Source organism: Lolium rigidum, chromosome 3, assembly GCF_022539505.1.
Source record: "Lolium rigidum isolate FL_2022 chromosome 3, APGP_CSIRO_Lrig_0.1, whole genome shotgun sequence".
Taxonomy (NCBI): domain Eukaryota; kingdom Viridiplantae; phylum Streptophyta; class Magnoliopsida; order Poales; family Poaceae; genus Lolium; species Lolium rigidum.
This window is the reverse complement of record NC_061510.1, coordinates 27,215,137-27,276,484: the sequence shown is the minus strand read 5'-3', so window position 1 is coordinate 27,276,484 and position 61,348 is coordinate 27,215,137. Positions and strand designations below refer to the sequence as shown.

Genomic DNA, 61,348 nt, shown 5'->3' with positions numbered 1-61,348 from the left:
TAATTCCGTACAAGCAGCAGTAGGCCCCCGTCATCGTGCGGGTGTTCCGAAGCTGGGTAACTCGCGTACCACCGTCCCGTGTGCACTCCGCCCTATGGCCCCTACTTCTTCTCCCCCTCGTGAGGATCCCTCCTCCGAGGTACCGTCGATTAGGCAACGACACTCATGGTGAGCTCGGCCATGTCGGTGTTAGTTAGGGAAGGAGGCGCACATGAACTCGCTCAGGTGGATCTAGGCGATGATGCGTCCGCCATGGGTGTACTTAGTAGGGTTTCGCACGTTCACCCAGTGGTGTCGTCCCTCTTATAGCCATAGCCGGGGCGGGAAACGAGCGGCCTGGTGCGGACCGAAGGGGCCGCGTGGAAAGTGGTGTGGCGTTTAGCTGGCATTAAATCACCGCGGCATCGAAGACATGGAAAAAATCGTCAAGCCGCTAGGTTTGCCCCCCGACCCAAACGAACAAGTGGAGGACGTAGTCACAAATCTGTTGGCGGGCGGACCAAAACAGACATATTTTGTGTCAGAAATAGGTCGGTGTGATGGAGTGATGGTGGTCTACACCGTTGGGGAACCCCAAGAGAAAAGGTGTGATGAGCATAGCATCAAGTTTTTTCTCAGTAAGAAACCAAGGTTTCATCGACCAGTAGGAGAAATGCGTGTCTTCTGAAGGTGTTGCTAGTTGACTAGTGGCAGGACGTACTACCGGTGTCAGCAATAACGTGGAACCCGCACACAACATAACCAAAATATCTTTCCCCAACTTACAGTGAGGTTGTCAATCTCACCGGTTTTGCTGAACACAAAGGATTAAACGTATCGAGTGAAAGGAGATGTTTGAAGTAATTAAAGAAAACATTGCTTGCAGAAAGTAAACAGAACATGATTGCATTGATTGAATTTATCAGTGTAAAGAAAATGACCGGGGTCCATGGTTCACTAGAGGTGTCTCTCCATAAAGATAAATAACATGCTGGTAAATAAATTACAGCTGGGCAATTGACAAAATACCAACCATACATGACAAGATGATTACTATGAGATTCGTTTGGGTATTACAACATAATACATAGACGGTAATCCAACTGCGTCTATGGCTAATAATCCACCTTCCGATTATCGTCCGAACCCCTTCCAGTATTAAGTTGCAAGCAACAAATTGTCGCATTAAGCAATATGTGTAAAGTAAACAATAGAATTACCCTAGGATAAAACATTGTTGTTTTATCCTTAGTAGTAACAACATATCTACAATCTTAGAAGTTATTGTCACTCTTCCAGAAAACTAGAGGCATGAACCTTCTATCAAGCATAAATACCCCCTCTTGGAGTCACAAGCATCTACTTGGCCAGAGCGCATCTACTAGCAACGGAGAGCATGCAAGATCACAAATAACATATGACAAGAATATATAATCGATCTCAACATAGTACACAATATTCATCGGATCCCAGCAAACACAACATGTAGCATTACATAAGGATGATCTTGATCATGTAGTGTCTGCTGAGATGCATCCGAGACACATATTTGGACCATATTTGCGTCTCCGCAAACGGCCCAATCACTATGTGTCGGGACGCTAGGCCTAGGTGCATGCGTTTTTTTTTGATCGCGCGGTTGTAAACGGACGCGGGCCGTTGGAGATGCCCTAGCGCCAGCATGTTTGTATCAGAAATCTACTATACCTCTACCCATAAATGGATGTTAAAGTTTTATCTAAATTTTAATATCTAGATATTTTACTCATATATCTAAATTTAGATAAATCTGCAACGTAATTTTATAAATTGGAGGAGTATATTTAATAGGAGTTCATGCACGAATCGTAAACCAGGCCATGATCCATCCTGGTACATGAATCTAGCACAATGATATAACAAGGACCACTAGAGGAGCTACAACAAAGTCAGGGAGGGGGGCACCGCCCCCAGGTCATGAAAATTTAGCGAAGGATCTATACGGATTTGGCCAATTTATCCTCCTAATTTGACCTAAAATAGTGTAATTTAGCCTCTTTCAGCCCATTTACCCTCAAAATTTTGGTCCAAGCTCCGCCACTGACAAGGACTAAAAGTAGAATCACAACACAGACGCTCGCTCTAATGGTAGATGATGAAGTTTATCGACCTCATCAGCGAACAGTAGTCCGTTTTGGTGTCCGATTTGCGTGGCTCCGTTAGAGATGCCGGTACCAAACCCTGCTCCAGCCTGGTACATGATGAATCTAGCACAATGATGATACAAGTACGGAGTACCAAAAGTAGAAGCACACTACATGTGCTCGCCCTGGTGGGTGCATGCGGAGAGGCTTTGGGCAAGCGTCCACGCATATGCATATCGGCCGTTGGTGACGTCCGCACGGCGCACGTGAAACGGACCAGGCTAGGCAACTCCGCGCGCGCCACGCAGTGTTGTTCCCGGCGAGAACATCGCATGCTATACTGACGATGGGGACCCACCCCTTCGTCTCCCTCCAGCCCCATATTGGTCACTCTGAGGAGACGATCGGGACACTGCCATCCATCTCACTCCGCCATCCATCTTCACCATTCCTAAACTAATCCGAATAAAAACCCACGAAAAGCTCCGCTCGTCCCTCTCCTGTCCTGTCTCGTCTGCCTCCCTAGCCAAGATCGCCAGACGCCAGTCGCTCTCTCTCCCTCCCTCTCGCGCGAGCTGCACCGCGGGAGCCGGAGGAGATGCGCCCGCCCGCCCATTTAACGCCCTCATCCCGCTCCCGTCTCCACCTCCGCCACTGAGCCACTCCCCGAGCGCCGCCTCGGCTCCTCGGCGCGAGAGGAATGGCCACGTGCTCCAGGGGGCTCGTGCCGCCGCCGCCGCCGCCGTTCGATCTGACGCCGACCCGCGCGCGGCCTGCGCCCTGGCCGCGCCCCACGCGCGGCGCGATCCGCTGCTGCTGCTACGCCCGCCCCGAGCCGCGGAGGCTGCTCTCCCCGGAGCGCCGGGAGGACAGGCGCGCCGACGGGAACAAGACCGCAGCCGCACGGGGACGGCGCCGCCTCGGAGGCCTCATCAACGTGCCCCCGCTCCCGTTCCCGTCCTCCCGGTACGTGCGCGGCGCCTCGCCACTGCCCATCAGAGATTTATGTTCCTATACATTATTCTTCTTCTGAGTAGATCATACACCTATCTCAGATTCTCATGCCGTATTTGCAACAATCATAAGTTTCCTTGTTTATTCCAACATAGTCTACTGATACGATACAAGAATTCACTTTTATGTATAATTTACTGACATGTTTATTCCAGCATGTGCACTTTTATGCCAATGCTGCAGACACAAGCTTCATCTATTCATAAAGTACTAACGTAAAGCATATGTTTCTGCTCAATATGGGAATGGTATCCTCTTGTTTACGGGATGAAACATTCTGACACTGAATTCTCTTTTCTGCGCTAGTATAGTTCTAGGAGGCAGCAGCCCAAGCAGCACGAGTTCTACCCACGGTGCACGCCGAGAGGACCAGCTCCACAATCCCGTGACACCCCACCAAAGAGAGGTGGGTTTCCTTGCTGACACTTTCAGTTTCTGAAGAATCATGGATTCCCTGTGTACTCCGAAATTATATTCTCCCACTTGTGTAGTAGCTATTCCACCGTGCTAAGAGAAATGTGTGTGTTTCTTTGGTGCCTGCCTTACAGACACTGGTATTGCTAGCGAGAAGGAGTGGGGAATCAACCTGCTGGATGAGGCCGTCAAGGAGTCCGGCACGAATGAAGACGGAAGCACCTGGTACAGGGAGAGCGGCGACGATCTCGGCGAGAATGGCTACCGCTGCCGATGGGCTAGGATGGGGGGACAGACTCAGGATGGCTCCACTGAATGGAAAGAGACCGTAAGTTCTCTCCGCTCTACTAATTCTAAAATATCATATTATGATATTTATTACTGTGGTGTTCATGTCTTGTCTTTCCCTTGTTTAATCTGATAGTTCTATTATGGTGCTTGAAATAGGTATTTCATTCAAGTGAAAAAATGTTTTTGCTTCAAAAGGCTGCTGCTCAAGTATGCATGTAATAGCAGTACCACATATAGCTTGTCATACTCCTTAGGAGCTTATGAGTTTCACAATCATGTCCATTATGTTTTATGTAACAGATCTCTTATGTATTTATTCTATGTGGCAGTGGTGGGAGAAGAGTGACTGGACTGGATACAAAGAGCTAGGTATGCAATTACTCTTTGTAACGGGGACTCTGGTAACACAACTTGCTTAATTTTCTTGGAGCGGTACATTGTCTTTCTGACCCCATTCTTAAAATAACATGATGTAATTGATGTTATAGTGTAGCAACTAGTAAGTAGTAACACAGAAATTGCTCTATGTAACTATGTTGATTGGCCTTATATTGAACCTTTATATAGCTCTTGTCATTATGGATTGACCTCTCAATACAATTGTAACACGTTAGGCGCGGAGAAATCTGGGAAGAATGCTGAGGGTGACTCCTGGTGGGAAAAGTGGAAAGAAGTTCTGCACCAAGACGAATGGAGGTGAGTTAGCTGACCCGCGAATTCAGTGGTTATAAGTATATCAACCCCTTGATTGAGTAATAAACAAGTCCATTCCATGGTTAACTACTTGACTACAATTGTAACCACAACAATCCTTGTTGCCCATTAGACATTGGTATGGAAAGCTAATGTTGGAAAATTAATACCATAGTTGTACTTGCACATATGCGGACATGAAACCTAAGGTGGTGATAAGAGGAAGCAGTATGCTCATTTGTGGCGTTATATATCATCAATAAATTATAACAACAGGTACACAGGTCAGCCGTAGTTTTGTATTCAAGTGCCCCATGGGTATCAGATCCACCAAGAACGTATGGGATCATGATTTGTGACCAACATGTGGCACCTCTCATAGTACACCACTAATGTTCTTCCAGTTATCGCAAATAGTATTTTTTTCCTCTCCACTATGCTTCCAGTCTTTCGTTCTGATAGTGCCTGATAGTGCCTGCTGCTGGACAAATGGATAGTCGGTGCAACATATACTCACTTTTGGCGTAGTATTTGTACCACTGGTAACTCTAGCACTACTCTAGACCACGATTTGCACTCCCTCCGATCCATAATAAGTGTCGGGAATTTAGTACAACTTGACACTTATTATGGATCGGAGGGAGTAGTATCTACGGGAATATAAGTAATGACCATCTTTTACTGTCAATTTTCATCCAGTAAGGGCGTAAGGGTATATCATGGTATGTTTCTTTGTTTGTTGGTTGTGATTGCTCATCAAGCATGCCGCTCGATAGTAGGCTATATCATGGTTTAAATCTTTAAGTTATGTATACAGCAATCTTGCAAGACTTGAGAGGAGCGCAGAAAAGCAAGCCAAATCAGGGGCAGAAAATGCTGGTTGGTATGAAAAATGGTGAGAGTTGCATCGTCCTTTTGTTTAGGTTTGGTTAAAAGTCTGCTGCAAATTATTTGCTTGAACTGTTTATTCTTTCTCCAAGGTGGGAGAAATATGATGCAAAGGGATGGACAGAAAAAGGTGCACATAAATATGGAAGGTTAAATGAGCAGTCCTGGTGGGAGAGGTGGGGTGAACATTATGATGGTCGTGGTTCTGTATTGAAATGGTGAGCCTCTTAAGCTTAACTTTGAACTAGCTCTAGAAGAATCACCTTTCTACCTGTTTTATTGCGTTATCTGAATATATGCATGCAGTGATTTACCAACCCACTTGTAGATTTAACCATTAGGCCTTAGGTTACCAAAACATGCAGTATTTATCAATTTGCCCGCTCCAGTCGAGATTGATAACCTTTTGCAATGCGTGGATGCTTTTACAGGACAGATAAGTGGGCAGAGACAGACTTAGGCACCAGATGGGGAGACAAATGGGAAGAGAAATTCTTTTCTGGAATTGGTTCGCGTCAAGGGGAGACATGGCATGCATCTCCTGGCGGTGACCGTAAGTTTGCACAGTGCACATTTTGCTGATAGCGTTTTACCCTTCTGGATGCTAGCATTAATTTAATAAAACATTGACATACATATGTCCAGGGTATCGTGTCATCTCACCATGCCTTGTATTTTTGGGCCTATATATGTAGTTCTTTACTACATTATACAAAATTATTTGAAAAGTACTACTCTAGGAAGACCACCCTATTTATTGGACAAGGATTTGGTGCACATGGGCACCAGTGCTCCCTTCTCTTTCAGTTTTTTGAAAATTTCAAAACCTCACACTTTTATGTTTTCAAAAATATGGTGTTAAATATGCAGATATATATGTACATGAGAAGTGTATGCAAAAAAGTCCCGGTAAAAAATACTTTATATTTTGGGAAATACAAAAAAACAAATTTCTGACAAAAGGATACACTATTGTAATACTATTTTACTACCATGTACTGTCAGAAATTTATCTTTTTCATTTTGTTCAAAATACAAAGTATTTTTTAACGGGACCAGACTTATATCTATCTATATATTTAACTCCATAATTTTTTGAGACTTAGAAACGTGAGGTTCTAAAAAATTTAAAAATCTGAAAGTCAAGAGAACATTGGTGCCCATGTGTCAAAGACACTTTCTGCTATTTATTTGGCTAATCATGCATGAGAGTCTTTTTTCATTCCCTTTGACATACAGGCTGGCCCTTTGCACACTACTTCCATGGTGACACAAAATACTTGCTGAACATTCCTGCACCAACCGATTTTCTAATAGAACTTCCACAAAATGCAAAGCATTGTGCTTCTTGCATCGATAGATAAAAACCTTTATGTACATTCCTAAAAGCTGGCCAAGCCAACCAAAACTTTCAAGATGTTCACCGATAGTTTCCTGAAAATTATACGTAGCATATATTGTGTCATTGTATCTAACTAGCTAAGATGTTAGTTGTCTACTCAAACACATATTCAACAACATTAGCGCCCTTGCTTCTGTAGTGCCTTGTTGTCTTAAAATTTCTGTCCATATCAGACTTGTTAAAAAAGAAACCTGAGTTTGCAGCGGTTGGCGCATACGTTACCAAGATTCCTCAATACTGTATATGAATTGTGATGGTGATGTTGTATATAGCGCTAGCAGTATAACCTACATTACAAAATCTTCATAGCCACCTACTGATCTGGTTTGAAACTTCCAGGCTGGTCAAGGACTTGGGGAGAAGAGCACTTCGGCAATGGGTATGGGCCAGCGTGCAATCATAATGGCTTTATATCATTTGCTATTATGATATGAACTAAGATAGTCCTATCAGATATAAATATAATACTACTCGTGCTGTGATTTTATTATGCTGTCACTATCAGTGGATCACGACTGAACTACATATCTGTCTTGCAATGCAGGAAAGTTCATAAATATGGGAAGAGCACAACCGGTGAGAGCTGGGATTTAGTTGTTGACGAGGAGACATACTACGAGTAAGAATCATATTCTCTTGAAAGCTTTTTGCCAACTCCCAGATCAATTTTCAGATAAGATCAGTAGTTAAATAATCATGGGCGGGTTGAATCTCATAGTTTTGTGCATTTTGTCTACCAGGGCCGAGCCTCACTATGGGTGGGCTGACGTGGTTGGAGATTCCAACCAGCTGTTATCGATACAACCTGTTGAAAGGCCACCTGGAGTGTTCCCAACTTTTGACTTCAGCTCTTCGCCCTCGCACATGGACGAGCCGCCCGGCATGATGCCGCCTTCGTCCATGGAGTGAGTTGCGTCGCCAGTATAGCCCGTCTCAAGCAGGAAATTTCCTGTCCAGGCACCAGTTTTGCCTTGCAAGGGAACATTATTTGTAGAAAAAGGGGATCAAAAGCGCAATCTGCTTTCATTGGTTCATTGATTCTTTCCTGTGTTTTTCCCTTTCCATGCTCTAGGATTTTACCGAGGTTCTAACTCTTTTCTGACTAACTAGGTGAAATAATCAACCGCTTTCGATTAAATTACAGTGTGGTGGTGTGCACGGATTTTGTTTGTAGTGGTGCAGTGTGGCTTGGTTTGCAGTAACCATGGGGATTAGGCCGATATGACATCGTGTCTCCAGAAAGAAAGGAGAAAGGTTTGCCATGGTACTCATGCATTCGAGATTTTTTTAGCTGATGTGGACTGCACTGGTGTCCGGCGTTGAGACGTCGAGCTCAGGGCGTTCCCGTTTTCATCCCGTCCGGGCAGATGATCTTGGCGGCCATCCTGGTGTTCAGACTTGCAACTTGCAAACCCCCACCACTTTGACCAGTTATTTTTTTTTATTGAGACGATTAGTCTGGCACTATGGCTGGAAGGGTCTTAAATCATTTTCACAATAGTGCTTGTGGGCGTGGAAGTCCAGCTCCTCTTGACCCCTTCATACCGTCACACACGTTTTCTGTCGCAACCCTTGTGGCACGCCAGAAATATGTGAACAGAATAATTATCTGCGCTAGTTGAATGCACTTGTTTTGTTATGGCTCCAATTTTTCTCTCGCAATATTTGATAAAACAATAGATGTAAAAATTTACGTGTATAAAAAATAGCCAAAAAATATTCCGAAAATTCATAAGATTGTCTAAAGTATATTTTAACAACCGTTATAAGTGACATCATTTAAATAATTGAAATAAGCACTTGATTAATTATTTTATATGGAGAAGTTTACTCGTCCATGCTCCTCAGATATTATGGTATAGTGTGAGGAATCCCGCTTCATTTTTATGATGCTTGTGCAAGCCAGCCAAAAAATTACTCCTGAGCTCGAAAATATTCTGCACAATGATACTTGTCATTAACGTGTCTAATTCACTTGGAAAAATAAAAATGCAACGTAGAATATCCACCATGTATATTGGATGAACCACTTCTTTACCATTTTATAAGAGCGTAAGGTGAATAAAATAAAATAACCATGCACATTATTTGGGTTTATTTCTAGAGATATTCACATGTATGGACTTTCTGGAATACCAACTAGGGAGCTTAAACGATGTAACTGTACTGTGATCTTAGCAGCAAGTTTCAGACGCACTATTTTCCTTCCAGGGTACCGAAGGGGACTAGAAGATTTTTAATAAGACGGCTTGCTAGCTTAATATATATTATGTTCAAAAAACTAGGGAGCTACATGGCCATAAAAATATACGGGTATCCCAACCGGGATGCAAGTGCCTCTTAATGGTACGTGTTGCATCATCTCAATTTTAGGATGTGATTCCCATATAAACGTGTGTCAAACACTACATAAAGTTCAACTGCTATTAACTTATTATGTGAAGCTATATTTATGTGGCCATGTTTATGAGATTGTTTCACCATGTTATGAGACAGATCAAGTGAAACCATAAATCTAGATCCGACTTTTAGCATAATAAACACATTTTACTTTACTTCTTGTGTACTTTTATTTTTTATTCTAATTAAATCCAAAAAAAATACAAAAACACTTTGCATTGTTAGTTTTGTTTGTTTACATATCTAGTTTGCATCGTTATTACCACTATCATGGCACCTTTACTTTTACCATTGCATTTTCATTAGGTTTATCTTAGTATTTTTTTTCACATCGTATATGCCTAACATTCCTGACAAACACCACGGTAAAGTTGGGAACACAAAACTGATGCTTTGCTATTGGAGATCGCTAGAAAAGGATAAGGAGAGGGAACTTCTTTTTCCCGGAAAAATCGATAAAAACCTCGAGTCACTCTTTGTGCAAAATTTCTTTTGTGGCATCACTCTACGCTTGGAGTCCTGGCATGTTGCTATACACGTGTAGTTTTATTTCCATCAACCGCGTCGAAGGATGCCTTATATGGCGCCACCATCTCATCACGGCCAGTCACAGAGTCTTTGTTGCTGCCTCGGTGCTCCGCTTACTTTCTCTCCATAGAGCGCACGAATCTTCGCGATTTGACCAATGGTTGAGCCCTAATGCCCTATATTAGTTCCCCGCTAGATATGAGCTACAACGAAGAGGGGCATATTTTTTTTAGTCTATTTCTCAATACTAAAAAAACTCATAATTATTTTTTCGATAAAGGGAATATATTAATACCAAATAGATATCAATTACACCCAGCCTCTGCAAAGTTGCACACAGCTAAAAACAAGAAGAAAAGAGAAAAAAAACCAAAAAAAAAAACTCATAATCATAAGTAGGGAGGAGAGAGAGATTGATGGATGAAGCGAGAGTAATTACAGAAGAGCTCTAAGATCTCTTGAACCGGATCAACTTTACATGTATCTAAGCTAAAGCAAAAAAAGAACTAAAAAAAATGAGGGAAGCAAATTAGAGTATTCTTTTAACTTTTTGGAGGCATAATTTTGTCTATTTTTGCACGGCGCAAACTATAGTGTATGGAGTATTATCTAATAAGATATTTCTCTATGTAAAACACATATGTGTGCATCCACGGGAAAAAAATCAGAGTGTTTCGAACGAAAATCACGCACTCGACCACTTGTCAGACGTATCTGATTTCTTTTGCCATAATTTGCGCACTTTCGGGTGCCTTAAAGGCTCAAACCAGGGTTTTCGTGAAAAAAAAAACTAAGAGTTAGTCTGCTCAAACCAGGGATTTCGATGAATGGGAAATTTCAGCACAGTAATCAGTAAACCCATGTGAAAGACGATATATTCCAAATCCAGGTCTATTGCGGACAGGCAGAGGTACACGCCAGTCACAACGCATTCAAAACGATATGGACTAATCTGAAATCGGAGGGCCAACTAGGCAACGTTTTCTATGCATCGCTCTTGGCCTTGCTCCTTAGTGTGAAGTCGGATTCGCCGCTCACCGGGGAAACACTTTTGCCCTAGGGGGTGGTGGGGGGGGGGGGGGGGAATGCTCTTGCCCTTCGACGAGACTGGAGCTATCTTCACCTTCATGCTCCACATGAAGACATCATCGTCATCGTCACCCGACTCTGCCCAATGCATAGGGTATATTACAAAAAAATCTCTCTCATTCTCATTCCCGGGTTTCTGCTTGTGAATCTTGCTTGCAACCTAAGAAACTCTTGTCGTATTTCCACCGGAGTTCTACCAGGCTTACCTACGTGCCTACAAAAAATCCTACGTACCTCGACGAGGAGGGTCACATTCGTGACGAGATCTTCGACATAATCTATGTTATTATCACTCATAATTGAACAAACAGAGTACATAAGAAGTCCAACCATATACTTGTCAAATCACGATCACCAGGAGGAGGCATCTTAGAGAGAATACTCTTGCCTTGAACAAATGAACGACGGGGGAGGGGTTCTATAGCACGCGAAGAAGAGAAAAGGCATGAAATCTTGGCGGCAGATCTTGGTCGGAAAAATTTGGCGGGAATTTTTGGAAATCAACATTACTCAATTAAGACATCTCACAAAATTAAGATACAATGCAGCTACAATTAATATACCGCTAAACTCTACAACAGAAATTCAGAAATTAAGATATAGTGACAAACTAAAATTAAAATTAAAATACATAGCTACTACGACACATCAGTCTACTTGCCATGCGTTCAGCATGGCCATTTTCCGATCATGTCGCCGCGTTCTTTTACTGCATGCGCCGCATCAGCCCTTTCTCTTAATCTATTCCTTTCCGCTTCACGGATCTCCTTGCGCACCTCTTTCTCCGCATACATGTGTGCATCTTCTTCCTCCATATTCTTCTGGTTCACCTCACGGTTTCGGGCTTCGCTCTACCCTATTTTTTGTATCTCTCTTTGCTTTACAATTAGTAGCAACCTTCTCTCTATGCTCCCCCATCGAAGAAATTGCTCCATGCATGGCGATGTCGTCCCTCAATGTCACGCCTCACCCTATCCGGCTGCTCCATGTCAATCCAATGAAACCACTTGCACGGTGGCGGGGGAGACTGCAACACAAATAAGACAATTAATGACATACAAATATGCTTATTCATCATGATGTTAGAACATACCGCGGGCCTCCAGGACGACGAACTTGTTTGTATGGGTGGATCATGATCGTAGTTCGCGCATATAAAATATTTCATGCCGAACTTATCAGAAAAATCCACCACCTCCTTCACCTTTGCAGCCTAAAATCCTAATCCGAGAAAGGCACACTCATGGTGGCTATGGTATGAGGACTTGTGTACCAAACAATATCGGCGTCTCTTTCTATAGAGAACATGGAGAGAATGTGGCGGGGGAAATTAAGCGGGAAACGGCTGGCGGGAGAAAATGGCGGGAAAACTAAACCCTAACCCTGAACTGCAATACTAAGCACGTTAGTGCAATGATAATATAGGCGTCGGGGGATAGAGAGCCGATCGGAAGCCTGCATGCCATTTAGGCTCCGTTTGTTTGGGCTTCTGCCTGTGAGATCCAAAAGTGGAAGCCCAAACAAACAGCCAACAATTGATAAGCGTGGTGGAGAAGCGCTTGACGAAAATACACCGCGAGAGGCGCCCGAGCCGGAAAGCACCCCGAGAGGTGCTTCCCGCGATTCTGGCTGCTTCCCGAGTTGCCGGTGACCAAACTGTCGTCAACACTTCGATTTATTTACGTGTAACCTGCGACCGCATATAAGGAAACCGGCCCACGTGCAAACCTGAAGCGAGCGAGTCCCAGGTCCAGAATTCTCCTCCCCTTCCTCTCGACAGGGTTAGGGTTGGAGGAAGCCCCCGCCGCCAGCGCCATTCCCCGCCGCCAGCGCCCGCCCCCACCGCCAGCTGCAGCCCAAACAAACAGACCCTTAGTTGCCATCGGTGGCTGGTAGGCCGATCGGCCTACCTCTGGCCTGACGCATGGGCAGGCGCCAATCCGGCCAACGGCCATATCGGTCGGCTCAGCCGACCGGTCGACAGGTGTCTGACAAAGTCACATATTCGTTTTTTTTTTTTGAAATCGCGCGACATTCCCGAAAATGATTAAATAATTCATATTATTTCTTTTTTTCTTCTACATCATCTGGTGGAGCTGTTTTTTTTCCAACGTGATGTAAATGGAAGATTTTACCTTCGCGCGCGAGTGGGCTCTTTTTAAGACGGGCTCCCTATGGTGACGGCGAGCTGCCGAGCATCCTCCTCCACCCGCGTCAACCCTCCAGTCTTGGCATTTCCACTCCCTCCTCCCCTCTTCCACCATGCCGGCGCCGTCGCCGTCGCCACCCGCCAGCCTGGCCGTCCCGGCCACCGTCCTCCTCCTCTCTCTCCTCGTCGCGACCACCTCCGCGGCCAACTTCACCTGCGCCGCGCCGCCGGGCACTACCTGCCAGTCCGCCATCGGCTACCGCGTCCGCAACGCCACCACCTACGGCGCGCTCGCCTCCCGCTTCAACACCACCACCCTCGCCGGCCTCCTCGGCGCCAACAACCTCTCGCCCACCACCCCGCCCTCCTCCCCCGTCCCCGCCAACGCCACCGTCAGCATCCCCTTCCGCTGCCTCTGCGCCGGCAACGGCGTCGGCCAGTCGGACCACCTGCCCGTCTACACCGTCCAGCCGCAGGACGGGCTCGACGCCATCGCCCGCAACGTCTTCGACGCCTTCGTCACCTACCAGGAGATCGCCACCGCCAACAAGATCCCCGACGTCGACAAGATTAACGTCGGCCAGGAGCTCTGGATCCCGCTGCCCTGCAGCTGCGACCAGGAGGGCGGCGCCGACGTGATGCACTTCGCCCATATCGTCGGCGGCGGGGAGACCACCTCCGGGATCGCCGCCACGTTCGGGGTGACGGAGTCCACCCTGCTCAGGATCAATAACATCGCCGACCCCAAGTCCCTTCTCAAGGACCAGATTCTTGATGTCCCGCTCCCTGGTAAGCGCGGCTGCTCTCTTCTTCTTAATGTCACCCTTCGATTAATGAGTGCAGCTTGTTAATTAGTAACATGTACTAACTGTAATTGTTCTTGCAATCTTGTGAGTTCTGAGCTCAGATTTAAGTTCCTGCTGAAGCTTGCCAGTAGACTAGTACCAAACAAGGACACAAGTTACGTTTACAATAGGATAAACTAATTCTAGTCAACCACATGCAGGAGCCTAGGGAAACTGGGGAAATATTAGTTCCGTTTGTTTGTTTAATTTACCATGTTGAGCTTAGGTGGAGTACTGTTATAGTTCTGACTACTCGACAGGGTCAATTCAGATGAATTCGAGACTGCAATTCTGACATAGTATCATAGACTAGTGGGTAGTATCATATAGTAGTATCATGTATATGATATTTTTGTATGATACTAGATCCATAATGCATAGTATCATAGACTAGTATCATAGTTTTGCTATATTAATTGATTTGTAGAATCCCAATACAAATTTGTGTACAAGATTTATTTAATACTAACTTTTCTCGTGATGTGCGCTATGATACAGTATCTACCTATGATATACTCTAATCTTCTCTCTCATCCATAATTACCCGCCACATCAGCATTTTTGGTGGGGCTAGGATGCATGATACTCCTACTAGTTATGATACTAGCACTATGGCTAGCCTTAGTATTGCAGGATACTGTATTAAGTACTAAGTTTGTGTTGAAGCTTTTCAGTTGACTAGTCCCAGTCTGCCAGAATGCAAGTACGCTTACAATCCGATAAACTAATGAGTTAATTATGGACAGTCACATGCATGACCTGGGACTGGGGAAAGTGAAAATTATGTTTCTTTGTTTAATTTGCCCTATGTAACTTACGAGTTACTAGTACTGGTTGAAACTGAAAATCGGGAATGCGGTTTTGATAAATTATTGCAACATGCTAGTTCTTATATTTCTTGGATTTAGTGTGATCTAGACCTCTTCAATGAACTCAAGCCATGGCGCTTGCCCCCCTTGGATAGAGCTTTAGTCGAAATATTCGGTGATGACTCGAGTTGCATAAGATATGGTTCCTTCACATGATTCAGTTGTTCAGAGAGATTGAGACCTCATGCCTCCACTATGAACGTCGTGGCTTTTAGAAACGTCCCTATATGTCCATCCTGTGTGCCAGGGCAGAAGGCTAATAAATCGCAACCGTTCAATTGTTGCAGAAAAGACATACAGTTCTCCTGCATTGTTTGGAAAAAAATTCTTCAGAAAAATGCGTCCGAGATAATTTTGTTGAAGAAAATAAGATTGGAAACTTGAGCCTTGTTTGGACTTGTTTAATTGGTTGTTAGCTGTTGCTGTCTCTGGACAGACTGTCAGACTTTTTGGACTCAAACTATGGACATACTACTAATCCACAAAGTTGACTCTGACTGGACTGCCTAGTGCTCACATATCTTTGAAGATTGCAGATGGATTCTTTTGACTACTATTTATTCTAGTTTATAAAAAATCGCCACATATACGAAATAGTATTCTGAACCTGGTATTAAGTGCTTGCCTAATTTTGGTATGCTCAGTTTGCAGTTCATCGATCAGCAGCACCGCAGCTGATCACGATCTGCGCGTCCCGAATGGCACTTACGCGCTCACGGCACAGGACTGCATCCAGTGCAGCTGCAGCTCAAACACATTCCAGTAAGCAACTAATAAAGCTCCCATGCTTCCACATCTGCCGAGCTATATCTCAAGCAGTGACCAGGAGAATAATCATTTATTTTCAATGTGACGATCAGGCTAAATTGCACCGCAGTGCAAGGCAAGAAGGGGTGCCCAGCAGTGCCGTCGTGCAGCGGAGGGCTGAAGCTTGGGGAGATGAGCGGCTCTGGTTGCGGATCCACGATGTGCAGTTACAGTGGTTATTCGAAAGGCTCATCACTCAGCATACAGACCACAACTGCCAGCAACCAGACAAAATCATGCCAGAGTAGTAAGTGTAACCTGTAAACCTAGAGACTTTCCGAGGCTCTGAGTCGCAGAGTTTATGTGAATCTGGAATGTTATGGCTATCTAACTGTTGGTACTGCAGGTGCAGGATCTGATGGGTCGCGGTTCGCGGGATCCATGTGGAGGGTGTCTGCTATCTCATTCCACATGGTGTTGATCATGATCTGCTTCCTTTGATGCTGAAGACGACAACTCTAGATGGTATATATACATATATATCTTTGAAAAACTCACAGTATACCAATTTGTCGATCGCTGTGATTGCTGTTGTAACTTAAAATGCCGGCTTACTTTCATTTTAATTATTCTTCTAGAAAATGAGTGGTACTACTTAGTGTAGCTGTCTGAATAAAGCAATCATGCACGTATGTGTTTTCTGTTCTGCATCTGGAAATGAGTACTGAATAGTTCTTAAACAGCTTTGGAGTTGTTCTGTTTACAATCGTGTAGTTAACACATCGCTCCCTGTTGATGTTTGTACTAATCAAGCTTTACATACTTTCTGTACGGCTGTACGCTACTGCTGCTGTCACTGCCAGGAGTTTCAGCTTTCTAATAGGCATTTATCTGTTTGGTGTCTGCAATTGCTAGTAGTATCAAGTAACCAGTGCTGATGTTACCAAAGGAGGCATGAGCGTGTCGCGTGTGTGTGCTTGCCTTTTGTTTGCTTGGTCTAACATTTCCAGGATGGACGACGCTGAGCGTCCCCCGGGGGATTAGATTTCTAATCCCCCGGTTGGACAGCCGTTGGATCAGCTTGCTTTGACCGTCCAGATCGTGACACGTGTCATAATAGTTCCCAGTCTTACTTTTGCTACCATAATGTACCAAAGTAGCAAAAAACGGTTCGTTTGTAGCAAAACTAATCCAATTGTAGCAAACAACAATTCACCCACTATACACACAGATCTCGCCGGAGACTCACCGGAGACCTCGCCGGAGGCGATGTAGCAAAATGTTGTACTATTGTAGCAAAAAAAATTGGGTATTGTAGCAAAGTCCGAGACATCACCGGAGATGTCGTCGGAGACATCGCCGGAAACCTCGTCGGAGATATCGCCGGAAACCTCGCCGGAGAATTGGTAGCAAAAAATATATGCTATGGTAGCAACAAACCACAAATATTGTAGCAAATTTATTTTTCTATTGTAGCAAACCATATAAAAAAGGTCTATTATTGTAGCAAAACCGACATCTCCGGTGACCACGCCGGAAAATCTCGCCGCAAACTTCATAGCAAAAAATGTATACTATAGTAGCAAGAAAAGAACGAATATTGTAGCAAAATTTTCTAGCTATTGTAGCAAAACACCATCACGGCAGGGGGGCAAAACACCATCACTATCACATCAGGTGCGGCCGGGATGCAAGTCGAGGCGCGGGACGCTGCCGGTCGCCGGGGATGCAGATGGAGGTGCAGGACAACGCCATCTTTCGGGATGCAGTGGAGGAGGAGTAGTGGCGCGCTACGGAGGAGGTTCGGCAGCGCTGCGTGGGGCCGCGGCCAACACCGGCGGCGCGCAGCTTTGAGCACCTCCATGGCGGCGGCCCGGAGGACGTCGATGAGGCCGCGATGCCGGCGGCTTGGAGGACGGCCATGAGGTCGCTGTCGAGCGGCGCTCTGCTGGTTGGCGGAGAGCCGTGGGCGGCGGAGGGACTCGGGGCGGCGGCGGCGCTGCTAGTTAGGGCGGCGGGGATGCTGGTCGGCGCTCGGGACTGTGGCGTCGCTCGACCTGATTGTTTCCATGGCTGCTGTGGGGAACGAAAGACAGAGAGGATGAGGGAGTGGACGAGGTCGTGGTGGACCCCACAATGGGCACGTGTCGAAGCCAGGAGGAGGAGGATTATAACGATAATCCCCCGGGGGTTTCCAAGCGTTTTCCATTGTCTAAACCTAGCGAGCAGGTTATCCTAGCAATAATAACTTTGTTTTGTGTTGAGCTCAGGATAGGGATTTCGTACACCTGAGCGTCAGTGCTCCCGCCACATGTCAATCAGCCCGTGGGTGGTTTGTTGGGCCACACATGCATTTCCATGGAATAGGAGCACACAAATTATAGAAATACAAGGAGATACAGTACATACTGTACTGTAGATGTTAGGTGTAGGTGCGAGACCATCTATTCAGTTGTGCCAGAATTTTGCGCATTAAATTAGGGTGGGCCACACTTTTCCTGCAGGACCATTGGTTCGAACAGATTTTAACGGCCTCAGATACATCAACTTATCAAGTTGAAGCAAATTCATACAACAACTTGTAAAGTAAACTCTGGAGTACACAAATTTGTTCTTAGGGGGCAAATAGGTACAAAAGCAATCAGAAAGTGACATGTGGCATTGTATTTTTTGCAAAAAGATCCCTATGTGTTTTTCTTTTGAACTTGTAATCATAGAGCTGCCTTACAGACTGGTCCCACTTGTCAGTGGCTTACATAAAAAAATAATAATAGCAATGCGTAGTAGGGATTCGAACTCACGATCTAACAATGCGATCTACTCACAATTACCATTATACCTAGCCGCACTTCATAGACGTTTGTTGGACATCATCTTATTATACGAGTGACGCGAAGGAGTAATGAAAGATCGAGATGTCGCCTAGAGTAGGGGGATGAATAGGCAATTACAAACGCTTGCGGATTTGTCTTGTAAGAATACGGAATTAAACTATTGTTTAGTTTACAAGCACAAACCCTAAATATGCTAAGCTCAACTAAGTGTAACAATGCCAACTAGAGCTAAGCAAGATAGGCACAAGATATATGTAGCACAAGTGATAGCAAGATATATGTACTTCAAGCACGATGGCTATCACAAGGAAAGAGAGCTCGGGTATAGAAATAACCGAGACACGCGGAAACGAGGATGTATTTCCGTGTTCCCTTCCTTTGCAAGAAGGTACGTCACGTTTGGAGGAGTGGAGGTCCCACGAAGGATTCCCCGCGCCACGAAGGCTCACCCTATTCTCCGAACCACACCCACGAAGGATAATTGCCCTTTCCTTATGGTTAGCTTTTCCTCCGCTCCGGAGATGGCAAGCTCCACAACCACTTCACAAGCTCCACGAAGGAGAAGCCCGGGCCTCTTCACAATCTTCTTGAAGAGATCACCGGAGCACCAACCGCCAAGCCAACTAGGAGATTTCCCTCCAAGAGTAACAAGCTCACGGTCTCTCACTCGAACTAATCGTGGTGGAGAGCTCAACACTATGCAAAGATGCAAAGCAAGAACACTAGAGGTGTTCAAATCATTCACTCTTAAATCCCACCCAAACAACAAATGCTAGGATGAGATTGGAGAGGAAGAACAATGGGGAAAGTCAACAAAAGACTCCAAGATCTAGATCCCAAGAGTTCCCCTCACTTAGAGAAGAAATGGATTGGTGGAAGTGTAGATCTAGATCTCCTCTCTTAGATCCCTCAAGAATTAGCAAGAATTATGGGAGGAATCAAAGGGGAGAGCAAGTTCTTCCAAGAGCAACAATGGAGGTGAAGAAAGGGGAAGAACTAACTCAGCCCAAGGTGGAAGAAGGGCTATTTATAGCCCAAGAGCAAATATAACCGTTGGGGAAAAGTTGGGCTGAGTCAACCGTTGAGGAGGCCGGTCAACCGGGCCTGGGGCCGGGCCGTCTGGTCCAGGGCCCGGTCAGACCGGGCCACAGACCGGACCAGCCGGTCCAAACCGGTCGGTAGGCCGGACCCCGACCGGGGTCACTTTGTGTCGTCCAGGAGGCCATCCGGTTGTCCCCCGGTTGGCGCCCGGTTGGCGATCGGTCGACCGGACGGCACGCCGAGCCCGCCGGTTGGGAGGCCGGCTGACCGGGCGGCAGACCGGAACCGGCCGGCGCATGGGCTGGTCCGACCGGGTCCCTGACCGGGTGAGCAGGAAAACATGTTATACAAAAACTGTGATAACTTTTGTGTCCGGACCCCGATTGACATGAAACCAATTTTGTTGGAAAGATAACGACGAATAGAACCCCAATATGGAGACTCCTCACAGAACATTTTTAGATGATTTTTAGAGAGGGAGTCTCCCACCATCAAGAAACGGTGAAGACGTCCAAACTCGAAAACGCAATAGAAGATGCATGCGGATTCCGTTTTTGATGAACTTGGGCTTGTTGAAAAGCTAGCAACAAGCTCAAGAACCTCACACAGAGAAACACCAAGAAGCAATAAGGATATGCAAAGTATGCAAAGGATTGAGCTCCCTAAGACGATGTGATCAAGTTACCCAACCGAAAACCCCTCTTGATAGTGCGGCTTTCTATCCTATAATCCGGTCTCCCATCAACCACCTTGAGACCGGTAAAAGGAAAACCTATCAAGGTCATACCTTTGCCTTGTGCATCCCGCTTGATCTTGATGATAACACTTCAAGCTCTACACAAGCCGGAATACTTCACTTGATCAATGTTGCTTAGTGAAGACTTCACAAATGCTCCCCCATACACTATGATGGGAAAGCTCCGTTGATGCACATCTTCACATGTCCATTATCACCAAATGGACGGCAAGCTTCAAGCATGTGATCCACTCAAGATGCTCATCTTGAACTTGCCCAACTCAACCTTGTATCTTCTCATATCCACTTATGATAGAGCATGGCTAATATTGAGTTCCACATAAGAACTCCATCTTCATTTCTTCTTCTTGATCATATCACATATGTATCTTTAAATCGATGATCTTGATGCCAATACACAAGGTGTATCTTTATCTTCATGGCATCCATACTTGAATCCAACACATGGAATACAATAAGTACCTATGAAATATTCCTTCATATAAACTCAATGAAAACATTAGTCCATAGGGGTTATCATTAATTACCAAAACCACACATAGGGGAAATATACCCTTACAAGTAACCTATACCTGTACCATTGTACATTACCTTTTTTGCGAAAAACTATACATTATTCATCAATAGCTACCAGCAGCAAGATAATGCGGAAGCATAAACACAAAGCTGCCACAGATTCAAAACGTCGAAACAATGCATATTGGGAAAAAAAAGGAAAATGTAGCTATTTATATAGCGGCACAAGGAATATGAGAATGTGTAGCACTTGATATAAATCCTACCCATTGTTCGAGAGCAGAGTACGCCGTGATGGAGTGCAATGCATGTGTGTACCTCGATAGAGAGGACAATGCCGTAGGGCCTGAAGTGCTCGAGCAGTTCATTGACGTTGCACTTGCGTGTCAGGTTGCACACGAACATCTCGCATGGTCGTGGCCGCCGCTGCGACCACCCGCTAATATAATCATCCTCTCTTGCGAGCTCGTCACTGCCGTACTCATCCTTCTCATGCGCCACCGAGTGAGGGGCGCCCGCCCACTCCCGCTCGTCATATGATTGAGCCTCACCCTTCTCTGTTTCAAATGCGAGTGTGATCATTGTCGGAGGCCGGGACGTTGCACAGGCCCAACTACGTCATCCACGCCGTGTTGTGGTTGCACAAGTATTCACAGACTAAAGATAAAAGATAATGTACAGCTTGTTTAGCAAATTGATGTGTGTTGTACTGGCAATCACGCGTGGGCCGTATTGGTTGATCACGAGTTTGAATCCCCACTCCTTCTATATAGTTTTAATTATTTGTATACGCGACTGGCAGGTGGGATTAGCATGTAAGGCAGCTCCATGGTTACAAAGTTTAAAATAAAACATACAAGGGTATTTTTGCAAAAAATAAAATGCCACATGTCACCTTCTAATTGCTCGTGTACCTATTTGCTTCCTCAGTGCAACTTTGTGTACTGCAGAGTTCACTTTACAAGTTGTTGTATGAATTTACTCCAGCTTGACAAGTTGATGTATTTGGAGTGCTAGTACTAAAGATCTACGAAGTGTACGTCTGTCACAAAACTTAGACAGAGGTAAGAGAATTTTCACTGGTGATCCCCAAATAAATGCCGGCAGAGACGCCAACACTACCGTATGAGAGCACCAGCACTGCATCCTTTATTTGGGTAAGGTTTTCCCACACCGGCGCCTTCATAGACAGCCTCCAATAGAAATTTAAGTGTAAAAAACATTTAAAAATGAAATTCATATAAATTTAGACTAGTTTTATACAAAAGTGACTCGAATTTGAACTAAAAACTAAAAAAACTAGCGACGCCCCCGGAAGGCGTTGTAGTTGAGGTTGTCCGCGTCGCCGGACAAGTCGAAGGACCAATCGTGCTCCTCCTCCTTTGGCGCCGGTGGCTCAGAAGGATCAGCGAGATCGACGAAGTTCTTGTCGTGGTCCATGGCGGACCATACCGCCGCCTGCAGCGAATCGAGCGTGATCTACCGGTAGTCCTCGTCGACGGAGCGGTCGACAATAACGTGCAACCCCGGGAAGTCTTCTGGGTCTTCGCCACCACAGAGGGTCGCCTCCGCCTCCATCTCCCACCACCTCTTCCTCGCCAGCAGAGGTGGTGGCGAGCACGCAGCGTCCTCCCCCTTGGGGCGGCGGCGTTGAACCATCCCCGGCTGAGCCGGAGTCGAACTTATATAGCTTCTGGAGAAGGATCTCGCTAAATAAAATAGCTCATTATATTAAACATTGGTGATAATGAATATAAATTCAACTAAGAGAAACTTAATTTGTTTTGTAAATTCATGAAACATAATGAGAGACTCAAGATAACACCACTGCATGCCAGATTTCACAAGTAATTAAGGTTATCAACATGCAATTTAGGGGGCATTCATAATATAATCTTTTCATCCGTAAAAAAAATGTATCAACTTTATTGAATTTTAGATGCATTCATATACTAAAACGGGTCTAGATATGTTCATATTTTTTAAAAAAATTAAAGCATTCTTTTATGGAGGGAGTGAGTACTACTTCAACGGTATTATTCTGACTTTTTTGGTCGGGACAAATAGACGTGGTGAATGATTCCAACCTAAAAGAACCATGTATATTTGTGTTGACTTTTCCAGCATTAGAAAAATATCTTACTTTTATCATTAATTTACTAGATATAACTAAATTTTGACAAATTTAAATCATGCCTTAGGGAGTACGTTGCATTCAGTCATCTGACGAAATCACTGCTAAATCTACCACGGTGCACTGTGCAGCTCATAAGGCATACCAATGACAGGTCTAGGAAAAGTCAGCAACTCTGTCGATTGCCTCCCACAGGCCACAGTCCAATTTGTCCTGACATTAAATGCTCTGCTAGAGAAATACACAGCGACTCATGATATACGAGACCAAATACCACAACTAAACTTACTCCCTACTAGAAGCATACGGCCAGATGGATGAACAGATTGACAGAACCAACGGGTGCAGATGAAGTCCACTTGGCAAGAGCATTAATTTCCAGGTGCACTGGTGCTCATGTGCCGAAACGACTTTTCTCTGTCCACACTGACCGAAACGAATAACCATGGTATGTTTACGGACAACTGGAAATGCCCTAACTATCTAAACCTAATAACTTTGTTTTGTCTTGAGCTCACCTTTTTGGACAAGAAAAATGAAGAGAAGCATGAATCCATACATACTTGAGGCACATTCAAAATCTGCGTGTACTGTGGAGAGACTCCAACCCGCGCAAAATAATGAAGTCCAAAACTGATTTTTTTTTTTTTTGAGAAAGAAGTCCAAAACTGATGATGTACAGTCAGAAAAAAAGAAACTGCGCGCTCTACAAACGACGCAGCCGGCGGGCGGCGGGCTTCCGCACCCGGACGAGGAAGACATCATCCAGGACGGGCCCACACAGCGTGGCGTCTGACTTCATGAGATGGTTCGAGCTCTGGAACACGACGCGCGTCGTGTTCGCGATCGCGGTGAACTCGAGCACGGCGGGCTTGGACCCGCCGGTGCCGTGGGACTCGTACGGCACCTTGAGCGTCCCCCGCGCCGCGTACGCCTCCACGGCCAGGGACCCGCTGCAGCCGTTGGCGGCGTCGCCGACGGAGAAGGAGAGCCTGTAGGACCACCCGATCACGGTGGGCACCTCCTGCAGCAGCGCGCACTCCCTGCCGGCGACCAGCTCCACGGCCCGCGCGCCCTGCGGCACCTTGTGGTGCGGCGCGTCCACGTACTTGACCACCTTGGTGTCCGACATGACCATCCACCCCGACAGCGGCGAGTTCACGTCTTCGAGGATGGGCGGCACCAGCACGCCCCACGGTGTGCTGGGGAAGATGTACGGGCCCAGCTCGAAGTCCCCGTTCCTCAGCATGTTTCCTGATCAAATTAAGATTTGAAGCTTTGGTTGGAAAAGTTGTTGAATTATCGATAATCTGGGTGAACATGCATAGGAGGTACCCTTGGGGCGATGGGGAGGACTGAGGGTCTTAATCGCGACGGCGATGATGAGGGGGCCGCACGCGGGGTCCTCCTCGACGCCGGTGTTGTGGATGCCCAACGACACGGTGGCGTGCCTGGACTTGAAGGCCCATGAGTAGGTGTCCCAACCTGTGCTGGTGTAGACGGTCTGAATGGGGAGCACGCCGAACTCGTCGCCGACGGAAATGTTGAGCTTCTCGGCCTGGGCGCATGACCGCGCGGCTACGAAGGAGACAGAGTAGTGCATCTGACGAACGACGTTTATCGTCTGCCGGATGGTGGCGTCGTTGCCCAGCCGCACGGCGGAGGCGCCCTCCGGCACCGCCAGGATCATGTCTCCCTCCTTGTGGCCGGGCTGGATGTACTCGACGAACCCGGACATCTCCCAGCACGGGATCGCGTAGCGTCCCGTCACCACCGCGCCGCTCATCTGGGACTTGCCCGGCGCCTGCGCGAAGTTTCCGTTGGGTAATAGGCCTATGCGCAGAGGATGATCGAATTGTCAGAGTTCAGAAATGTAGGGGGTAAAAACCAGCCACGAAATGGAATCAGTATTACTGTATCTAAGCTTAGCATGGCAGAAACTGATGCAGCTTGACTTTTGGTTCTTATTATTTTAAGAGGCCGCACACGCATGATCACCTCACTATCACTTCCATTGATCGGACCAAGGTATCAATTCAAGAAATCAGAGTACTCTTTTGTTGCTGAGGCCACAAGTTCCCCAAAGATCATACTAGAACGGTTATATAGCTCGAACAGTCGACCATGAACACTGTGAAGTTGTTTGAGAGGACTATACAGGGCAACTTCTTTATCCTATTGAGATTACTGCAGAAGAGCTAGTTTGGCAATAGTACTATGTGATTAGCTTTCGTGAAGCAAAGAAACATCAATTAGATATGATGGACGGTTTCTCTAACTGAAGAGAGATCATAGACGAAATGGGACTCCATTACAACGCCGAACATGCATGACAGATCCATAGATACACACACATCTCAGTTGAGAAGAGCATGGCCCATGAACTATGCAGGTGCGGGTCAACGCCACCTCTAATTTCGTAGGACATAGTACTACATGAAAGGAAGAGAAAGAATTTCGAAACTTAAGTTCTTACCATCGGCGACGGCCAAAACCGCCGGAGCAGCCGCGCCGAGGAGCAAGAAGAAGAGCGCCAAGCAACGGGTGCCCTTGGCCATGATCGCTCTCCTGCTCCCGTTTCTCTCGAGCTGTACTTAATTTGGAGGAGGCCGGAATGAACGAAGCTACAAGGGTGTGAGGCGTGAGGCTTTATATAAGCGGCAATGGATGGCAGTCGACGGAGAGGAGGAAGGAGGCCAGCGGCCGGAGGTGGCGCCGTGAGATACGCCGGAAAGCACGAGCGAGAGGCATCTCTCGGTTTTGAGACGATGCAGTTGGCCGGCCGCGCCTGTGTTCACGTGGCATTCTGATTCATCCGATGCGTAAGAAGATTCCGATCGATCCCAGTAGTGTCTGCACGGTGTCGAGCTTGTGCCTGTGCCGTGCCAAGTGACAACCGAACCCACGGCCCAAACGCACATGTCTGGAGCATGCCTTGCCAGCGCGGCCGCCGACCACTGCGTCGGCGCAACGACACGAATCCCAACGGTTACCGCCGTGTGTCAAGTCTAGCAAATTGACTTTGTCAAGGTATTTTGCTCCTACTTGGTACAATTCGTCGACTCCTAGGCAGCCGTTCCCACTGTCCAAGAAGTGCGTGTTCCTCTGCTGAAAAAACTCAAGTATGGGTGGACCATCCATTTTCTCGTTGCGTTTAGGGCATCTCCAGCAGAGCGATCCAACACAACGATATATTTTGTCCGGTTGTATCTGTATAAGTCGGTTAGAATTTGAATCGCGATCTAGCCTGTCAGTCCAGTGTCCCAGCGGCGTGAACCAAACGATACGGGTTGGCCAATTTGGTCAATGATGCCTGTTTTGGCAATTCGTTTCACATAGTATACACAAATATGCTAATTGGCAACTAAAATTAAGTGAAAAAGGAAGTACCACTTGGTAAGAGAGGGTTTCCGAAAAAATGGTTCAGGCTCCTGGTCGTCCCCCGTGGGTGATTCCAGATGCGACTAACCCTAACCCTAACCCTCTCTGAGCCCCCTTCTCCCTCCCCCCTCTGTTGCCACTGTTGGCGGGGGGGTTTGTTTTACTTCAGTACCCCACATATTTACTTTTAGTACCTTGCATATAAAAACAAAACAACAAAAATTAGATAATGGAAGATGATGTAGATCCTTTTTGAAAGGCTCGCAAGAATCTCAATAAAAAAAATTACTTTTGTATGTTAAAAGCTTGAATATTCCTGTTGATACTGATGCTTTGAATGCAAGAAAACATGTTGAAAGTGCCAAAGAAAAACAAAAAAGGAGGACAATGGAAAACAAGAGGAAGAGTGTAGTAGCTACCCATCTCCTATTCGCAACAATGGTAATTCCGAAATTCCCATGAAAACCCCTTCTTATACTATTGCAAGTGATGATGATATTTATTGTGATGAACCTTTCGATATGCATGCTTTCTTTGGAAAATCATATGATAGTTGGGTAGAAAATATATTTGGAAATGATAAAAATGATTCTACTAGTACTAGTCCTCCCACTAAAGAAGATAAGGAGTATTGCGTTGATGTATAAAAGATAGTATTATAGATGATGATCCTTTATTGCTTGATAGTCCTCTCTGTCGAACAATAGTGTCGAACTTATGGGAGGATGCGAGTGATATAAAAAAGATAGATGACCCCCGATGCTCATTGGATGGTTGGTATTTATGTGGTGATTCTCTTGAAAACTATGTTGTGTAGTTTGTCTCTAATGCTTGCAAATATTATGATGGGTGATGTTGTGCAGATAATGTTGTTGGAAAACCCCAAGAGAAAGGTATGATGAGCACATCAGCAAGTTTTCCCTTAGTAAGAAACCAAGGTTTAATCGACCAGTAGGAGAAATAAATCACTTCTGAAGGTGTTGCTGGCAGACTTTGGCAGGGCGCACTACCGGTGTCAGCAACAACGTGAAACCTGCACACAACACAACCAAACTACTTTGCCCCAACTTACAGTGAGGTTGTTAATCTCACTGGTTTTGCTCAAAACAAAGTATTAGACGTATAGTGTGTGGAAAGAGATGTTTGTTTGCTGTGAAATAAAGAGAGCAGTGCTTTGCAGTAGATGGTTTTATCAATGTAAAAGAAAGGATCGAGGTCCACAGTTCACTAGAGGTGTGATACGTCTAAAACGTATCCACTTTTGCTGTTGTTTGCCCCCTATCTTGTGTGTTTTGAATGCAACTAACACGGACTGGCGCTGTTTTCAGCAGAATTGCTCTGGTGTCTCGTTTTTGTGCAGAAATCGAACTTTTAGGAAAATTCCCGAAAAATATCGCAAAATTCATATTTCACCCGAAGACTCACGGAGCCAGAAGACGAGACGGTGGGGTCTCCGAGGGGCCCACACCTGCCCTAGGCGCGGGCCAGGCTTGGCCGCGTGTAGGGGTGGTCTGGCTGCCTCGGCCTCTCCCCCCGACTATATTAAGCCTCCTCACCTGAAAATCGAGGGGGGTTCAACGTTTTTCTAGAAAGAGTTCCGCTGCTCCGCCGCCACCAGAAACCCCAATCCGGGACCAGAAACTCCGTTCTGGCACCCTGCCGGGACGAGAAATTGGAGGAGATCATCGCCATCGCCATCACCGATGCCACTCCATCAACCATCCATGATTCCCCCATCCATGTGTGAGTAATTCCCCGTTGTAGGATGTAGGGGATGGTAGGAATTGAATGAGATTGTTCATGTAATAGTTATAAGATTGTTATAGGCATAGTGCCTAGTATGCGTTGTTAGTATTTTTGATATTGTTGCAACTTGTTATGCTTAATGCTTGTCACTTTGGGCCTGAGTGCCATGATCTCAGATCTAGATATATTATTGATTCATGATGATAATCATTGTTTTTGATCATACCTGCAACTTGTATACACATATTGTTGTCAGGAACCCGAGGCCCCAAAGTGACAGAAATTGGGATAACCGGAGGGGATGGCTATGATGTGAGGATCACGTGTGTTCACGGAGTGTTAATGCTTTGCTCCGGTATTCTATTTAAAGGAGTACCTTAATTACCAGTAGTTTCACTTGAGGCCTCGCTGCAACGGGCTAGTAGGACAAAAGATGTCATGCAAGTTTCTCATTGCAAGCACGCACGACTAAATAGGAACACACGCCTATGGTTATATTATAGTAGGATGCTTGTATCATTATTACTTGCAATGTCCATATCTTGCTATTATATGAACTATCTCATTCATGCAGCGCCCGTTCATCCATCCATGTGCCTACAATATTTTAATCCTGTTGTCTACTGCAATCATCGCTAATGCTATTTTCATTCAATTATTGTTGTTACTTCACTACTACCACTACTATAAAATTATTACTACTGATAAATTGTTGCGAGCAAGTCTATTTCCAGGTGCACCTAAATTGACAACTCAACTGTTAAAGCTTATAAATATTCTTTGGCTCCCCTTGTGTCGAATCAATAAATTTGGGTTTTATTTTCCTCGAAGATTGTTGTGATCCCCTATACTTGTGGGTCATCAAGATGTCTCTCCATAAAGATAAATAACATGCTGGGTAAACAAATTACAGCTAGGCAATTGACATAATAAAGACCATACATGACAAGATGATCACTATGAGATTCATTTGGGCATTACAACAAGATTCATAGACTGTAATCCAACTGCATCTATGACTAATAATTCACCCTCAGGATATCATCTGAACAACTTTGGGTATTAAGTTGCAAGCAACAGATTATTGCATTACGTAAAGTTTGTAAAGTAAACAATAGAATTATCCTTGGATAAAACATTGTTGTTTTCTCCCTAGTAGCAACAACACATCAACAACCTTAGGAGTTACTGTCACTCTCCTAGATTACTAGAGGCATGAACCCACCATCGAGCATAAATACTCCCTCTTGGAGTCACAAGCACATACTTGGCCAGAGCATCTACTAGAAATGGAGAGCATGCAAGATCACAAATAACATATAAACAGGTCTATAATCAACTCAACCATAGTATTCAATATCTATCGAATCCCAACAAATACAACATGTAGCATTACATAAAGATGATATTGATCATGTTATGCAGCTCACAAGATCTAAACATGAAGCATAATGAGGAGAATACAACCATCTAGCTACTGCTATGGACCCGTAGTCCAAAGATGAACTACTCACGCATCACTTCGGAGATGTGCATGGTGATGAAGAGGCCACCGGTGATGATCTGCCTCTCCGGCAGGGTTCCGGGAAGAGCTTCAGAACCCTCCCGAACTAGGGTTGACGATGGCGGTGGCTACGAAACTTTTCGTGGATCGAGGCTCGAGTATTTAGGTTTTTCCCGAGGATGTAGATTTATAGGTGAAAGGGCGATGTCGGTGGGCGCCTGAGGGGCCCACACCATACCTAGGCGCGGAAAGGGGGCCCGTGCCTAGGCATGGTGTGGCCGCCTGATGCGTGCAGTCGACACGTCCGTTGGGAACCCCAAGAGCAAGGTGTGATGCGTACAGTAGGAAGTTTTCCCTCAGAAAGAAACCAAGGTTTATCGAACCAGGGGGAGCCAAGAAGCACGTTGAAGGTTGATGGCGGAGGAGTGTAGTGCGGCGCAACACCAGGGATTCCGGCGCCAACGTGGAACCTGCACAACACAATCGCAGAACTCTGCCCCAACGTAACAGTGAGGTTGTCAATCTCACCGGCTTGCTGTAAACAAAGGATTAGATGTATAGTGTGGATGATGATGGTTGTTTGCGAAGAACAGTAAAGAACAATTGCAGTAGATTGTATTTCAGATGTAAAGAATAGGACCGGGGTCCACGGTTCACTAGTGGTGTCTCTCCCATAAGATAAACAAATGTTGGGTGAACAAATTACGGTTGGGCAATTGACAAATAAAGAAGGCATAACAATGCACATACATATATCATGATGAGTACTATGAGATTTAATCGGGGCATTACGACAAAGTACATAGACCGCTATCCGAGCATGCATCTATGCCTAAAAAGTCCACCTTCGAGGTTATCATCCGAACCCCTCCCGGTATTAAGTTGTAAACAACGGACAATTGCATTAAGTATGGTGCGTAATGTAATCAACACAAATATCCTTAGACAAAGCATCGATGTTTTATCCCTAGTGGCAACAGCACATCCACAACCTTAGAACTTTCTCATCACTTGTCCTAGATTTAATGGAGGCATGAACCCACTATCGAGCATAAATACCCCCTCTTGGAGTCACAATTATCAACTTGGCCAGAGCCTCTACTAGCAACGGAGAGCATGCAAGAACATAAATAACATATATGATAGATTGATAATCAACTTGACATAGTATTCAATATTCATCAGATCCCAACAAACACAACATGTAGGATTACAAATAGATGATCTTGATCATGATAGGAAGCTCACAAGATATAACATGATAGCACAATGAGGAGAAGACAACCATCTAGCTACTTCTATGGACCCATAGTCCAGGGGTGAACTACTCACACATCGATCCGGAGGCGATCATGGCGATGAAGAGACCTCCGGGAGATGATTCCCCTCTCCGGCGGGGTGCCGGAGGCGATCTCCTGAATCCCCCGAGATGGGATTGGCGGCGGCGGCGTCTCTGGAAGGTTTTCCGTATCGTGGCTCTCGGTACTGGGGGTTTCGCGACAAAGGCTTTAAGTAAGCGGAAGGGCAGGTCAGGAGGCGCCACGGGGGCCCTACACACAACACAACCAAACTACTTTGCCCCAACTTACAGTGAGGTTGTTAATCTCACTGGTTTTGCTCAAAACAAAGGATTAGACGTATAGTGTGGAAAGAGATGTTTGTTTGCAGTGAAATAAAGAGAGTTGTGCTTTGCAGTAGATGGTTTTATCAGTGTAAAAGAAAGGATCGGGGTCCACAGTTCACTAGAGGTGTGATACGTCCAAAACGTATCTACTTTCTCGAACACTTTTGTTGTTGTTTGCCCTCTATCTTGTGTGTTTTGAATGCAACTAACACGGACTGACGCTGTTTTTAGTAGAATTGCTCTAGTGTCTCCTTTTTGTGCAGAAATCTAACTTTCAGGAAAATTCCCGAAAAATATCGCAAAATTCATATTTCACCCGAAGACTCACGGAGCCAGAAGACGAGACAGAGGGGGCCTCGAGGGGCCCACACTTGCCCTAGGCGCGGGCCAGGCTTGGCCGCGCCTAGGGGTGGTCTGGCCGCCTCGGCCTCTCCCCCCGACTATATTAAGCCTCCTCACCTGAAAATCGAGGGGGGTTCGACGTTTTTCTAGAAAGAGTTCCGCTGCTCCGTCGCCACGAGAAACCCCAATCTGGGACCAGAAACTCCGTTCTAGCACCCTGCCGGGACGAGGAATTGGAGGAGATCATCGCCATCACCGACGCCTCTCCAGCAACCATCCATGATTCCCCCATCCATGTGTGAATAATTCCCCGCTGTAGGCTGTAGGGGATGGTAGGAATTGGATGAGATTGTTCATGTAATAGCTATAAGATTGTTATGGGCATAGTGCCTAGTATCCGTTGTTAGTATTTTTAACATTGTTGCAACTTGTTATGCTTAATGCTTGTCACTTTGGGACTGATTGGCACGATCTCATATCTAGTTTTTGCTCATACCTGCAAGTTGTATATTCATATTGTTGTCCGGAACCCGAGGCCCCAAAATGACAGAAAATGGGATACCGGAGGGGATGGCTATGATGTGAGGATCACGTGTGTTCACGGAGTGTTAATCCTTTGCTCCAGTACTCTATTAAAAGGAGTACCTTAATTAACAGTAGTTTCCCTTGAGGCCAACTCTATTCCTGCACGCAACTGTTCACGAGAAACATTCTTAGATATTTTGATAGCTCCAATTGGGCTAAATTTTGTACCGGAGTTAGAAACTTACCATCCTCTGCATGCACACCATTTGGCTTAATATTTTGATGTTACTAGGTGGGTCACATCTGCATGTTTTTTCGGCTCCTATTTTCTGGACAAATTCATTTTTTTGTTGCAAAAGTGGCTATTTGTGTTTCTACTTGTTTTTTTTGGGTCTTTTGACATTTGAGGCTTAGCGACTTGAGAAGCTCTCTGAAACCAAGTTTTATTTGGTTCTTAATCACAATAAATGAATTATATTTATACCACTAACGTCACCCCCGTAAAAAAAGAAATGCGAGAAAGTTTTGTGTTGAAAATTTTCCACAGGCATTTATTGGTGGGTGTGAAATGTGGAAATGAGAAGATGAATATGAGGAGTACATGGAATTGCAAAATATAACGCTCCATCTGGTGCAAGATTAAAGTGTAGGTAACAGTTCAATACACATGCCATATGCAGTGACTCATGCTAGAGGAGGAGGAAGGTAAACAAGGAATGAAATCAATGATTTTTAGAGGTATTTGATCAAGATTAGTTGGTGCTGAAAGTTGTAATAACTGTGTTAGGGCTGGTAGTGTGTCCTCTCTTAGTGTGTGTGTTCAAGTAGTGATGAATTTGTAAGGGAATTTGGTTGTTTGATGATGTTTGAATTATGATGGAATAAAATGTGCAATGCTTGAACATATAACTCTTGTATGTGCAATGCTTTGACATATTAGAACATTGATAGCACAACCTTGAGAAGATATAGCACAATATGTATAATAAAGCTGAGATTTCCATCATACTATCACATATGTTGGACAAAGCCCAATATGATAGATTTTGCATAATATGTAACATAGGATATATGAGATATGATAAGATAGCAGTACTAAGCACCGGTTATCGACTATTCAACAAGTGAAAACCTAAATAAAAGGCTACAATGTGTCCTTGACTACTCGACAAGTGACAACCTAAATTACAGGCTACCATGTGCATACAAGTAAGAGCATGCGGGACACACAAAACTATATGCATCAAAAGGGCCACGTAGCTTACTTTCTATTAGTCAGACATTATGGTCGAAGGAGCTACGTTGACAATGTCAAGATCTCCATATTGTTGGTACAAGTCATCATATCCAGCTTCTATAATTATTATCACAGTCAACTATATCTGGACATAGTCTTCATAATTGGCTGTCCCCATCTTCTTCCACTGCAACTTGTTTGCTTGATCTCCTCCTTGCACCGTCTCTGCAACACTTCTTTCTATCCATTGCACATCACTAACCTGAACAATGGCTTTGGTGACAGTAGCACATTTCTTAGTAAGACTAAGTACAACAAGTAAATGTACTACTGGATTTTCAACAACATCATCCTAGACATTGGCTAGCTCATGATCAAGGTACAACATCATATACCAATGCCCCTCTTGTACCTTTGAAATCATGCTCAATGCATCGTTGTCATGTTAACCGAAGGTATCTTCATTTATCTGCATTCCTGGCAACAACCAATAAACATATATCATCGCAACTGCTTCATATCCCAAATTCTCAATTCCATCTCCTAGCCATAATGCAAATCAAGAATCACAGTCACAATCATCATAACAAACCCTTGTGCCACTGTCATCTACGTATGCTCTATTGCATGTAGACCCAACGAAAAAACCACCATGAATCACCTCGTGAGTAAGACAATCACTTCCTTCGAATTGAACCCAGAAAAAGAAAAAGAAATGCAAAAGTTCAATCCTTTCGTCATTCATAAAACCATAAACCATCAAGGATAAAAGCAACACAACCAACTATATTATATGCACTACACTTACCGTTCGAACAAACCAATCAAAATTGCGACTAAATAGGTGCATAATCGAACTCACCGTGCTACGAACTAGGTCTCCTTTCGGTCGTCGAAAAACGCCATCTCCAACGACTTAAATGATCGCCTTTCTACACCGCCACGATCAACTCCTTGGGCCACATCGACAACGTCGTTCGCCAATGTGGATCAGCTTCTCCCAACATCCGTCATGTTCCTTTGCCGCCGTTGTCACCGTTCACCCAGGAACATGTGAGAAAAGCGGCGGTGTGGCTGCTAGACTGGTTCACAGGAGGCTGATAGCAATTTTGCCGCGGGATGCGAGGAGGTGTGGTGGCAGTGGGGCTACGCGATGCACTATCCTAGGCTCGCGTCATCGCCACGTCAGCACGATAGGGTAGCCGACCGTAATCAGGACTGTAAGTGGACATCCGGAATTACTTCTATAAATGTTGAAAGACTACCCTCTCAACCAGGGGGTCTGAGAGGGGCAAATGAATCTGGGTCGTTGGTTTTGCCCAGCCACATCCCACTTTTCACTACAGCCGTTCGATCGGTAGTTTCTTTAGTCACTCGCGCTGCTTTCGAACGATTCAATGACATGTGGGGCTAGAAACGGGTGGGGTCCAGCGGTCAGCAGCACAGGTGCGCGATGCTGGTCGTCGCCTTCCTTGGCCCCCCTTTTACCAGGATGAAAACCGAAAACCTAGATCGAACCACTCCTCATCCCCGCCGCGGCGCCGCCTCTCCTCCTCCTCTCGTTTACCCTCGGAGCGACAGAGGCAAATGGACGTGCCAACTGCGGCGGCTCGACACGGGCGGCGAGGGTTCAGGGCGGAGGCGACCCGTCGTGCCTCCCGGCGGCTCGACACGGGCGGCGAGGGTCCAGGGCGGAGGCGACCCCTCGTGCCTCCCGGCGGCTCGACACGAGCGGCGAGGGTCCAGGGCGGAGGCGACCCGTCGTGCCTCCTCCTATTCTCTCTGGTGGCCTTCTCCGTCTTCGCCATCGTCCTTCCTCCATGGCGCCCCAAGCTCTCCAAATCGGAGGGGATGAGCCGCACGTACGGCGGGAGGAGCTGCGCACACGGGAGGAGGATGCGCCAGGGGTTGGTGCAGCGGGCGGCGGCGGCAGGGGGCGGTGGAGCTGCATCAGGTGGTGGACGGTGCTGCCTGCCGAGGCCTCGACGCGATTCAGTTCTCCCACCCAGGCATCGCCTCGGTGAGTGCCTCCATCTCTACCACTTCCCCCTTTCCGATTTGTATATGCACCCCCTCTCTGGATTCTCCGCTGGTTGTTTTAGTTGTGTTTCAGTGGCTATTGGTAGGCTAGGGTTTCAGTCGCTGGCTGTGCTATTCGGTAGGCTAGGGTTTGTGCTATTGAGAGAGCAGCAAAATTGAGCAGCAGGTTAAACCACTTTTTATTTCATTTTGCTTGCAATTTCTGTTTTATCAGAGGTTAATACAGTTGTAGTGTGTATACAGGTTTTGGAAGAATCAGGCTAAGGGGTTGTAACATCGCCAACTCAATCGTGACCAAGCGGATTTTGCTAGGTAGCAAATGCAGGTTCTTTTGAAATCGTAAAGTTCCGTGTACAGTTATGGTTTGTGTTATGGTAGACAGTGCTAATAATATTTAAGAAAATTCTCTCTGCTTGCATAATGCCTTGGTTTGCTATGCAAAGTAGTAGTGATGTGTGATATGTCGCATCTAACAAAGGTATTGGAGAGCTGAGGCAGGGTCTAAACATATTGTGACCTCTATTTTCTTAGCATTTGGTGGATTATGCATGACTATTATATTAATCTTGGATCCAGTTACTAGACGAGGGTATTGCTTTGGATCAATATTTTGATTGAACAACATTTTTATGCAAGTGGCCAATTGATATTACGCTTATTTGACAGCCATAAGGAAGTTGGTGATGAAGGATCTAACCACCATCGAATGTGTCGGCTGCTATCCGAGCCATGTATACGACAAACCCGGTATGTCCAAGCACATTTCTTTTATATTGATCACTTGTTCAGAAGTGTTTTATGCAGTGTAATTATTTCGATTGAAATATATTTCTGTGCAAATGGAAAATGCCCAACTGATATTATGGGTATTTGAAAGCCATAAGGAAGTGCTGAACCGTGCCCTCGCTCTTCATCATCTGCCGTCGCGCCTCTCTCCCTCGTCCTAGCATGGAACGCGGTTATACTCTATTCAGGAGCCATTGTACATGCTTTGTGTTGGCTTTGGTGTTTCCAAATGAATGTTGTTGGAAGTCATGTAAGATTAATGGTACTGAATTGTCATATTAATAAGTATTGATGAACTGGGCTAGGTAATGAGAAGAAAACAAGTTGCTGATCTGTTTTTGCAAAACTCGTAGTTATATAGCTTTTGTTCATAGATTTCAGTGCTGTAAATAAATACAACCTTTCAGCTCATATGCCGATTTGTAGGATTGTACAGGTCATCGTGTTCATGTTGATGAAATTGTGAACGGTTTTATTCTTATTTGCAGGCAACAATCACATGATTGAAAACTTGATTGGTTAATTAGGACATGGTTAATTATTTCTGCATCTTTCTTTCTTGAAAGATGTAATTTTTGCAGTGTTCAAAGGTACAATTTTCTATTCAATATTTACTTATTTCATAGACTATGTTATTTGAAATTTTCATGGTTTTGTGATTTGATTGTGAACGAGATTAATCTAACATATGTATCCTTTTAAGTTATGCTCATTCAAGTGATTCCTTGGTATTTTATTTGTCGTATCCCTATAACTGAATGTTTTCTTATGTAAGATCAGAGAAGTCGCCATTATTTTACACTACAGTGTTTCTCCATATTAATTTCAACTTACTTTCCCATTCTGTTTTGCTCGCCATTGTTGTATGCTTAGGACTTGTGAGCTCTCTGATTGGCGATTTATGAAATCCTCTAAAGATCAATATTACGAAGGCTTAATTAAAGAGATATCTTATATTTGTCTCTCCCTTAATTATCTTAATTCACGCTATTTGAAGGCTGAACTATATGTGCATTTTTTCTTGTTGGATGTTTCAGGGGTAGGATTTTGTACTAAGGAGGAAATAATACGAAGCATGTGTTTTAGTTTTGAAGAAAATATCAGAACTGAACCGCAACACGTTTAACAGAGCGAGCCAAGTTTCTTTGATTAATTCTTTTTTATCTATTTGCAGGTGTTAGAAAAGAAAGTTCAAGTTTTAAGTGTCTGATTTTTGTAGCGTAGACTTTATGAGGCTAGAAGGTACGGTATGCATTTATCTTGCCCATTTATTTTTGCTTTCTCTGTGTTCCTGCGATGGGTCATGAGCTGAGAAAAAGATATTGAGTGAGCCCACTGTTATGTTTGATTCGGATGGTTTACATCCTTAGCTGAGGAATTACTACAGATGTATGAGGGCAAATGGGGTCATTTTCCAAGTGTCTTATGCTTATAGATTTTGGAATGGACCATCCTGATAAACAGAACTTTTCTCTGTTACTTTTGTGTAAACATGATTTAAGAGCATACATTTATCTTACAGGATTCAATAAATCCATTTAATCTTGCTATGTACATCAATAGATTCCTGTTAACTGCTACGTTGTGCAAAATAAATCATGTGTGTTTGCATAGTATCTCCAAGACGTTTTACAAGCAGAGAACTATGCCGCCATTTATAATGTTCAGTATTGACACCGTTGTATATTTCTCAGGGTAACATGGTTCCCGATATGCAAACATTCTCTTCTGGCATCAAGATACTTGCAGATTATGTGCATGCCGATGGTTGAGTCCATCTCACTCCCGTTTCCTCTGGTTTCTTTCTCTTGATGTGCACTGGCCACACGGAAGTGCAGACTTGATGGCGTGTATGAGACATCTCGTCTTGCGGTGAGCGCCGGCATGCCTGGGCGTGTGGACAGCGACATCTAGGTCAGCAACGCTGACGGCATCTGGGTGTGGTGGGTGTGCGGCGTCTCTGAAGTTGCAGGACATGATGGTTGGATCTGGCAAGGCTAGAGGATCCTGTTGGATGTCGGTGAGGTGCACAACGTTCGTGGAATGGTGAGGACATGCTAGAATCTCTCTCTTATCTCTCTAGATTTGTTAACACATATGGTGGTGAATCTGCTCTCCTGAAAGTGATGAAATATCTTTATTTTTTCTTGCAGCCTTCCGTGATTACCAGGATTTTGAACTCATAAAGCTTTTTTGCATATTCATTTTGATTTTCGTGGTCTGGCGAGAATGGGTATTGTACGAGTACAAGCCAAAGTTGTGCAGGATACTTTAGAACGGAAGTAATGCATCCTCCTTTTCTTTTCTTGGCTCATAAATACAGGAGCTTTAACTATTTATTTTTGTCCTATTATTATTGGTGGCAGTAACTTTAGGTTTTCATGGATGAGGTGAGCACTTTACATTGCAGGTTGTACTTACAAGATCATGTATACTGTTAGTACGTAGTGTAAAAACCTGACCTCCTATGCATTGTCTTTAGTTTCCCCTTCTTTACAATTTCAATAGAAGTAAATATTAAATCACTTTTCGCTAATGCCAAAACCTGACTTATCTTTGCCAATGTTGTCCTCCACAAGTTTAGGTTGTGCCCAGATCCTCTTGTCCTATTATTATTGGTGGCAGTAACTTTAGGCTTTCATGGATGAGGTGAGCACTTTACATTGCAGGTTGTACTTACAAGATCATGTATACTGTTAGTACGTAGTGTAAAAAACCTGACCTCCTATGCATTGTCTTTAGTTTCCCCTTCTTTACAATTTCAATAGAAGTAAATATTAAATCACTTTTCGCTAATGCCAAAACCTGACTTATCTTTGCCAATGTTGTCCTCCACAAGTTTAGGTTGTGCCCAGATCCTCTTGTCGTAGTAACTGTGGTTTCATTTTTTTTTCGTTAGCTGGAATATAAGACATAGCTCCTGCAGCAATTGTTTCCCCCTTTAGTTCTTGATGAAATGGAGGAATATGTGGTTTCATGGTAGTACTATTACAACAAATACAACAACAACATCAAAGCCTTTTTTACATGTTTCGTATCAAGATATGTTAATTTAACTCAGCTAATCCAATAATTGTGGGAATAATTATAATACAAGATCACACCTTTTTGCTTTCTCCTAAAAACTCTTATCAACCCTTCTTGCTTTTAGTTAGACCTCCATAATACCTCCTTCATCTGTTCTTGGATTGGTCACCACTAACATTACACGTGTTAGTACTAGGGTGTAAGGAAAAACTGCAGAACCATAATCATCTAATTAGGCACCTTCCTGCTTTTGTTCGATGATGTTGCCCATCGGTAGTAAAGCATGAGTGACCGACTATTGCATAGACTGCTCCAAACGGAACCACACTGCTTTCTCATGCCTGTAACAATTTCCTACAGCTCCGTAACAAAACTCTATGCTTTTGGTACCGCTCTAAATAATAAATTGGTTTTAGAATGTAAAGACCACAAAATCATGTGTTTATGCATGCCTGTAACAATTTGGTGCTCTTTTTAGTGCTCCTGTTGCTGGTTTACAGTTTTTCCAGGCGGGATATATTGTTGTTTATGCATGCCTGTGACATCTTTTAAGCTTCATAGTATATTGCTGTTCTCTTCATTACCCATTAGCAAAAACTCTTAGTTCGTTTGTGCTAAAAGTTTTTTCAGAGTTACAGATTTTCTAAACCGTTTTAAAATCTTCTCATGTATAGTTTACTCCGCAACATTTTTAATAGCTTAATAAAGGATCTGATAGTTACGTGAGTAGGGCAACCTCATTCCAAATCAAATAATGGCAGCTATCTCACTTTATTGGTCCTTGGTTCCTTTCTATTTACTGCATACCTCATACTTTGTTGGATTGGTTCTACTCAACCCTGTGAACTGTAAAACCGTCTAAGTACAATGGCCGAGAACAGTTTGGATGGAGCAAACCTTACAGTTGTCATTTGACAGGAACTGGCAGGGCATGTGGATGGAGCAAACCTTCCAAGATGCTCGGTTTAGGTGCGACTCTCCACTGTTTCCTGCGGCCGCAGCACCAACGGCAAGCGGCTCTCCTCCTTGGAGCCTCAGGTGAGGCGACCTCGTGGCGAGCGGAGCAGCGACGGCGGGAGGGAGCTGCGGACAGCGCCACAGCGGCGGGGCGACGAGGGGCGGCAACAAAGCTACTTGATGCGGGGGACGGCCGGCGGGGGAACTCGCCTTTTCTGCTCCTGGAGGCTCCGCCTCTGCCCCGCATCCCCTGTTCCTGGAGGCCCCGACTCCTATGCTCCTGAGCGGTCGCGGACGGCTGGCGGGGATGCGGGCTCACCGTCGACGTCGAGGGCGCGAGCCCAGCTCCGGAGCGGGACGGGGACGGAGCTCCGGCGCGGGACGGGGACATCGGGATCTTGAATTTTTAATTGAGGACCACGTTTCAGAAGAACTGAATCTGCAAGGGGGTTTCCAGTTTTTAATTAAGGTGGTGCTCACCGTCCCCAGCTTCCAAAGCCATTAACAATACTATACCCACCAAGGGTGACGGGAGAAGTGACGGCGACATTCTCTCCGATAGCATGTCATAAACATCATTTTGATGCAGAAGTCAGACTATACAACCAACAACCTTTGAAATGCATATTAATTACATATTGTTTCACCTATCAAATAGGTTTTTATTCATTTGATGTTTTATTACTGTCGATATCTACAGATGCTTAATATAGCACTTCACAAACTGTTTACCGGGCCGTGAACCATGGCAAGCCCCAAAATATTGCTCTATTTCCTCTTTTCTTGATTGTATATGAGCGTTTGCTATTTCATTCATGATTTTGTGTGCATTGTCCTAATTTCATCCTATCGAATTTGTTTTGTAAAATCTAAAATTCGTATTTTCGTTTTCACCTGATTTTCATCAATTTTATACAAACCGTAAATCGGTGCAAATTCTACGGGGTCATGCGCCAATGCACAAGAAAAATACATATCATATACTCATCGTTTCCTAGAACACTGGCCTGGCAAAGGACCTGCATAAAAAGTAGTATTGTTGCTTGATTTTCTATACTAGAGAGTTTAGTGTTCATTGTTTCCTAGAGCCACTGGCGTTCCCTCTAATATGGTTACGTGTTAGATGCTCGTTTGTTACTAAATGTATGATCAACAGTTCAGCACTACCAATCTTCCCCAGATAAATTATTTACTTCATGATGTCCCTAAATCAGATTATCCGAGCCTATCCAAATATATAGTTTAGAAAATGAGTACGAGACTTGGAATACTTCTCTTCTTCCACTGCAGCTACAATTTATATGTACAAGTGATATTTACTAGCTGAATTTCTCATCACATGATCGATCCTCACATGTCAAATACAATTTCTATACTTTTTCCATACAAGTAGTAGACTGAAATTTGACGAGTCTTGCTCGAAGCATTTGCTGCTGTATGGTTTTTTATATGGTTTAAGTTAAACGATGTGACAGTTTACAAACAGTTGGTGAGCACTGCTGGTTGTTAAGATTATTTGAGAGTTGGAGGATATGCTTCTTCAGGTAACCTAATTGTTTTAGTTTGGTTGTCGATCCAGCTTCAGTAATGCTTGTTCATTATTCAGATCCAGCTTGGCTCTCGACAGAAAAAAACAGATTAAGGATGTTGTTTCTCTTTCCATGTGTAGCAATAGTGCATTAGAGCAAAACGATTTGCGCACTTTGCTAAATAAAGCAAATTTAATGAGAAGTTTGGGCACTCGCTTAAACACTGATCAAATTTGAAAAAATCATTTAGAATCTGGAAAACTGCTCTAATATTGCTTTAGTTTTGAGAAGAAATAAATGTTGATATGTGCTGCTACTTTGCTAAAATATAATGATATGAACTTACTTATTGTGTTTAGACATCCACGTGATATGTTGATGATTTAGTTTTATACCATATGGTGCTTACCAATGTGGTTTCGGTAAAGCCTGCCAAGTTGTAGTAATTGTGAAATATTTAATATCAATGGACAATAGCATAAAATGGGAAAACAAAATCTCATGGCAAAGATGGAAGGCGAATCTAATAGAACCGTGGATACTCTCCGCATTAACTTTGAATGACCAATACATGAAAGATCGTCTTACAACTATTTTGGTATGAAACATCCTGTATAATTCTGTAAAATTTAGAGGAACAAGAAACAAACGTCATATTTGATGCGTATATAGCAACTCAAGACATGAACCATCACCAAAAATATATATTTAAGCACCAAAATAAATTATTTATTAAATAAATTATTTATTAAATTACCGTTCTATATGTCAGTATTCATTGACATATTAATACGCTTTCATTTGCACTTGCGCGATAGCGCAACAGGTCATCTAGTAAGTTCAAAGACTGCAATATGGGAGTTCAGAAATGTATGCATTTTGTAGGATCCGCTAGAGGATGCCAGCATGGCATGGGAGCCTTGGATTCGTCACCCGTGGACCGGCTGTGGCCGGCTGTCGCCCGTCCCACCCATGGTGGCATCGCATAGTGTGCCCTGTAATCGATGGATCAAACCAATCAATCTATGGCATTACTTCCTCTTATTAGCAAGTTGACTCCTTTCATCACTCCTCATCCAGCATGCCACCAGCCAGCCAGCGTGTAGTACTCCCCATTAATTAGCTTCCACTAATTAGCCCCCCTCCTCTCCCAACTCCCGATTACTCGATCCACAACCGCGAGCGCACGCCAAACCTCTCCTCGCCCCCTTCCCACCTGCCAGATCTCCCCGGCTGCCGCCTTTTGCTGCTCCATGAAGCAGGAAGGGAATCGGAGCTAGGGTACGCGCGAATCCAAGGTAGCCGGACCCGCTGCGATGGGGCTGATCTCGGGGATGCTCATGGGGGTGGTCGTCGGCGTCGCCATCATGGCCGGCTGGAGCCGCGTCATGCAGCAGCGAAGCAGGAAGCGCGTTGCCAAGGTCCGCTATCTTCTACTAGTATTCTCTTGCTACTACTACTCCATTTCGAGAGGACTGCTCGCCCGCCGTTACCGCTAATAAGCCTACTGCCAACTTATTACAGGCTGCGGATATCAAGGCCCTTGGTTCTCTCGGCAGGGACGACCTCAAGAAGCTTTGCGGCGACAATTTCCCCGAGTGGATTTCCTTCCCACAGTATGAGCAGGTCAGCAGCACTGCTATGATTTTACTCTAATTTATACAGTATATGAACTTGAAGGGAAACTAGAACCACCTACTTGACCACTGGATTCGTCAACTGTAGTACTTGCATGTCTGTCTTGAAAAGTTGGTTGTTGCCACTTTTTTTTTTTACATGCTAGCATCTTCAAGTGTTGATGGACTTACGTAGGCTGGTACACTTTTCTTGTTCAAATGCTAGACAAATATAGAGAGAGCCTTGGGTGAATTGTAGGTGACACACCAACACTCGGTTACTTAAAGAAGCTCCTAGCTAGGCATCAAATGTCTGAAACAGGGAAGCTTTTGAACACCCGATAGCTGTTGAATTCGACTACTTCCGCACCATTGGATCTCCTACCCTAAATTCTTCTTCAATCCCTTGCCCAGTTCCCCCAGCCGAGGCGTCATCTTCCTCCCACTCCACTACTGGCATCTTCTCCTTTCCCTTGCATGTACACCTCTCCCACCACCTGGGACTGACTCCACACACACACAGCATACTGCATCCTCTCACCGCCATACCGTGTCACACGCGCCAGTGCTGCCCTGCCCAACATCCACTCATTGGCTTAGACCATCAGTCTTCTCCTTTCTAGAAATTATTTTGTGCATGCAGTGGGTTTATGAGAAGCTGTTCATGCTTATTTCATTTTCTCAACAGGACCTAGAATTGATGTTGTGCCTACAATGTTTTTTTTGTCTTAACAGGTGAAATGGCTCAACAAGCATCTCAGCAAACTTTGGCCTTTTGTTTCCCAAGTAAGATTTTCTTTTGCTGTTTTAGCAAATCTAGAGTAACATAAACGGTCAAGTGTTTCACCAATTGGAAAATCATGCTTGCTAGTGAAGACGAATATGATATTCTTTTTTAGCAATTTCCATCCCTTGGTGTATGGTATTTTCATCAACCTGTTGAATTGCAGACTGCTTCTTTAATGTTCTCGGTATTCCTATCCTGGCATTTCATAGGGTACATTCCATGTTCTTTTAGGTTTTGTGGATTTTATTGCGAACTTTCCCTCACTAAAAGCTTGAGATTTGTTTTCTAAATAGAACATCTTGAACTTTTTAGTTACTTTTGTTGCTCTAATGTGAACATCTACTGAGCATAACAAAATGGTTTTGGCATTTGGAATACCCCTGATTTTTGTTCAGTTGTTGCATCCTAGAGTTGCTGATTAATGGTTATGAACGTAGCCTGTTAAATGTTGATATTCTACTTAAATGCTGGTCAGACCAATGGTCAAATTTGTATAGATACCGTGTCAAAAGAAATTATATATCTATTGAATTTTTACTTACAGTTTCCACCAGGTGATGAAATGTGCACTAAGTCGTTTGCTTGTGGTCACTGTTAAATATCATTAGATTGTTAATAAAGAAAACTGACAGCTTTCTTTGTTTTAGTACAATCTCATACTACCATGCGCTAAAGCTTTTTTGCATTGTATATTCTACACTAATATCTGTATTCCATCTTTGTACTACTAACTATACTTCTCATTTGGTTTTAGGCTGCAACTGCAGTTGTTAAGGAATCTGTTGAACCACTGCTAGATGATTACCGACCTCCAGGAATAAAATCTCTGAAGTTCAACAAATTCTCTCTTGGAAATGTGTCGCCAAAGATTGAAGGTTTCATTTTATATTTTTTGGGCTCTCTATTATGTATTGCATGCTTGCTCTGTGTCTATGCCTTTTTTTTGCGACGATGTGTGCCTATTTTCTTAGCCAAGTGAGAGACCTATTGGCGTTAGGCCAGAACTGATAATGCTGTTTCATCCCTCTTTACTTATGGTGAGCAAATAACAATGCTGTTTTTGTAGAATAGTGCATATCTGGGATGTGATTTGTGCCGATATTATTACTCTTATTTCGGCTCTTTGTGATGCTAATGAACTTTTTTCCCTTCATGATATGAGTTCATGTTCCACGTTTACTAATGCCAGGCTAAACTAAATTTTAATCATGTTGCTGCTGTCTAGATACGTGTGACTGAAAGACATCATGTCATCTTTTTTGAAGGCATCCGTATCCAAAATCTTCAGCCAGGCCAGATCATAATGGATATAGATTTCCGCTGGGGTGGTGATCCAAGCATAATCCTTGCTGTTGATGCTCGGGTTGCATCACTGCCTATTCAGGTTTTGACTGTTTGTCTGTTTTTACTATGGTTAACTTTGCAAAATTAAGCCCTCAATAAATTATATTTTCTGTGAACCATCTTTCAGCTCAAGGATCTCCAGGTCTTTACAGTTGTCCGTGTTGTATTTCAACTATCAGAAGAGATTCCCTGCATCTCTGCTGTGCTTGTTGCTCTCCTCGCAGAGGCATGTATCTACTAACCATTTTTTTACAAGAGCTGCAATTTTCTATTTTTACAATATTCTTAGTTTGCACAAGAGAATCATGTGTTTTTGGCTAAAAGATAGGAAGAAAAAGAGTACAAGGTAGCTGTGGACTGGTTTGTAATTAAGATGACATACAATTAACTTTGAGTTTTTTTGTTTCATTCCTTACATTTATTGACTTTTAGTTTCTTCCGCATACAACACTAGACCAGAGCTGACCTCATAATGGATTGGTAACATAGAATATCAGGCCAGTCAAACCTGGGAAGGCCTTAAAATTAAACCAACATAGAATAGCTACTCCTACTTATAAAATGACGTTATTTTGTGGCCTCACATAATGATGGTGGCAGCTTTGACACTGGCAGTCTTTTTTTTTATGGTTCTTTGATACCACCTATCTTATGTGTTGATACTTGATACTGGTGGCATTTCCACAAGACAGTGCAAGTTCATGCAGCGAAGCAACTAGATATTATAGTTGAACAGTTTTTAGATGTAATCTTTCTGTTGACAACATATCACAAGAAGAATTAGGAAATATTCTATAAATGTTATTTCTGATGCTTGGAACCTCTTGCATTTTCAAATATGTGAATTTCCTGTATAATCTTTGACTGGGGTTTCTTTGTGCTTCAGCCAGAGCCAAAAATACAGTACACGTTGAAGGCTGTTGGAGGAAGCCTGACTGCTATTCCAGGACTTTCTGATATGATTGATGTAATGACTTGAGAATTTTTGAACATTGAATTCTTCTAACAAACTGTTTAGAACTGACATGATCCTTGTCCCTTCAATTAGGATACTGTCAATTCAATTGTTAATGACATGCTCCAGTGGCCACACAGGATTGTTGTTCCACTTGGTGTCAATGTTGATACAAGGTGAGTTTTCTTCATTTTACTGCTGCAATGGTCGACGGATCCCCGCTTTCCTGCTTGTGTGTGTTATGCCACTGGAAAACTTATGCACATTAAATTGCAACTAGAAAGTTGTCTAGAACTGCAGTGGGCGTTGGCATGCTTATGTCGGGGAATTTTGCAGTGGCATGTGCTGTTATGAACCATAGTTCTGTTATGAACCAAGGTTGGATAAAGACAGAATAGAGATGAGATAGACAGACAAAGATGAGACCATAGCCTGGGATGTGAACTTCAGAAACATTTGATATGCTCTTCCAGTTATTAGCAGAAGTAAAAGGACTACATTAACAAGGAGATGTAACAGTCCAAACAAGCTGTATGAATTTACTAATAGGAAGAAAGTGGTCTAATTTTTTTAATCGGACAATCAAGTGTGCGTGGCGCAATCAATATTTTAGCATGCTACCATCCAGAAAGTTAGATTGAGCGACATTGTCATGGAGCTTTTCAAAATTCTATTTTGCAGCATCATTTCATCTTTTGTTCCAGTCCAACCCTCTCTAGTAGACACCAAGTCCTGCACTTCATCTCTAGAGAATCTTTGGGCAATCAATCTTATATTTCACATCATGGTAAAACGTTCTATTCATACACAAAGCGTCACAAAAACATAATTTCTTGGTTTAATTCTGTTAACTAGCTTATAAGGAATTTATTGGTTTAATTCCTTTCTTCATATTCCTTTTGGAGCTTCCTTGTATAATGTGCAAGATCCCAGTGGCATCTACTGACTTTAACTCTTTGGCTGTGTTTACTTTCTATGCAGTGAGCTGGAGCTTAAACCTGAGGGAAGACTTTCTTTGACTGTAGTAAAAGCAACGTCTCTGAAGAACAAGGAGATGATTGGTAAATCTGATCCCTATGTGACCCTGTATGTGCGTCCGATGTTCAAGGTGAAAACGAAAGTCATTGGTAACAATCTAAATCCTGAATGGAATGAAACATTTGAGCTGATTGTTGAAGACAAGGAAACCCAATCTGTCATTCTCGAGGTAATTCTATGTTGTTTTACTCCTTCCGTTTTTGAAGATGGACTAAACTGAGGTAAAATGCCAGCTATCAACTAAAAGTTATTTATTTACATGAAGTGAATATATCTAGAACAACTAAACCAATGCCAGCTTGTGTAGGCTCCAAAAAAGGAAAGCTTTGCTATGCTCACTGAAAAACTATCTGCAGTAGACTGTAAACCAAAATTATCGATGTGAGCAGTGGCAACAATTCTGTTAAATTGGGGCTCCAGCAAGCTATAGTGGATTGGTGGTTGTTCAGTTCAAGTCAGGCTCACCGATGCGTAGGTTGAAATGTTCATGCATGGCCGGATGGCCCAACCTATCTTGCTCAGCCTAAATATACTTACATCAATGAGAAGTTGAGGGGACAATATTTGTTTTGATGACTTTGATGTATGACTAAATTGTCCATCTTTCCTGCAGTAAGTTAAGGTTTTGGTTTAGCTGGCTAGTTTATGAAACATTGTATCGGTACTAGAAGTCCTGAACTTAAGATGCTATTACTACTACTCTGGTGTAAAAATACTTAAAAGTTATATAGTTAAGGGGCTTGTAATGAGACTGAGAGTTCCAGTCTAATGGACCAGCTTCTCACCCATGACGAGTTTACATTGTTGGCCTAATAGAGCGTTATGTAAGTAGATTACCTGTCTTTGTTGATTATCAAACAGGTTAATGGTTTACTAACTGATACATTTAATTTAATAAATTGACTAATTATAAGTGTCTTAAGACTTTATGTAAGTGAGGAGTGCAGATTTGCTATTGCTTTTTGTAGACACTTTAAGAAACATTAAGGCTTTTATCACAATTTTCTAGGAAGGTGTAATCGTGATAAGGATTGTACAATGTGGTGGTGCTATACTTAATTCTTCGTATATCAGTCCTCGTAGTTTCAAATTTATGCCCAGATGTCTTGATCTTTATAAGTCAACCTGAGAAAGCCTAGACAGCAACCAAAACTTAGCACGTGCCATCTCTGACATTGAAATAGAGGAAGCTTAACAGTTGTATTGTCATTTCTGTTGAACTAAACAAACAAACAATATCCAGACAAGTCTATCTTCAAATTTAGATATTCTGAAATGGACAAAATATCTGCACAGAGAGTGCAAACTGGGGTTCTTTCTTGGATTAAATATGTATGCGCACTGATTTAGAGTTGACCGCACGATGCCACTATCTTAGACTACTAATGTGTATTATCCCTGCCATGTATGTACGAGATCCCCAATCTCCATGTTAGGTAATTTACCTTTAAATTAGAAAGATGTCTTTTAGCTTGGGCCTTAAGCCAATTAGTGATAAGATCTATGATTTGTTACTTAGATTGGATTGATAATCCTCTATAAAGAGGAACCCCTATGAGGAATAAAGCAAGCAAAATTAGAGGATCAGCTCTCCTATCTTACCCTAGGGTTGAGAGCCACTTCTTACCCTAGTACACAACATATCCAACTGCTCATCCTTTGTTTGGGCAATTTGTATTGTTAACCCAAGAAAGACATTGGCACTCTGGCATGATTCGGAGCGTTGCTTGGTGCCTTAGGCATCACTTCGTTGAATTGTTCATGCCACCCGGCTAGATATAAGTTGTTCATATCTTACTCCCTCCATCCTTAAACAATAGGTTCATATGCACCCGGGAGCCGAATTGGATTTCCGCAATATACTCCCCTATATTGATTGTACTAACATCTTATATTATGGGACAGATGGGTAACTGTTACTATTGCAATTTGATTTGCTGATTTCTAGCATTTTTGTACTGGGTGACATATATGATCTGACTTCGGCAGGTTTATGATGAAGACAACCTTCAGCAAGACAAGAGGCTAGGTGTGGCTAAACTAGCAGTGAACAATATTCAGCCTGAGACTCCCTCTGAAATCACTCTGAAGCTTATGCAGTCACTGGATTCACTTAAAATTAAAGACTACGGGGATAGAGGATCATTACATCTTAAGGTTAGAGTGGGTATTCTATTTTCGCTTTAACAATATTGCCTTCAAGCTAAAGAATTCTATAGTAGATGTTAATGCGTACACAATGGGAGATTGGTGTTAGCATGGTTATCTCCATTGTGAGTCATAATAAGCAAAGCTGGATGCCCGATGTATTTCAGCCATAATTACGATTACCTTTTAGCATAAAACCAACATGTGCTTTTGGATCGGTAGTTGCTTGTATGTAGTATGGCTTGGTGGTAGCCCAATAACTGTCCTAGGATCTGCCCGTTGCGCTTGCCAGTGGGCATATTCTGGTTTATTGTTGCCCATGGGCGGTGTGAAATATCTTCCCTTGTCTGCAAGAACTGTTTCTGCATCTTATCTGTCATTGTTATATAAGTAAATTAATGGGTAATTAATTGCATGTGTAATGCATAAATAAGCACCGACTTCTTTTGTCCCTATTTCATGAACACATGTTTGTAAATGAATTTGGCTTGACTGCAGAAGACTAACACAGTGAGGTTTCTGGGCAAAATAACTGATCTAATATTTTGAGTCATCAGGTCACGTACCATCCATTTACCAAGGAAGAGCAACTGGAAGCCCTGGAGTCGGAAAAGAGAGCAATAGAGGAGAGGAAGCGGCTCAAGGAGGCTGGAGTAATTGGCAGCACAATGGATGCACTTGGTGGCGCTGCATCACTGGTTGGTTCAGGTGTTGGGTTTGTGGGCACTGGCGTTGCTGGGGGTGTTGGGCTCGTGGGCTCAGGGCTCGGTGCTGGCGCAGGGCTTGTTGGTTCTGGTATTGGTGCCGTGGGCAGTGGCCTTGGTAAAGCTGGGAAGTTCATGGGGAGGACTGTGACAGGTCATTTGGGCATGTCCCGCAAGAGCGGCAGCAGCTCTACTGCTCCTCAGCCTGATCAGGCTTCTGCATAACATGGTGTACAGTTGGAGCAGTGTGTCATCTTTACTTTTGGTTTTCGATGAACCTGCCATACTTAGGATCATACGAAGTGCTATTTTCGGTTTGCATTTTCACTGTGCTGTATCCATGGCGCAATATTTTTCCAGCGTATGAACTGGAGTATTTGCCAATTGGTTCATTGTATTTTATTTTTATCTGAACAATATTCTAAGCAGATTTACTGTAAATTGGAAGGCAAGTTTTCACAAATTAATGAAATAGGATGGTATTTAATTGTTCATGTAATATTCATCTTCTGTTTGGACGAACGTACATAGTAGCTCACACACCATCTGTGGCGGTGAACATGGTTCTATCTACTGAGATGAACCGCTCCTCGCTAGTCCATCTAATTAAATCCATTAAGGATGCTCTCGGAGAGAGAGACTAAGATTATGAAAATTGCCAGAGAGCAAAATGCAGCTGGGCATGTCATGGCAAAGCTGGGTAGGGAGGATAAAATCACACAATTCTGGCTTAGGAGCTTTCCACCAGTTCTTAGTGATATTGTTCAACAGGAATGTAATTCTGTCATAGTTTAATGGAATTTTTTCCTCGCAAAAAAAAAAACTCACACACCATGTCAGCACACGTGCGTATTAGAAACTAAACTCGCTAATGGGGTATATGTACGGCCATTTTCATGTTTACCCGTCTTATATAAAGCTGAAGTATAAGGATTTCTTTTAACTGGGCAGCGACGACATCTTTGAAACTAGATCATACGATAATATGTTTCGACATTTTTTTCGAAACTGAAATTGAAGTTACCCAGAAGTAACGTGCAAGTTATCCAATATGTAGTATGTAAGTTACCCACCCAATGACGATTAGTTTGGTCTCGAAACTAGATCTCACTTCAAGTTGATATTTTTGTTTTTTTAGTTTAGAAATTATAACCTAGTTTGATAAGAGCATCTCTATTCTCTAGTAGACACCGCATCCCCCGGAATCGTAAAATTCATAATCGTTTCCATTTTTGTTAAGCTCATTGAAATTTCACACATGTTAGCCAATGGCTATTAAATATTTGAACCTCCGTTCCTAAATATGTTAAACTACCAAAACTTTTTATATTCATAAAGGGGAGTATAAACTGAACACATTTCATCTCATCCTTCAATGTTCTAAATCCCAATTCATTTATGAAGGAGATCCAAATACAAGATATTTCTATAGTACTGTCAATGGCAGGCACATGGAGAAAATTATTTGTTCACTACTTCTTGATGAAGGTACAATTGAAGGCCATGAGCATTTGAAGGTTGCTGGAAAGGAGACGTCGGGAGGGGAGGAGGCGTTGGGAGTGGGAGAGAGGGAGGCCTAGTGTGGCTGAAACATGGGCTTCGTGGAGGTAACGGCCCAGTTAACTACAAAGTGACTAACTCGATCTCTGGAGTAGCGGCCCTGTAATGGCCGGCTGGCCTATTTGACGCGACCTGCCGATGGAAACTGGGTTAACCGACGCTTCGGTGACTGGGAATGATCTCGAACGTCGAACGGCCAGATCTGACGGTGCAAAGCTTCAAATCGCTGTGGTGAGTCCTAGTTGGTTGAGTTATACTGTTAACTAATTACCGAGCTTTGTTCGGCGCAACCCAACGAAGGCAACTTCTCTTTGGATGTGTCTCGAACCGATAATATTCCCTATGTTTCGGATGAGGAAAATATCTTACAACACCTTATACCGAGGGAGAAGTAAGAAAAGAGATTTTTGAAACACAACAAATCTTCAGGTCCTAATGGCCCCCCAGCTGAATTCTATCACAATTTCTAGGATGTTATCAAGTCACATCTTCTAGATTTGTTCAACTCCCTTCATAGCAGACAAATTAGAATTGTTCCGCCTAAAGTTTGGTGAAATAATTTTACTAGCTAAGGTTAATGATGCAGAAATGATCTAGCAATATCCACCTAACCGAAAATTTCATCAAGGTTTCCACGATAAGGCTAAACTATTTGGTGATCATGTGATTCGTCCTTCTCAGATTGCTTTTAGGCAAGGACGAAACATCCTATATGGGGTGGTTATCTTACATGAAACGTTTTACCAACTACACTAGAAAAGGTGGAATGAGATAATCTTAAAAATTTATTTTGAGAAAGCCTACGAATAATTTAAGTGTTCTTTCTTTTAGCAGACTTTCAGAATTAAAGGTTTTTCTGATGAGTGACGTGCTTTAATACATAGCTTCATTTCGGGCGGAAGTGTTTCAATTGAAGTCAATTGTAACATTGGCAAATACTTCCAGACCAAGAAGGGGCTTCGACAAGGTGACCCATTATCGCTAATGCTATTTAATATAGTGACTGATATGCTCACCGGCATGATTCAACGTGCAAAGTCTGATGGAAAATTTGAAGGTGTGATTCCTCATCTGGTTGATCAAGGATTACTATTTATAAATATGCTTACAATACAATTCTTCTTATGGAACATGGCATCAAAAAAGCAAGAAAACTGAAGTTAATTCTATTGTTCGAGTAATTGTCGGGTCTAAAGATTAATTTCCATAAGAATGAGTTGTTTTGTTTTGGCGAGGCTCAAGGAAGATGTCGCCCTGTATGCTGAGTTATTTGGCTGCGCCAATGTCAATTTCCTACTAAGTATTTGGTATGAGAGTGGATTTGGTGACTCGGTGTATACGTGAGCACCCTCTAGATGCCACACGATCTGCGTTGAGATCCGGTTCTCGTCAATTGGATATGTTGGCTTGACGTTATCTTATCCATCGCTAAGCGTACTTGGCGTGGGTCCTACGTGATTTGAAAGTGCATCTAGCCCACTATTTGAATTCAAAAAGGTGGGTCCTGCGTGATTTGGAAGTGTTGTTAGTGCTGATGTGGTTTGCTAACCCAACAATGATGGTAACAGTGGATTGCTAGATGTGATACGTGTCAACCAATGGATGCGTGCTCACGTATACACCCGGTCACCAGGCTTCTTCCGATTTGCGTATTTCGATTCATTATTGGAGGCTTACAAATGCTGAATGGAAACTGGTGGAAGAACGACCGCAAACTAGATTATCTAGCTGGAAAGGAAAACTATTATCCTTGGGTGGAAGATTGATTCTCATTATTTTAGTACTAAGTAACATGGTACTGTATATGATTTTATTCTTCCAACTTTGAAAAGGATTTTTAAAATGATTGGATTATTTTGATAAAGATTCTTTTGGCAAGGTGATAGCGAGAAGAGGAAATATCGATTGCCTAAGTGGAGTGTGATTTTCCGCCCCAAAGGCCAAGTAGGATTTGGGATTCAAGACCTTGAGGTCAAGAACATGACCCTCATTGGTAAATGGTTCAAGCTCCTTGCTGAAGCTTAGAAGAAAATATGTTGGCTCATGTGCGTTGTCTCAGGGTTTTTGGAAACCTAGAGACTCACACTTGTGGGCTGGTCTTATGGTGATGAAGAAATTCTTATTCCCATATGGGCTTTTCTTTATTAGGGATGGATTGGATATTAGGTTATGGGAGGATAAGTGGCTTGGAAATGCCACTCTACAAGATCAATACCTGACATTCTACAATAGTGTGTGACACAAAGGCGATACGCTCGCTAAGGTACATGCCCGGTTCCACTGACAGTGTACATATGGGTTGAGAAGCTCACGAATTTGTGCCTAAACCCTTTGAACTCGCTCCATGCTTGGACTCGTCATGTCAAGCCTCTGGTGGACGGTTGCAGTACCCCCTGGGCGTTACCAGGGCGAAATCGTAGCCGTCAACCAGCAAAGTCTTGGTGGCCTCCTCTGCCGACACTATTGCCAGCCTGGGCCGCGGTGGCGGAATGTTCGGTGCCGTAGGTGCCGGCGGGGGGTTGATCGCGGCAGTGATCGCTGTGGAAGCTGGGGACGGCGCTGGTGATCATCTGCGCACGGAGGCTGGGCGGCGATACCGGGCATGCGACGACATTCCTTGGGCGTAGCGTCCACCCGAGATGAAGTTCCTACTCACGGCGATGGGCAATGCCCTGTTCGTGGCGGCGGGGGATTCCCTTGGACGTCCGGGCTTGGGGTGACACGACGGTTGTAGGTCTAGGCTCCCGTGTGGCTGCCGGTCATCCGTACGTGCATGGGGAGGCGGCGTGGTTCACACTGCCGGCCGCGCTGTGGCATCGTGATGGCTATCTTGCTAGGTGTGGAGACTAGCGGGCCGTTGTGAGCACGTGGTTCATGCGTAGGCTTGCCTCCTCTTCCGCCGAAGGGGGTCAGCCGACAAGCGGCGGCATGGGGGCGCTGTCTCGCCAGAATAATGACGGCGGTCCTATGGTTCCTCTTGCACCTAGACACAGATCTGTTTGATGCTTGTCCTCTTTGATCTGACCAAACTATTGAGTTTCGGAAGGCTCCGCCGGCCCGAACTCCATTGGGCACATCATGCCTGGAGTTTGCTGGATCGGATGGGATCTGGTTGACGCACCTATATTTTTTTCCCCGACCGTTTGGTTTCAGGAGAGAGCAACGTGAAGCTCTGCTATATGCTCCAATCTTGGGACATGTTTCATTTCATGGTTAATTTAGAGGCGGAGAATGTCATGGAAGCCGAGAGCTTAGGTCTAGTAATGGCGATTCAATTCATTGCAGCAATGAGGAATTTGCTTGGTGTTTCAGGACTCGTAGCAGCAGTATGCAAATGGGGGCGACAACACATGAGAAGTTATTAGTCTGATCTTTTAGTGTGAAAATCTAAGGTCTGATTTAATTGGTTACCTTATAATTTTCTTGTTGAAGACATTGTTTTGAAAGTGAGAATTATCTCTAGGGTGAAATCTAAGATCTATGATCGGACGATGACAACGTTTGTGCACTGTTTCCGTTTGGAAGCGTCGCTTTTGGAAAATTTGAACTTTTTATCTTGCTGCTACAAGAAATAGAGCAGTGTAGCATGAATTTTACTATTTTGCCTTTTGTTTGTTTTAATGCCGTGTGTATCGGAGTACCATTAAGGTAATGCGTCAGGCTAGAAACATGTAAAGCCTCTAATGTTTGGAAATTTTGGCCGTGTTCGGAATACAAAACACTAAGTTTCAGTCTCGATCAGTGCCCTTGCAGCTTGCCACAAAGCCACCTAGAGCCAGCTGCAAGTATACAATTGAAAAGAGATTCCACTTGGTTGATAGCGTGCGTTTGTTTAAATATAATAGATACCACCACTAGTCCAAAAAGATGAACACATGCATGAACGTAATAATCAAATAGTCAGGGCAGGAAATGGATTGCCGGCATACCTTTTTTTAGTAGATGATTGACGAATAATGCTGAGCTCAGATCAAGCACAGGCTCAGTCCTCGGTGGATCTCATTTCTCACAGACATCGGTCGCCATGGATGGATCGGTGCGGTGCGAAGCAAACTATGTGCCGCTGACGCCGCTGAGCTTCCTGGAGCGCGCCGCGCTCGTGTACGGCGCGCGCACGGCCGTCGTCTTCGGTGACAGGGAGTACTCCTGGCGCCACACGCGGGACCGGTGCCTCGCCGGCGCGTCCGCGCTCGCGCGCCTCGGCGTCGGCCGCCGGGACGTGGTGGCAGTCCTGGCCGCGAACACGCCGGCCATGTACGAGCTGCACTTCAGCGTGCCCATGACCGGCGGCGTCCTGTGCACGCTCAACACCCGGCTCGACGCGGCCATGGTGTCCGTGCTCCTCAGCCACTCGGAGGCCAAGGTCTTCCTCGTTGAGTCGCAGTTCCTCGCCGTCGCCCGCGACGCGCTTGCGCTGCTCGCCGAAGACAAAGCCAGCATGCCTCTCCTCGTCACGATCACCGACGGCGATAGTAGCAGCGAGGGTGCGCCGGAGTACGAGGCCCTTCTGAGGACCGCGCCGCGCGGCTTCGAGATCAGGTGGCCCGCCGACGAGTGCGACCCGATATCCCTGAACTACACGTCGGGGACCACATCGCGGCCCAAGGGCGTCATCTACAGCCACCGTGGCGCGTACCTCAACACGCTGGCCGCGGTGGTCTCCAACGAGATGCCGACCATGCCGGTGTACCTCTGGACCGTGCCCATGTTCCACTGCAACGGGTGGTGCATGGTTTGGGGCACGGCGGCGCAGGGCGGCACCAGCGTCTGCATGGCCGGGAGCTTGTCGCCCAAGGTCGTCTTCGAGAAGATCGTGCGCCACAGGGTGACCAACATGGGCGGCGCGCCCACGGTGCTCAGCATGCTCGTCAACGCGCCGGCGTCAGAGCAGAGGCCGCTGCCGGGCACGGTGCGCATCTCCACGGGCGGCGCGCCTCCGCCGCCGCACATCCTGGCCAAGATGGACGAGCTCGGGTTCAACGTCGTCCACGGGTACGGCCTCACCGAGACGTACGGTGCGGCGACGCTGTGCGTGTGGAAGCCGGAGTGGGACGCGCTACCGGCCGCCGAACGCGCCCGGATCATGGCGCGGCAGGGCGTGCCCCAGTTGATGCTGGATGGCTTGGAGATCAAGGACCCGGTGACCATGGCGACCGTGCCCTCCGACGGGCGCACCGTCGGCGAGGTCATGCTCCGCGGGAACACGGTGATGAGCGGGTACTACAAAGACGCGGCTGCCACGGCGGAGGCCATGCGCGGCGGGTGGCTGCGCTCAGGGGACCTCGCCGTGCGGCACCCGGACGGGTACATCCAGCTCAAGGACCGGTCCAAGGACATAATCATATCGGGCGGCGAGAACATCAGCTCCATCGAGGTGGAGTCGGCGCTGTTCGGCCACCCCGCCGTGCTGGACGCCGCCGTGGTCGCGAGGCCCGACGACCACTGGGGCGAGACGCCGTGCGCGTTCATCACACTCAAGGACGGCGCCAATGCGACGGAAGCAGACATCATTGGATTCTGCCGGGAACGGCTGCCACGCTACATGGCGCCGAGGACGGTGGTCTTCGCCGACCTGCCCAAGACATCCACGGGCAAGACGCAGAAGTATCTGCTCCGGGAGAAGGCCAGGGCCATGGGAAGCCTACCTAAGCAGGGCACAAGCAAGCTGTAGCACGTACTTACACGCTTTCAGTTTCAGACTCGAGCCTTGTATTGCATCAGATTTGTTGCCATGATGCCAACATACTCTACACTTGAAGCCTGTGTTTAGTGTCCTTTGATCTCACAATGAATGAAAGCTTCAGTAATTTCATAGATCGTGATTGCTTAGTTGATACTCCGAGCAAGTATAATACCGATATTTAAGGAAGGTTGCATGCCTAAGTTTCTGATAAACGTCTCAAACTCCGCTGAGGGACAGTTGCTCAATAGCAAGCATCTTACCGATATTTAATTCGGCACATGAGAGCATATGCTTCTACCACCAGGAAAAAATATTTTAAAATGTTAAAAAAATTTGAACAAAAACTTTCACGCTTACATATCGACATTCTACGTACACACATCAAGTTTTACGAAAACCCGACATTTTTTGTGACTTCTGTGAAAGGGATAAAAAAGTCACGCACACAGCCTTTTTTTACACCAAAATTTATCTTTTTTACACATGACACTAAAAATGTATGTTGGAACCACTTTGTGCACGTGTAGAATTTTGAGACGTACTCATCAGATTTGTTGCCATGATGGCAACATCCTCTACACTTGAACCTTGTGTTTAATTAATCTCCTTTCACATCAGAATGAATGAAAGCTTCAGTAATTTCAAAATGTCATGATTGCTTAGTTCATACTACATCAGAAGACACCAAACCAACAAGTTTTCAGACAGACGTATTATGCTTTTTCCATGTGCCATTGCTGGGACGTTTGAGCCATGCTAATCTGGGGCTCCGCGACACAGCTAACAATCTTTTCACAATCCTGCTCACGGGATTTCCATACGATGTAAGCAGACCGAATCCCATGCAAAAGATCTGATGACAGAGGATATCACCATACACAAGCGCTTGATCAGCAGCGCAGTGATGTCGTTACACTATGTGTTAAGTGCCGAGATAGCAAGACCGAACACACTCGCCATGGACGAACATGGTTCTATTCCATCAAGTCATCGAGATAGGCTAATTAACCCCCTCTCAGCATTCTGCTCTTGGGGATGAAGCACCCATCGTCATGCATCTCAGGTTACAAGGGCATCGTTGTCAGTTCCATCGCTGTCGAAATCCTATATTAGATTTTTCGCCGCTTCTTGTTTTTCAGTGTCGTTCCAAGTCATCATGGTATCATGAATATTTTTGAACTCAAAATTATTTTACTAAACCCTAATTTTGTTGCTAAAAATAATCCCTCCCTTTATATCTCAAATTAAAATATATTTTATGCTTATTTTTCTGCTCTAAAAATCTTTTTGAAAAAAGGGTTTAAAACAAAACAGAAAAACATCACCAGCTCTCCCCTAGCGGTTTTACACTCCGCCGTCCCGCCCTCTGGCCGTGCGTGCCATCCGTCTTCCGTCGCCAAATTCGCCTGCGCCTCGTCGCCAGCCGTTCGGCTTCGAGAGTCAGGGCCTCCTTCACCGTGTGCGATGCGGCTCCTCTTGCCGTGTAACAACAACAACAGTACATGGCCAGCAGTTTTCGCCGTTTTGGTGCAGTCCAGCGCGGCGACCCCCCTTGATGCGTGAACGCATACAACAATAGTTGCTTGGTGTTTTTCATCGCCAAGATCTTCTGGAAATGCACATGCCAAGTTCTTCTCGTCGGCGAGATCAACCTGATGTTGAGGTTTTGAAGAATGCACGCGTCGCTGGAAAACTAGTGCGCGATGTTCTCAAGGTCTTCACCGACAAACCAAGCTGCCAAACCCGAAGACCCTTGTCGTGGAACCTCGAGTTCTTCTTCCCGGATCCGAAGTCCGAAACCTAGGCTTCTTCTTCTTCCTCGTCAATCCGGCGTCCACCAAGGTTCCCCTACCGTGAGACCTCGACCCTAACAAACCCTATTTTATAAATGTGTCATCTATATCTTGTTGCATCAATTCATCATGCCGCATTGCATCGCATATCTTGTGGGTTCGGGTTAATAGCGACTCACCTAATAATTAAATATGGAATTGTGCGGGAATTATTTATCGTGTTCCGGTTCCATTTAAATTTGTGTAGCGCACCCATGACATGCTTTGCCACGCTAACAACATTTAATATTGTGGGGTAGAAAAATAACTTGAATCTAATAATTGTTTGTGTGGACTTCGGTTCCGCTTAATTTGGATAAGTTGCATCGCATCATCGTTGCCATGTCATGCATGCCTGCATCTTGCTCATGCCGGTTCTTTATCCGTAGTAGTAAGACTTGCATACGTTGTGTGTTCCACCATTTGCTTCTTCCCAGATAGGATCACAAAGTGGTGATGTGAGATACGACAAGTCCTCCGGATGTTCCTCGGCAATCTTAACAGGCAAGCATTTTCTAAACTCCAGTCTCTGCAGGAGTTGCTCACCTATTTTATTTTGCCTTCTCTCTTATGCTAACCTTGATTTGCGTTCTTGTCACGTGTCCTATCCACTTGTTACCACAAGTAGCTCATATTGCCTCCACCACCCTCCTACAACTATTGTTTGGTTATCGTGTCTATCTTACGAGTCGTAGTGCATGCTTAGAGATCTGTTGTTATCTATATATATGTTGGGTTGTTGGGAGATTATCACACGTTATATTAGTTGTGGGAGATGCTCATACCCTACTTAATTGTTAACAACTAAAATTGTAAACAGTGGAATCTGTGAGTCCCTTTGCGAAAACATCAGATCTTTGTCTCGCTAATGTCCCCTAGGACCCGAGTTTTTGTTGTCTGTTCCGAGATTGAGCGCTCTACCCATGCGTGGGGATGATTATCGGGACCCCCCTCACCAATTACCTTTTTCAAGTCAGTTGAAAAGGGGGCCACAACCTTGATTTTATTTGCCTATGCTATGTATGCCATGCTTTACTTACTGTTGCCTTCGGGTGTTTACATTATGTTGCCTTCGGGTGGTTTATATTCTGTACTGTACCCCGCAGGACGTTTAGCGAAAACGTGTGGTTTGCATGCATAGCCGCCGACGCAAACCCTAAGTCCGTCTTGGAGTACGGCCGAATTTCGTCACGGGTAGCTTAGTTGGGTGGCCCCCCTATACTTTCTTGTTGAACTGGAAACGGTCTTGTTGTGAGACATCGCATGTCGTAAGCGGGTCGACCATGCATATGGTTACATTTGGGCAACCCTGCAGGGTGTACATCTTATCGATAAGCCGTGTCCGCGTTTATGGGTGACTTGGAATTGTATAGCTTGATCATAGAACAACTTACACCTTTATGTTGATGCTAATAATTTGTTAATAACTTGCGTAGTAATTTAGCATCACTACAAGTGTTACCTAATAAAACTTGTCAACAGTGTGAGTGCCCTTGTTAGTACTTGTACCTTTGCGAAAGGGGAATACATCGACCGGGTTATGTTTGCAGAGTATAGAACTGTTAGTGCACTCTCTTATCTATTCTAGCACCTGTAAGTTTTGAGTGTCTCTATAGGTTTTCAGTACTTGCGCGCTGCCGCTTAACCCCACCATATTTTCCTATAAGGTTTCTCTTACGTCCTCTAAGTCCCTTGTGTGCCTCCCCTTTAGCCAAGGGAGGGAACCCTAGCCGCCACCTGCCCAGGCCCCACCCCCTCCCCTGCTCCTCCCTCTCCTCGCCGCCGGCGGGGGGCGTCGCTGGGCAAAGCCCGTGCGCTGGCGATGGCAGGGATTCCTCTCCCCTCCCGCGGAGGACTTGGCGTGGGCCAACGGGGCCGGTGATACGTCTCCGACGTATCGATAATTTCTTATGTTCCATGCCACATTATTGATGATATCTACATGTTTTATGCACATTATATGTCATATTTATGCGTTTTCCGGAACTAACCTATTGACGAGATGCCGAAAGGCCAGTTCCTGTTTTCTGCTGTTTTTGGTTCCAGAAATCCTAGTAAGGAAATATTCTCGGAATCGGACGAAATCAAGACCCAGGTTCCTATTTTTCCACGAAGCTTCCAGAACACCCGGGAAGGACCAGAGGGGGGCCACAGGCCCACCAGACCATAGGCCGGCGCGGCCTGGGTGTGGCCCACGCCACCCTATGGTGTCGCCGCCTCTTCGACCCTCTGACGCCGCCTCTTCGCCTATAAGAAGCCCCTCGACCTAA

The 61,348-nt window shown here is 44.6% G+C and overlaps 5 protein-coding genes across 5 annotated transcripts; 4 read left to right on the top strand and 1 right to left on the bottom strand.

Moving 5' to 3' along the window:
- Positions 1-2,802: 2,802 nt before the first annotated feature.
- LOC124701339 lies at positions 2,803-7,845 on the top strand. Its single transcript, XM_047233393.1, has 11 exons — positions 2,803-3,068; positions 3,428-3,522; positions 3,665-3,858; positions 4,151-4,190; positions 4,436-4,517; positions 5,332-5,409; positions 5,495-5,620; positions 5,834-5,955; positions 7,144-7,183; positions 7,349-7,423; positions 7,545-7,845. The coding sequence occupies exons 1-11, from the start codon at positions 2,803-2,805 to the stop codon at positions 7,711-7,713; spliced, it is 1,287 nt and encodes a 428-aa protein (XP_047089349.1). The 3' UTR covers positions 7,714-7,845.
- Positions 7,846-13,019: 5,174 nt separating this feature from the next.
- On the top strand, positions 13,020-16,173 carry LOC124701340 (chitin elicitor-binding protein-like). Its single transcript, XM_047233394.1, has 4 exons — positions 13,020-13,759; positions 15,329-15,446; positions 15,545-15,738; positions 15,838-16,173. The coding sequence occupies exons 1-4, from the start codon at positions 13,084-13,086 to the stop codon at positions 15,930-15,932; spliced, it is 1,083 nt and encodes a 360-aa protein (XP_047089350.1). The 5' UTR covers positions 13,020-13,083; the 3' UTR covers positions 15,933-16,173.
- Positions 16,174-23,419: 7,246 nt separating this feature from the next.
- On the bottom strand, positions 23,420-25,271 carry LOC124694546. Its single transcript, XM_047227522.1, has 3 exons — positions 25,190-25,271; positions 24,049-24,546; positions 23,420-23,967 (listed from the first exon to the last, which is right to left on the bottom strand). Exons 1-3 carry the CDS (start codon positions 25,269-25,271, stop codon positions 23,420-23,422), a joined length of 1,128 nt encoding a protein of 375 aa, XP_047083478.1.
- Positions 25,272-42,475: 17,204 nt separating this feature from the next.
- On the top strand, positions 42,476-50,502 carry LOC124701337 (calcium-dependent lipid-binding protein-like). The gene is made up of 11 exons (XM_047233392.1): positions 42,476-42,832; positions 42,936-43,037; positions 43,763-43,813; positions 44,569-44,689; positions 45,080-45,198; positions 45,286-45,384; positions 46,045-46,125; positions 46,207-46,289; positions 47,095-47,320; positions 49,141-49,308; positions 49,857-50,502. Exons 1-11 carry the CDS (start codon positions 42,728-42,730, stop codon positions 50,226-50,228), a joined length of 1,527 nt encoding a protein of 508 aa, XP_047089348.1. The 5' UTR covers positions 42,476-42,727; the 3' UTR covers positions 50,229-50,502.
- Positions 50,503-55,587: 5,085 nt separating this feature from the next.
- On the top strand, positions 55,588-57,278 carry LOC124695285 (butanoate--CoA ligase AAE1-like). The gene has a single exon (XM_047228145.1). The coding sequence runs from the start codon at positions 55,588-55,590 to the stop codon at positions 57,232-57,234; it is 1,647 nt and encodes a 548-aa protein (XP_047084101.1). The 3' UTR covers positions 57,235-57,278.
- Positions 57,279-61,348: the final 4,070 nt, after the last annotated feature.

What these genes read in the sequence shown, in the direction of transcription:
- LOC124701339 (XM_047233393.1), top strand. Translation starts at nt 2,803, where the DNA reads ATGGCCACGTGCTCCAGGGGGCTCGTGCCGCCGCCGCCGCCGCCGTTC. An exon ending in GACTGGATACAAAGAGCTAG is followed by an intron (nt 4,191 to 4,435) that starts GTATGCAATTAC and finishes GTAACACGTTAG; the next exon opens with GCGCGGAGAAATCTGGGAAG. An exon ending in CGTGGTTCTGTATTGAAATG is followed by an intron (nt 5,621 to 5,833) that starts GTGAGCCTCTTA and finishes ATGCTTTTACAG; the next exon opens with GACAGATAAGTGGGCAGAGA.
- LOC124701340 (XM_047233394.1), top strand. Translation starts at nt 13,084, where the DNA reads ATGCCGGCGCCGTCGCCGTCGCCACCCGCCAGCCTGGCCGTCCCGGCC. An exon ending in TGCAGCTCAAACACATTCCA is followed by an intron (nt 15,447 to 15,544) that starts GTAAGCAACTAA and finishes TGTGACGATCAG; the next exon opens with GCTAAATTGCACCGCAGTGC. An exon ending in GACAAAATCATGCCAGAGTA is followed by an intron (nt 15,739 to 15,837) that starts GTAAGTGTAACC and finishes TTGGTACTGCAG; the next exon opens with GTGCAGGATCTGATGGGTCG.
- LOC124694546 (XM_047227522.1), bottom strand. Translation starts at nt 25,271, where the DNA reads ATGGCCAAGGGCACCCGTTGCTTGGCGCTCTTCTTCTTGCTCCTCGGC. An exon ending in GGTTTTGGCCGTCGCCGATG is followed by an intron (nt 24,547 to 25,189) that starts GTAAGAACTTAA and finishes CTCTGCGCATAG; the next exon opens with GCCTATTACCCAACGGAAAC. An exon ending in TCCTCCCCATCGCCCCAAGG is followed by an intron (nt 23,968 to 24,048) that starts GTACCTCCTATG and finishes TAATTTGATCAG; the next exon opens with GAAACATGCTGAGGAACGGG.
- LOC124701337 (XM_047233392.1), top strand. Translation starts at nt 42,728, where the DNA reads ATGGGGCTGATCTCGGGGATGCTCATGGGGGTGGTCGTCGGCGTCGCC. An exon ending in CCTTCCCACAGTATGAGCAG is followed by an intron (nt 43,038 to 43,762) that starts GTCAGCAGCACT and finishes TTGTCTTAACAG; the next exon opens with GTGAAATGGCTCAACAAGCA. An exon ending in TGTGTCGCCAAAGATTGAAG is followed by an intron (nt 44,690 to 45,079) that starts GTTTCATTTTAT and finishes TCTTTTTTGAAG; the next exon opens with GCATCCGTATCCAAAATCTT.
- LOC124695285 (XM_047228145.1), top strand. Translation starts at nt 55,588, where the DNA reads ATGGATGGATCGGTGCGGTGCGAAGCAAACTATGTGCCGCTGACGCCG.